Genomic DNA, 72,089 nt, shown 5'->3' on the forward strand with positions numbered 1-72,089 from the left:
AATTTGTAAAAATTCTTTCGGCAATGTCTTTACTTTGTAAAATTCTTTCAGAAGAATATTTTGTAATTCGCAGAAGTATTTTGTCATAAATTCTAATTTGTAAAAATCTGTCAACAAAATATTTTGTAATTCACAAGAATTTTTTGACAACAAAAATTCTGATTTGCAAAAATCTTTTGATGATTCCTTTGACAGTAGATTTCTTAATCTGAAAAACTTTTTCGACGATTCAATTTCTAATTCGCAAAAATCCTCAGGCAACTTTTCAATTGTTTTAATCAATTGTTCAAAAGGAAGAGGTCATACCTTACTTACCTCGTTGGTCGTTGGTTCTCCCCCTATTGAATTGCTTTCTTCCGAAGATTCTCCCCCTTTATCGATGCTCAGTGAAGAAGGATTTTCTGTGTCCTCGAGATGTGCTTCGGCTGTTGTGCCAGTTTCTTCATTCTCGGGCTGTTCAGATGACAAATTGGTATTGGATTCAGCCTCGACTTGTTTTTTGTAGAGTTTCAAGAACTTTTCAAAAAGTTCTTTCGCGCTTTTGTATTCTCCGACTCTGTCGAAATCTTCATTTGGTATTGCGCTTAGAATGTGAAACTCTGCCTGAGCGTTTACCATAGACTCGTCACGTTGCTTCTCGGTCCAGAGGCGTATGTCGATTTTTTCTCCGTTCGTGTTCTTCGGTGCTTCATAACCAAATTTCATTATTGAAAAAATACCAACATCTGAGTTTAGATGTACCTCCATTCTTTGCCTCTAAGAGGCAAGCTCCCCCTCGAATGCTGGTGGGTAGCTGCTAGCTCCGACCATCATTTTGTTGCTTCAGACGGCGGTTAGTCCTTCTGAAGTGCCTCGACTCTAATACCACTTGTAGGATCGTTGCGGCCGGCTAGAAGGGGGTTGTTAGATAGTTCTGCAAATTCAAAAACGAACCAACCCTTTCTTGAACTCTTTAAGCTAACACTTGTATAAAATAAAAGCAATAAATAAAATCAAAAAAGTAAAAGGCACGCCGAGATTTACTTGGTTACAACCAGGGAGGTTGTTAATCCAAGAAAGCATAGCACTAGTGTCTCCTTCAGGCGGAGAAGCCTTTTACAGCAATGAAGCGCACAACAGAAGCTAAACTATAGGAAAGCGTACAAGTGTACAAAGAATGCTTGAGTTCTGAATTGATTTTAAGCTTCTGGACCAAGGCTATATTTATAGCCTTGGTCGGGGCGCCTGGAAGGGTTCCGGGCGCCCTGGGGGGATAAAATTTTATCCCCAACGTTCAGATCAATTCAAACCTCGATCTGGTCAAAAACCAGACTCCGGGAGCCCGGAATGGTTCCGAGCGCCCGGATGGTCCGGGCGCCTGGAATACATCCGGGCGCCCGGACCATTAAAGTCAACATTGTTGACTTTTTGGTCCGGGCTCTCGGCTCCGGTTCAGCTCTTCTTTGGTCCGGGTCTTCTACTCCGGATCTGCCCGTTTGGGTGATCTCTGCCATCCGGAATAGGGCTCACCCGAACTCAACTTCCGGTCTTCTCGAGAGGGCTTCCCTCCGGCTTCTCGTCCCTTGGAATCGCCGCGTGTTTCCTTCTCGTCCGCTGACATACTCATTCCGCAGTCTTCGTCCCTCGGACGCACCTCATGTCGTCCTTTGCGCTAGCTGCGTCTCTTGCTGCCCTAACAATCTTCTGCTCCGGCTTTCGTCCCTTAGAACCACCGCACACTTCCTTTTCATCCGCCGGTGTACTTTTCCGCAACACCTCGTCCCTCGGACACACCGCGTGCCGTCCTTCTCGTTAGCTGCATCTTCCACTCGAGTACCTGTGCTCCTAAGCTCCTGCACACTTAGATACAAGGTTAGAAACACAAGACCTAACTTAACTTGTTGATTACACCAAAACAACCTTGGGGTTCCAACAGACTCATCCCAGGTTGCCTTCAGAGCTTTCTTCTTTCTTTGCTTCTTTGCAGCCTTTTAATTCAGACAGTTGGCTTTGATATGTCCCTTTTGATTACAGTCGTAGTAGGTTACTTCGAACTTGACCTTGGAACTTGGTTGAACCTCCTTGAACTGGATTACCTTCTTGACGTCCTTCTTGTTGAAGCCCTTCTTCTTTTTGTAGAGCTTTCTTACCAGATTAACGAGTTCGACTGTAATCTCGTCGTCGTCATCATCCGAGTCTGGTTCTTCTTCTGACTCCGGTTCGGTTTTACGTCTTTCTTTTGGTTCGCGTGCTCTGCTTGTACCTGCAATAAAAGCTATACCCTTCTCAGTCGATCGAGCGTTAATTTGTTCATGCAATTCAAATTCAGCAAACAATTCGTCTAGTTTAATTAAAGATAGATCCTTAGATACCTTGTAAGCATCTACCATGGATGCCCACAAGGTATTCCTCGGAAAGGTATTTAGGTCGTACCTTAGGATGTCGCAATTCTCCACTTTTTGTCCGATTACGTGGAGTCCATTGAGCAGATCTTGTATACGAGCATGGAGTTGGCTAGCCGTCTCACCTTCCTGCATTTTATATTATATAATTTATTAAGTAGTAGGTCACGCTTACTTACCTTTGTATCAGATGTGCCCTTGTGCAACTCGATCAGCTTTTGCCACAATTCTTTAGCGCTCGAGAACGGGCCGATGCGGTTCAGTTCCTCCTTGGTTAAGCCGCATTGAAGTGTACAGGTTGCTTTGGCGTTTGCTTCTACCTTCTTTATCAGAGTTGTATCCCAATTCTCACACGACAGTTTGTCGGCGTCGTCAGTTTGAAGTTCAAGACCGGTTTTGATGATCATCCAGACTTCAAAATGTGTTTGAAGATACGACTCCATTCAGCCCTTCCAGTAGCCAAAGTCTTCTCCGATGAAGAGCGGTGGTCGGGATGTACTGTAGCCTTCTTGAAGAGCCATTGAAACTTGCACAAGGAAAACAACAAAAAGAAACTTGTCCTAGGACTTGATCTTGGATTAGTAGTGCGGGTTAAAATAAAAACTAACACGCGATCTTGAGTGGTGTTGCACAAACTTCGAGATAAATTCAATTACGAAAAAAAGGATCGAAAGATGGCAAGAATACCTATTCTGATTGACTCCGAAAAATTGAAAATCACCATGAAAAATATGCTTGACTGGTGGATGCACCAAATCAAAACGACCTCGCTCTGATGCCAATTGTTGGATCGAGACGCGCTAGAGGGGGGGGGGGTGAATAGCGCTCGTGGCTTTCACTTTTCAAATTCAGAAAATTTAGGAGTAAATGCAACGGAATAATAAATAACACACACATAGAGAAGACGCCAAGATTTACTTAGTTCAGAGCTTAGGACGACTCCTACTTCAAGGTCCACTCTCGTTGAGCGTTTACTTTGGGTAACAACTATAATCATGCAAATATTACAAGAAGAATATTATAATTTAACTGAACTGAAATTATACCGACAACAGGAATTTGAAATTCACAGCTCCGAGTCGTTAGGGTCTTGTTATGGCTTAGCCGGAACGTCTCGTTAGCAAAAAACAGATGAAAGATTGCTTAGAACTTGATATCTCTAAATTGCTGGTTGAGACAGGTATATAAAGCCCGTTGAGGGCACCTTCAACCTCCTTGAGGGCGCCCTCAACTCCACTGATTCCACAACGAAGATAAGGGCTGAAGAAGTCGCCACTCATCCTCTTGAAGGCACCTCCAATGCCATGGAGGGTGCCTTCAAGCCATCCGAGGTGCCTTAGCACTCCTTGAGGGCACCTCCAGCTTGACTTCGCGTGCTCCTTCTTCCAAAGCATCCGAGGTGCCTCCAGGCTCCATGGAGGCGCCCCGGACATTGTTCATCTGGGGATTTGAGCTCTTTCTTCGTCCTGCAAGCTACGTTAGTCCACAAAACAACAGCATATCCTACAAAACAAAGTTAGCACATAATAAACATGATAACAAAAGTATTTGACAGTCTTCGGACTGTCTGGTTCTAACTTCGGATTTTAATCAGAAATCCTAGGTCGAACCGACGCCTACTGTTCCCTCTCCGGGGAATACGTCCTCACCTACTCCACTCAAGAGAATATACCTGTTGCTAGTTCGATCTTCCAGATCGACTGGACTTTTGTTCAGCGCCCGAGTCTTCAGGTCTTTCCACCGGACGCCCGCTCCATAACCCGCCCAGACTTTCCACCCGATCTACGACACCGAGATTTTCACCTAGAGTATCCGACTCTAGGACTTTTGCCCCAAGACTTCGACCTGCCAAGGCTTTCATCCTAGGGTTACCACTCCCTAGGACCTAAGGTTACCACCCCTAGGGTTTTCTTGTCTGTCTAACCGTAGCTAAGACTTTTGCCTAAGATACCTTAGGACTTTTTCTGCAAACTCATTCAACACATTAGATTACAAATAACTTTAACTTTGAATCCTTTGTCATTATCAAAACTCAGGTTCGATCGTCGGATGCTTCCCACACCAACACGGATGACCCCGACCGAGGTGAGCAGCACCGGAGCAGAAGGCTCGGATCAAAAAAGTTAACGGGGTTGACTTTGAGGGTCCGGGCGCCCGTAACCCTTCCGAGCGCCTGGAACCCAACTTTTATCATCATCGACGTGGATGTTGACCATTGTGTCGGGGATAGAAATCTATCCCACTCTAGGCGCCTAGAACCCTTCCAGGCGCCCCGACCATGGCTATAAATACAACCTTGGTCTAGAAGCTAGATATCAACAAGCAATTTGAGTTTCAACACTGTGCGCTTCACTTTGTTAGTTTAGCTTTATCTTTTTATGCTTTCACTACTGTAAGAGGCTTTCTCCGCCTGAAGGAGATACTTAGTGCGATTCATTTCCTTGGATTAACAACTTTCCCCGTTATAACCAAGTAAAATTTGTGAGCCTCGTCTTTTAGTTTATTTCTTTATTTTATTTTATGCAAGTGTTCTTTTAAGTCTAAGAAAAGTTTATTTTTTTTAATTGTGTAGGGCTATTCAACCCCCTTCTAGCCGGCCACGGGGACCCAACAGGGACATCCCGAGAGCTTGGACCTGGTTAGAGTGTCGGGAGTCAGGGTGCCTGGAGTCCGGGTGCCTAGACTTGGTCCAAGTGCCTGGACATAATCAACTTAGGTTGACTCGTCCGGTTACTTGGGTGATCTTATGGTCATCTAGAGTTGAGCTCACCCGAATCCGACACTAGCCTTCTCCTCCAGCAGTCTTCCTCCTCGGCTTCTCGTCCCTATGAATCACCGTGCGTATCCTTCTCATCCATTAGTGTACTCTTCCACAGTTCCTCATCCCTTGGATGTACCAAGCCCATCGACTCGCTTCCCGTGCCATCCTTCTCGTCGCTACGTCTTCTACTAGACTTCTTGTGTTTTTAAGTCCTTGCACACTTAGACACAAGATATCAAAAATGTAGAACCTAACTTAACTTGGTTAATCACATCAAAACTAACCTGAGATAATTACAACTTAAGCTGCATTTGGTGAGGGGTAATCAACCTTATAATGTAACCTTATAATGTAATCAAGATTATATTACAAGATTGATTACTTTATTTGGTACAATTTTAAACCTCTAATGTAATGTAATATGGATTACAAAAGATAATAAACTTTTGTAATCTGGATTATAAGGCTAATAGTATGTAATTTGGATTACATTCCAACCCTAACATTTAATATGCCAAATATACCCCTAGTTCATTTCCTACACCAACTGATGGTTGTAACGGTCGCCGGTCGCTCATCGCCACCAGCCGTCTCTAGCCGCCCGCCACCTTCGCCCGTCGCTGACAGTCATCGCAGGTTGCTGCCACCCGTTGTTGCCCATCATCGCCCGCCACCACCCGTCATCACTGATTGTTGGCCGTCATCGATTGTCGCAGCCCACTGCTCGCCGCCTGCCGCTTACCTCCCGCCGCCTGCCACCCATCACCATCGCAGCCGTAAGCCATCGCCGGCAAAGGTTGCAATATATTTTTATCATTTTATAATAATATGAATTACATTCCTTATAAAAAATAATAGACACTAAACAAAATAATGTAACTTGTAATAAAAAATTACATGCATAGTAGTCAACTCGTTCACCAAATATAGTAATATAATATTAATTACATTACATTACAAATTTGATTACATTACAAGCTTGATTACATTACGCTTAATCAAATGCAACCTTAGACTCATTTAGTTTGATCGCTCTCATTTTTCAAATTCAGACATCTGCTCTATAGTGTTAGTACTAGTTAAGGGTGAGGGGTGATTGTGTCTCAATACATATTCTAAGTTCATCCAGCCCAAGACTATAATTACATACTCTTTCAATTCCGCAAAGTTTGAATCAGTTAATGTGGGGATATTATTAATACTAACAGTTACTAATTGCATTGATAAGAGTGAAAACACTTTAAACTCACAATTTAATTAAAGCAAGAACAAATATAAGTAGAGTTGTCAGATGGGCTAACCCATGGCGGAGCGGGTCGGCCCGTGGTGGGCCAACCATTTGGCGGGGCAAGGTAGGGCGGGCCGACCTATCAACTTGGCGAGTTACGGGTTTGGCGAGCCAACCCGCGAGCCCATAAATTTTTTTAAAAAAATTTAAAAAATATTTTATATCTTCAACGTTTTATTTTGAAAAGATTTCATCAATCAAATATATCCATAAACATGTATTTTAAATAAAAATAGACACAAACGAGTACTTATGTGGGATGAAAAGTACTATTTTTATTTTGAAATTATAACAAAAAGATAATAAATTGATATAAAACTTAGCTTACATATGTTTCTTAACCCGCGGACCAACCCAAGCTCGTCGTGGATTTACCCGCACGGGTCATGGGCCTAGGCGGGTCGGCCCGCGGCAGGCTTGGGTTGATAAAATTCCAACCTAACCCACTCAAATTGTTTGGCGGGGCGAGCCAACCCAACGGATCCAATCCAAATTGGTGGCTCTAAATATAAGTAAGATAGTGAAACATAAGATTATGCAAATAAAAGTGTATAAATGGACTCCTTATGAGATTCTAAATACAACATTGCATTTTACTCTTTGGACTAAAATATAATTTGTTAACGGTACTCTATAATATAATTTAAACTTTACTTAATCACACAATGTATCTTCCTTTGGGTTGACCCATTGTGCATATAATTAGACACTTTTTATAAATATATATTGGTCCTTACCTCACAACAACTTTAATCAGCTACGCAATATGCCTTCCTTTAGGCTGATATGTTTTTGTGCATGATCTGAACAAAAAATATTTTGTTCCTTACTTGTAAGCTACCCTTGAACATATGTCTGATATAAAAAAAATTTTCCTTTGGACCAATTATTTTTAGTATAGATATACATCTATTTATACAAAAATACATTAAATCTACCTAAGATATCTTTCTTTGGACTGACACAATAGTTTAATTTATCAGTACGTGTGTAGATAGACAAAAAAAAATTCATGGGAACTTTAATCGAATATATAATCATTTGATAAGACTTAATTGTTCATAATTAGAGTTATCAATCGATTGACACTTGACAATTAATTGACATCAACCAATCGATTGCCTCAAACTACTTGAGAGCCTACTATGTCCAACTTTTGGACCATCAATCGATTAATGGTGTGTGCTAGTCGATTGGTGATAACCAATCAATTTTGCTAATCGATCACAGACCCTTTTGGTTCGATATTACATTAATTAATCAATTGTTGATTCCTGAGAATCGATTGATAATGACCAATCAATCCACCCGTCAATCCCAAAGCATTTTGTGTTCAACTTCTAAATTGGCAATTGATTGATAAAAGCTAGCAATCAATTGCCTCAAGCAGTCAATCAGGATAATCTAGTCAAATCGATTTTGTATTCAAGCTCAAGGCCATCAATCGATTGGTGGTAGTTTCAATTGATTATGGTAGATCGATTTAAATTCCTATTGTGTCCAACCTTAATACCATCAATCGATTGGCGAAAAATGACCAATCGATTGGTAGCTGTAGTCAAACCGGGGTAGTTGATTAAAAATCGATTCTAAGTTCGATCCAGTCATGCCAATCGATGTTGAATCAATGCAATCAATTGGTGTCAACTAATCAAATGGGTTAATTGATTCCTGTCAACTCTGTTCGTTATTTTAGGCTTGATAATCGATTGTCTGACCAAGGCAATCAATTACTCTATAGTGAATTTGACCTAAATGGATCCAACTATGAGGGTTCTTCCTGAAGACGGTGGCAATTCACCACTGTTCTTTGTGTTCTTAATGAAAAAGTGAAAAACTTGGAAAACACAAGCTTTTCCTAGGTTTTCTTTGCTTGATCTTTGACGATCAAACATTGGTTTATACTAGTAAAAACTTATCTAGCATAAAACAATTAAAACAACGAAAACTCTTAATTTATTGCCATAAGATCGATGAAACAACCTGACTTTGATACCACTTGTTAGAACTTGTAAATCCTAAGTTACATGAATTCTAATAATAGGGAATACAAGAACATGTAAAGGATCTAGTTTCATCAATTGTTATGGCCGAGAAAAATGAAAACATTGAAATAACGACAATGAACTTGATTGCAACGAAAAAGTCATTGTTGTAAAATATCATCCTCGTCAAGGTCTAAAAAAAGGTAGATCCGCTACCTTAGTGTCCCTAGTGCCGACCCCATGGATATGGAGGGAGGTAAATACAGGTATATAGGTCATAAGCTCATGATAGGGTAAATCCTAAGTCGTCAGTTCATGAGAATCGACCCCTGACCATTACGCTAGAGATGTCATGCACCCACCATCTACACTACACCCTGGGGGCCCTCGTCAAGGTCTCAAGATCTCGCGGAAGGAGGAGGAAAGGCTTTCTGAAGGAACTAGTGTGAAGACACTGAAAATTCTCGTCAATGAGAAACGAGAAGTTCTGTCTGATGGCATAATCCAATGGGGAGCGATCCAAAATATAGTAGATTTGCATCCATTATTAATCTATCAATGATAACAGATCGAATTTAAGGGGTCTACATATCTAATCCACATCTAATAATCTGAAACGCAATAAATCAGAGTTAAATCACTTAACAGGTTCAGTATCTTAACGATATAATCCTTATGAACGAATAGAAGATTAAATCCAACATTGCATACCACAAAGAAGTTTATGAAATCATTCACCAGTTTAGCAAATTCTTTTATGTCTGCTATTGATAAAAACAAATCAATCTCATAGTTCCATATTGAACATAAAATTGCTTACGGATCATCTCTGTCAGCTTAGTTGGGGGTAAAATGACAAGTCATATAAGAAGAGATGAAAATGATTGCAAACAACGAAGATAAGACCTGCCATAACATTGCTAACTCCGGCTACGGAAATTTAAGATGAGGACACAATTGCAAATTTTATCTTTCCGAGAGGATAGATACGACAAACTTTATTTTGGAAGGGATATCCGTGCAAATTTGCCTAACCATATTGAGAAGCAACCCGCTCTAATCCACAAACCTCTTCTTCTTCTTCTTCTTCTTCTTCGATGGCTTCCGTCGCTTTACCTGCCATCTCCAGCTACACCGCACTCCCTCGCATCCTCGTCGGAGGTAGGTTCAATTCGACCTCAGGACCGGTCGGTGGAGGAAGCCTCGTCCGTCGTTCCCTCCCTTACCTCTGCAGTGCCAGGAAACTCAAAACATTCCGGGCGGAATCCCCTGATGTCAGGAAGAGGGAACGAGAACCAATGTTGCCTCCTTATAATGTGCTCATCACCGGTTCCACTAAAGGTCTTTGCTTTTACCTTTATGCATCTTTGTGGGAGACTATTTATGTGGAAAGTGCAAGAGTTATTAATAGCTAGCGTTTTGGGGTTTCAGGGGTTGTCTTTTTTGCGATATTCTTTTTTTTTATGATCATTTTTCAATCTTTTTATAGTGAAAATTTTGGAAAATTGCAGACCTAATTTATATCAAAGAAAGAACTACATTTCCCTTTCCTGCAAATAGACATTTATTTGCTTTCGCTATTGCTACTATGTGTTGTTCCACCAATCTCTTTACATCCGTAAGAGTCATGTTTTTTGCTTGTGTTACTTTTGGGTGTCCTTTCTCCTTTTTTTGATACTGTCAAGCCTCAAAAAGAATAACTGCAGGCTACTACAATTGATCACTACTGTATATTTACCTATTTGAATGGATGGTGCATTAACTTATTTTGTCTTCTTAGGCTATTATGCATCTGAAACCAAACACAAACCCTTTTATATATAACCAAACTAATGTCATGAACTATTATACTCATCAATGTGATTAGTTTGAGATTTACAACTTATTGAGCAGGATACAGAGATTACTGACAAGTATTCAAATTTAATATGCATGCTTGCTTCTACTTGATTATACTTTTGTAGGAACCGGAATTTCTTTCCTACGTAGACTATTCAGGTTGTTGTCCCTCTTAAGTGACATTGTTCTCTAATTTGCCAGGAATTGGATATGCACTTGCGAGGGAATTTTTAAAGGCGGGTGATAATGTTTTAATATGCTCAAGATCAGGTATAGAATTGCAATTCTTTAACCTTAATTAGGACTTCTTTTATGTTTAATTTGTAACTGATTTTTGATTAAGTCAGTTTCCCACATATGCTTATTTTAGTCATTCTACATGTCTTGTATGTTGCATTCCTTTTGGACCTAAGTAATGAGACTGAAGTTGTTATACTGGTGATATGCTGGTACTCTGCAGCTGAACGTGTGGAATCAGTGCTCCGGGACTTGAGAAAGGAATTCGGAGAGCGAGTGTGGGTAATGCATCACCTTTAATTAAATGTTGAAGCTTTTTTCTTGCTAATTAGAGTGTTATATGTCATTCCAGGGAACTGTATGTGATGTTAGAGAAGGAAAGGATGTCAAAGCGTTGGTTTCTTTTGCGCATGAAACTCTAGGATATATTGACATATGGGTATACAATCTGGCTTAAAAGGTCATTCTAATTTACTTATCTGTTGACATTTATCGTGCCCTTGCAGTTTTATAGGATGAAAAAAAATGTTTGGCATTTAATCTTAGATGAGAGGGAAAAAAATTAAATTGTATAAATAACACTGGAGGAGATTATAATCCATGTATGTTTGATGTCTATGCCTAACTAAATATGCAAAAATATAGTTGTTTCTAAAAGTCCTTACAGTGGAGCATAGATGTGATGCCATTTGTATCCAGTTTGTTACATAAATTTGGAAAGGTTCCATAATAGAACAATAAAAAATGAAAAGACACTCAACCAATATCATATTGGGACAATGTTTGAAGTTTTACAACACAATTTTTAAAATAGTTGGCTGCAGGACTAAGTTGATAACAATCTTTAAGTGAAATATCTTAAAAATAACTTGGTGATGATCTTCAAAAGGACACAATACAATCTTGTTTATTAACAAAGACTTGGATTGACTTTATCTGATCTTCAAAAGAAGACTAGATATATTAAATCTTTTCTTAATTCACTCTGGTTAAAGATATTATAGGATTTTGAAGTATGCGAGAATGAAAGATTATGATGACAATATCTGTTGGATCATAGACGTGCTAAGGGGGTGAATAGCACGCCTTGCTTTTTCATTCGTTTCGTAAAACTCAAAGTAAGTATGCAGCGGAAATAAAGAAAGGACCAAAGACAATCGCTAACACAATTTTTTTTACTTGGTTCGAAGCCTGTGGCGACTCCTACTTCAAGGCCCGCACGTGAGAGTGCTTTCGATGGACAATTACTATAAGCTCGAGAATCTATTACAAATAAGTAAATACAAGTATTGAACTTAAAAGATTATACCGACAATACAAAAGAAGATGGAAATAGTCGTCGATTGTCGGAATAGCAGTTGAGCGTCGTTGAGTCGTTTTGGCGTAGAGCGCATCTTCGAAGATTGCTTGTACAATTGTTATCCGAAGTAGCTGGTCGAGACCCCTTTATATAGCAGCTTCAAGCTTGATCTAGATTCCCTGATCTTCGGGATCAAGCTTTGACTCGACTTGGATCGATCAACCAATCCCCTGGTTCGGTCGACTGAACCTACTGAGCTTGCCCGGCCTCCCGTCCAGACGCAACCTCTCTGGATAGCGCCTGCGTTCGATCGACCGTTCCCTCTGTTCGGTCGACCGATCAGCCGATGGTGTCTGCCTCATTTGATCCGATCAACACGCTCGACCAGGTCTATGTCTATCTTCGGTTCGGTCGACTGATCCCTCTAGTCAACCCTTCATCGAGAGCTGAATTCTGATCCTTTGTGTGTTGGGTTTCGGTCGACCGATCAAGGCTGAGTCCGACCTTGCAAAACTGTTAGTTTTCTGCAAAACAGAGTTAGACAAACAGAGCAAATAATATTAAACAATTAAGTTGACAGCGTGCGGACTATCCGGTTCTGACTTCGAATTTCCTGGAAACCCTAGGTCGAACCGACGCCTACTATTCCCTCGCCGGGGAATGCATCCTCACCTACTCCTCTCAGGAGAGTTTACCTATTACCAAATTGGTCCTCCAGACCGACTGGACTTTCTGCCTAGGGTTACCACCCCTAGGATTTTCCGTAGCCTAGGGTTACCATCCTCTAGGACCTAGGGTTACCACCCCCTGGCGTTTTCCTCAGCCTAGGGTTACCGCCCCCTAGGACGTAGGGTTACCACCCCCTAGGATTTTACTCAGCCTAGGGTTACCGCCCCCTAGGGTTTTTCACCTGCCTAATCGTAGTTAAGACTTTCCATCACTTAGGGTTACCACCCCCTAGGACCTAGGGTTATCACCCCTAGGGTTTTCCTCCTGCCTAGAATCTACTAGGACTTTTACCTAAGTACATTTAGGACTTTTTCTGCAAACTCATTCCAACCTATTAGATAACAAGTAATCTTAACTTTGAACCCTTTGCCATTATCAAAACACAGGTTCGATCGTCTGATGCTTCCTACACCAACAATCTCCCCCTTTTTTGTTATGACAACACCATTCAAAGTTAAGTAAAATATAAAGCAATAAAGCGATAATTAGGAAGAGATGCAATGTAGCAGAAATGTAAATTGCATTTAGTACAACTTGTTATAGCTCCCCCCTAACCACTTAGCTTTCTCTTTTTCTTAACTTTAATCTTCTCTCCCCCTTTGCCATAAATCAAAAATAATACTAAATAGAGAGAAAGATGTAAAGATAGGAAATTTATCCTTTTTAACTTTTAGCTCCCCCTAAAAGGTAGCACTCAAAAAAAAATCTTAGCTAATTTTTAAGCGTGGAAAGGGACTTGGATTTTTCAAAAGGACTTAGTTAATCTTAAGTTGTAAACCTGGCTTAGTTTTTTCCAAATACGGAGCTAAATTAGAAATACTTTGAAAATACTTAGCTTTTTCAACAAAACTTTGCTTTGAAAATATTTTGATAGGCACTTAGCTTTAATAAGATTTTGATAAAAACTTAGTACTTAGCTTTATAAAGGTTTCGATAAACACTTTAGTTTTAAAAAGAATCTCTTGTAAAAAAAACTTAGTTAAGAAAATGATTTCTTTAAAAATTACTTAAAAATATTTTATCAAATACTTAGTTTTATCAAAACTTAGTTAAGTACTTGGATTTTAAAAAGATTTTGATAGAAGCTTAGCTTAAGTACTTAGCTTAAAGGAGATTTTCATAAAAGCATAGTCAAGCTTAAAAAATACTCAACTTAAACAAAAATGATAAAAACTTAGTTTAATGAAAACTTAGATAAACTTAAGTTTTGAGAATTATTGTTTTGAAAAACACTAAGCTAAATTAGAAATGTTTTCGAAAATACTTAGTTTTTTTTTTAAAAAAAAACTTTGTCAAGTCCTTAGTTAAAAAAAATATTTTAGCTTAAAAATAATTTTATTTAAATAAAAACTGAATTTTCTTTTTCAAAAATACTATTAACAATTATTGTTTTGAAAAATACTTAGCTAAATTAGAAACGTTTTCGAAAATACTTAGTTTTTTTTTTAAAAAAAAAACTTTGTCAAGTACTTAAAAAAAATATTTTAGCTTAAAAATAATTTTATTTAAATAAAAGCTGAATTTTCTTTTTCGAAAATACTATTAATTTGAAAAAGTTTAGCTTTGAAAAACAATGCTTTAATAAAAATTAATGTCTTAAACTTCTTTGCACTCTCCCTTAATTAATGCCAAAAGATTTTTAGGGTCCTAGAGTCCAAACATGAGTAACAACATATTTTCAAGCTGAAACATCTACTTTTAAACAAATGTCTAACCTTTAGCTACTAACTGTTTACCATGAGGTAGTAACTTTCACTTGGTTAGTCAAATTAAGTAAGTGTTCCAATTAGTTTGATTAAGCATGGATAACTTAATTTGATTAATTTGAATTTGGTATTTATTGCCCAGACTTATGTTGATACATAGACATAAGCATTCTAAAGTCCAGGCGTACCCTATGCATCTCACATCATTTTAAGTGTTTTTCATACACAAGCAAGGTAATCCTAGTGTGCTTGTGTATCTTGCTTGTGAGATGCTCTGCCTGAGACCTAGGGGAATATGCTTTCTAAGAGTTAAGTACCTAGGCTAAGTCTAAATTTTGAATGATTAATAAAATTAGAATTTTGAAAACATTTTTCCTAGAGTTTTTAACACCAAGCTATTTTTTTTAAAAAAATAATAATAAAGAGAAATATTTTCAAAAATAAGCTCTATTCTACTAAGTACATTCCTATTTGTCTTCTAAGTGCACTGAACTCAAGTTCAGATAAGGATTTTGTGAAAATGTCAGCCAGGCTTGACTTGGACTCAACATAGTTAAGTACAATGTCACCCTTAGCTACATGATCCCTTACAAAGTGATGTTTTACTTCTATGTGTTTAGTCCTTAAATGTTGGATAGGATTTTTGGTTAAGTTAATAAAACTTACATTATCAATTGAAATTTTTATATTTTTATATTCTAATTGATAGTCCTTTAAGGTATGCATCATCCATAATAGTTGAGATGCACATTCCCCCATGACTATGTACTCTGCTTCAGTAATGGATAAAGCAATACAGTGTTGTTTTCTGCTTGACCAACTTACTAGGCATTGACCTAGAAATTGACAGCTTCCACTTATACTTTTTCTATCTAGTTTGCACCCGGTATAGTCTGAGTCAGAATAGCCAATTAGGTCAAAGGTGCTAGTCCTAGGGTGCCAAAATCCTACATTTAGGGTTTCCTTAATGTATCTAAGTATTCTTTTAACATTTGTTAAGTGTGATTCTTTTGCACAAGATTGGTTCCTAGCACACATACCTACTATAAACAGAATATCAGGTCGACTTGCAGTTAGGTATAATAGACTTCCTATAGTACTTCGGTAATATTTTAAATCTACTGGTTTTTCTTCTAAGTTAGAATCAATTTTAACATTAGTTGTCATTGGGATATTTATATTTTTTGAATTTTCCATGCCAAATTTTCTAATTAGTTCCTTAGCATATTTTGTTTGAAAAATATATATTCCTTCTTTGGTTTGTTTGATTTGTAGGCCTAAGAAAAAATTAAATTCCCCAACTAAGCTCATTTCAAATTCACTTTCCATTAATTTAGTAAATTCTTTTAGAAATTTAGTATTGGTTGAGCAAAAAATTATATCATCTACGTAAATTTGTGCGATAAAGATGTCTTTTTCTAAGGTTTTTACAAATAAAGTTTGATCTATTTGACCTTGTTTAAACCCCTTAGATATTAGATAAATTGATAGGCGTTCATACCAAGCCCTAAGTGCTTGTTTTAATACATACCAAGCTTTCTTTAACCTAAAGACATAGTCCGGGTGGTCCAAATCCTTAAATCCTGGGGGTTGACTTACATTCACCTCTTCCTTGATGAACCCATTTAAGAATGTAGATTTTACATCCATTTTGGTATAACTTGAATTCTTTATATGCTGCATAGGCTAGCAGCATCCTTATGGATTCAAGTCTGGCTACAGGTGCATAAGTTTCATCATAATCTAACACTTCTACTTGGCTAAACCCCTTTGCTACTAACCTAGCTTTATTTCTTATTATTTCACCTTTATCATCCAATTTATTTCCAAATACTCATTTAGTATCAACTATGGTTTTACTTATGGGTTTAGATACAAGTTCTCGGACTCGGTTTCTTTTAAATTGGGCTAACTCCTCTTGCATTGCTAATACCCAGTCTGGGTCAGGTAAGGCTTCTTCTATAGTCTTGGGTTCAATTTTGGAAATAAGGGCTATCTGACTTAGGTTTCTATAGGATGATCTAGTTCGAACTCCTAGGGTTGGGTCACCCAAAATTTGATTAGATAGGTGATTGATACTCATTCTTGATAGTCTTATATTAGGATCAATAATTGGTTCTTGTGATTCACTAGATTTAATTTGAAAATTTTTATCATCTATGTTTCTTGTATTAATCTTTTCTGTATTGACATTTTCATTTGTTAAATTAGTTAAGTTATTTTCTTCATCAAAAATCATATTAGTTGTTTCTTCAAATTTTAGGGTATCTTTGTTATATACTCTATAAGCCCTACTGGTTGTGGAGTACCATAAAAAGATTCCTGGGATTGATTTTGATGTAAATTTTTCTAAGTAGTCCTTAGTGTTTAGAATGTGGACTTTACATCCAAACACTTTTAAATAATTTAAGTTGGGGATTTTATTATAATATATTTCATATGGAGTTTTATTCTAAAATTTATTGATTAAAATTCTATTTTGAACGTAATAAGCCGTATTTATTGTCTCAACCCAGAATTGGTTGTTTAGGTTGTATTCATTTAACATGGTTCTAGCGGTTTCTTGTAGGGTTTTATTTTTTCGTTCTACTAGACCATTTTGTTGGGGGTTCTAGGGCATGAGTACTTATGTTTGTATCCATTAATTTCACAAAATTCAATAAATTTATGGTTTTCAAATTTCCCTCCATTATCACTTCTAATTCTTTTAATTTTAATATCTTTTTCATTTTCTATCAACTTGCAAAAGGTTTTAAAGATTTCATAAGTTTCATCTTTAGTTTTTAGAAATTTTACCTAAGTAAATCTTGAGTAATCATCAATTATAACTAAACAATATTGGTTTTTGCTTAGTGACTTGGCTCCATGTGAATCAAACAGGTCTAAGTGTAGGAGCTCAAGTATTGAGTTAGTTCTTTTTAAGTTGGTTAACTTGTAGGTTGACTTGGTTTGTTTACCCTGTTGGCAGACACTACAGATTGTATTTTCTATAATGCTTAATTTGGGTAAACCTCTAATTAAGCCATTTTGACTCATTTTTGAAATGAGTCTGGTATGAGTGTAGTCCAGTTTTGTGCCACAACTTAGTTTCCTCTTGTTGTGTCAGGAGACACTTTAGTGAGGAGGTTGATAGGTCAATTACGTAGATGTCATGTTTCCTAATTTCCTTAAGTGTAATTTCAGAATTTTTAATGTTTTTAATTAAACACTTAGATTTTGAAAATGTGACTAAGTACCCAGAGTCACATAATTTACTAATACTAAGTAAGTTAAAATTCAATTTATCAACCAACAGTACTTTTCAAATAATAAAATCGGAACTTAGTTCGATATTACCTGTTCCGATTACCTTAAATTTTTCATCGTTGTCAAACATAACTGACCCTAAGTTCTGGAGTTGTAGCTTAGTGAATTTCAATCTATCTCCAATCATGTGTCTGGAGCATCCACTATCTAACATCCATTGATCTAAATTTTTATGTTCCTACACATAAAGTATTTGATTTGGTTCAATTTGACGAATTAAAAGATAGTTTAATTGAAATTAGCTCCTTAATATTCCATCTCACCCAGTCTAGATTGTCAAACATGTTATTCCTATGGGTGAGTGTGAGATGGTTTTTGTGTTTAATTGAATTTATTAAATTAAGTTATGAATTGGTTAAACTTAATAAATGAATAAGATTTATTAATTGATTAATTAAGATTTATTAAGATTAATTAAGATTTATTAGATTTATAAATTAAGATTTATTAAGATTATTAAGATTTATAAATTAAGATGTATTAAGATTAATTAAGATTTATTAGATTTATATTAATTCTAAATTTTACCTAAGTCCATCTCACCCTTTTCTAAATTAACAATCAGGAAACCTTATAGGTTTCTATGAGATGGTTAATTTTATCTTTGATTTAGATTATCATCTAAGAATTGATTTACATTTGAGTTAGATTTAGGTTTTACAATTAGTCAATTAAATATTCATTTCAAAGATTGGCTTCTAGGCTGTGACGAGGCACTAGGCCTTCTCAGGTATGTGATCATCCACCACTTCTAGACAAAGCCTTTAAAAGAAATTGGATATTAAATTTCCTTTTTTAGGTCTAACTAATCAAGTGTAAATCTCGCCTAGGTCCTTATCTATCATAGTCTAAGCATGCATAATGAAAGCAGTAACTCGAGCATCAAACAAATCTATTTATTGATAAAAATGATTTTTTTATTTGCTTCCCTTGGATCATAGCCTCGATAAGGTCTATCAAGGTAATGAATTTGATCCTTGGGGACCCAATATTGATCAAGTCTAAGTTGATTAATCAAGTTTGACTTGGGGATCCATGCTTTGACTAATTTTCTATTTGTTCTATTTACAAGCGATAAGTAAGATTTGTATTTTTGTTTAGCCTTAAATTGAAGTCCGGATCGATTGTAGACGACTCTTTGCTTTCCAAGAATCAGATCAAGATTCTTGGAACCCAAGGTGAACCGTTCCAACGTGTCCTTAAGTTCTTTAACTTGAGTTTTCAAATTGGAATTTTCTTCCTCAAGTTGTTGGACTTAAGTTGAACTTCCATTTTGAACCGACTCAGTCAAAGGACTTAGAGTCTCCTCCTTAAGGATTGTTACCTTCTTTTGGAGAGACTTGACTCGGAGGTTGAATTTGGCTAATTTACTTAAGAGATAATTAACTAAATTATGCAATTTCTTTAATTGAGAGGTTCTTACAGTGGGGTTAGACCCTTCGAAAATGGATACAGATCCGTGGCTTCTCTCAGTTTCTGATTCGTCGATTTGTTCCCGGGTTGTAAGCGCAAGGAAGCTCGTCTGTTCGAGCTCTTCGTTAGAGTCTTTTGAAGAAGACTCATCCCACGTCGCCTGCAGTGTTTTTTTCTTCCTTTGTTTCTTTGTTTCTTTGTTTCCTGTTGGTTCGGACAGTTGGCTTTGATGTGTCCTTTCTTGTTGTAGCCGTAGCAGGTTACCTCGAACTTCATTTTTGAACTTGCTTGTACAGTCTTGGACTGAATCACCTTCTTGATGTCCTTGGTGAATCTTTTCTTCTTCTTGTAGAGTTTTCGTACCAGATTCACCAGCTCGGCTGTGATTTCGTCGTTGGCTTCATCTGAGTCCGATTCTTCTTCGGACTCGGGTTCAGTTTTACGCTATGCTTTTGTTTCCCTCGTTCTACTAGTACCTGCAATCAAAGCAATACCTTTCTCGGCCACAGGTGTATTAGTCTGTTCATGTAATTCAAACTCTAAGAATAATTCATCTAATCTAATGGAGGAAAGGTCCTTAGAGACCTTGTAAGCATCTACCATTGATGCCCATAAGGTGTTCCGCCTTCTGTCCGATCGCGTGGAGACTGTTGAGAAGGTCTTGAATGCATGCGTGTAGTTGACTCGCAGATTCGCCATCCTGCATTTTTATGTTATACAACTTATTTAAAATTAAATCTCTTTTACTTACCTTAGTATCGGAGGTCCCTTTATGCAGCTCAATTAGCTTCTCCCACAAGTCTTTGGTGCTTGAGAACGGGCCTACTCGGTTTAGCTCCTCCTTTGTTAAACCACATTGAAGAGTACATGTCGCTTTAACATTGACCTCGACCTTCTTCATCAGACTTGAGTCCCAGTTCTCACATGATACTGATTTTCCAATGCCGTCGAGTGGGAGTGAGATGTCGGTTTTGATGACCATCCACATCTCGAGTTAGGCTTGGAGGTAGTACTCCATTCGGCCTTTCCAATAGCCAAAATCTTCGCCAGAGATGAGAGGCGGGCGAGCTATGCTGTAGCCTTTTTGGTTGGCCACTAAAATAAGAATCTCGCACACAAAATAAAAATAACAAATGTTCCAAGACTTGGTCTTGGATTAGTAGTGCGGTAGAAAAGTAAAACTAGTAATTCACAAAAAAAACTGTTAATTTAAAAAAAAAAACCCCTCTGCTCGATTGGTAGTTTCACCAATTCAGAGCAATATGGCTCTGATACCAATTGTAGGATCGTAGACGTGCTAGGGGGGGGGGGGGTGGGGGTGAATAGCACGCCTTGTTTTTTCGTTCGTTTCGTAAAACTCAAAGTAAGTATGCAGCGAAAATAAATAAAGGACTAAGAACAATCGCTAACACAATTTCTTTTACTTGGTTCGGAGTCTGTGGCGACTCCTACTCCAAGGCCCGCACGTGAGAGTGCTTTCGATGGACAATCACTATAAGCTTGAGAATCTTTTACAAATAAGTAAATACAAGTATTGAACTTAAAAGATTATACCGACAATACAAAAGATGATGGAAGTAGTCATCGATTGTCGGAATAGCAGTTGAGCGTCGTTGAGTCGTTTTGGCGTAGAGCGCAGTTTCGAATATTGCTTGTAGAATTGTTGTCCGAAGTAGCTGGCTGAGACCCCTTTCTATAGCAGCTTCAAGCCTGATCTAAATCCCCTGATCCAGATCCCCTAATCTTGGGGATCAAGCTTTGAGTCGACCTGGATCGGTCGACCGATCTCCTGGTTCAGTCGATCGAACTTGCTAAACTTGCCTAGCCTCTCGTCCAGACGCAGCCTCTCTGGATAGGGCCTGCGTTCGGTCGATCGATCCCTCTGTTCGGTCGACTAATCAGCCGATGGTCTCTGCCTCATCTGATCCGATCAACTCGCTTGACCAGGTCTATTTCTATCTTCGGTTCGCTCGACCGATCTCGAGGTTCAATCGACCGATGCATCTGGTCAACCCTTCACCGAGAGATGGATTCCGATCCTTTGTGTGCTGGGATTCGGTCGACCGATAAGGTCGTTCGGTCGACCGATCAAGACTGAGTCCGACCCTGCAGAACTGTTAGTTTCCTGCAAAATAGAGTTAGACAAACAAAGAAAATAATATTAAATAATTAAGTTGCGGACGGTCCGGTTCTGACTTCGGATTTCCTGGAAACCCTAAGTCGAACCGATACCTACTGTTCTCTCGTCGGGGAACGCGTCTTCACCTACTCCTCTCAAGAGAGTTTACTTGTTGCCAGATCGGTCCTCCAGACCGATTGGACTTTCCGCCTAGGGTTACCACCCCCTAGGGTTTTCCATAGCTTAGAGTGGTAACCCCTAGGGTTTTCCGTAGTTTAGGGTTACCACCCCTTATGACATAGGGTTTTCCTCAGCCTAGGGTTACCACCCTTAGGACCTAGGGTTACCACCCCTAGGGGTTTCCACCTGCCTAACCGCAGTTAAGATTTTCCATCACCTAGCGTTACCGCCTCCTAGGACCTAGGGTTACCACCCCCAGGGTTTTCCTCCTGCTTAGAATCCACTAGGATTTTTGCCTAAGTATACTTAGGACTTTTTCTGCAAACTCATTCCAACCTATTAGATAACAAGTAATATTAACTTTGAACCCTTTACCATTATCAAAATACAGATTCGATCGTCTAATGCTTTCTGCACCCACAAATATCCACTCTTGAAAGGACAAGTTAATATCAAGAAAGAGATTAAATCAGATTATTGTTGAAACAATGTTCAAACAGAATGTGCCAGGTTATCAATGATTTTCGTTTTGCACAGAAGTTCCTAATATGGCTCTTCAGTATAACCCTGGATCTCATGTTTACATGGAGCTTTTGCCTTTCATAGAGGCCTCCTCCTGAAAGACTCAGATAGTGGATACCATCTTTTATAACAGTGAGAAATGTCGATTTGACATTAAAAAACACATCACAATATTGATCATCAAGGTAATAGTTCAATGCACATACAGTTGATATTTCCACATAATACTGACCGTTAATTATCATAGCTCACTAGCATAGCTCATTTAGTTGTTCCACTGGAGACTGCTAGTGCATTCTGGTGGGCATGCATAGACTAATAGGATATACAACTTTCAGTATGTTTTGCTATCAACAGCAGATAAATACTACTATATATCTGGAAGTATGCTACTGGTGATGTACTTTTATGCATTATCTTGGAGTTTTACGAGCTGTAGAATGTTGAGATTCATTGAGTCTGAAAAGGTTGCTATTCTTATGTTTATTATTGATTCTTAGTTGTTCCAAATATCCTTCTAAACCTGAAAAAAAACTACAGATTAATAATGCTGGATCAAATGCATACAGTTACAAACCATTGGCTGAAACATCTGATGACGATCTTCTGTAAGTGGCTTCTTAATAATAAACCTCCTTTGATCTCTTTATGTTGGATATGATCTCTTTCAAACACAATTCTGAGAGTTTAACTTTATGTTAAGGGAAGTTGTAACCACAAATACACTGGGTTTGATGATTTGTTGTCGTGAGGTACTGTTATTGTAATTGGTTTTGTTTGGCACAATCTTATTATGGTTTCTTTGTAGCATTTATGCCTTTGTGTATATTATAGGCAATAAATATGATGTTTGACCAGCCTCGAGGTGGTCATATATTTAACATTGATGGAGCGGGTTCAGATGGAAGACCAACACCAAGGTTAACTTTCCTTGAGTTCCTATTATTAGTGGTGGGAACAATTATTGATTTTCCAGAGAATTATATGAAAATATGAATAATAGAATAAGTGATGCTAATACAACTGTCTTTCTTCTCCTAGTCATCCTATGTTATCGAGTGACACATATCTGGTAACCCTACTGTTCATCTTGTATGTTATTTGGAATTACTTGTGTCCACTTGTCAGATTTGCTGCTTATGGGGCAACCAAGCGAAGTGTTGTGCATCTCACCAAGTCCTTGCAGGTAGCTGTTATTAATATAAATGATTCATTTGGATAATTTTGCTAATAAACAAAAGCTTTTCATTCAATCCCTTCATATGAAAAAATTGTTTGAAGATCATAATTTGTTGACATTTGGATTTAGCTAAGCCCTAACTGTTCTCAATTTTGCTGTGTTTGAGGATCATCTAATAATGGCTTCTCAGTCGAGAAAAAGAATACAAACTGTAATGCAATCAGCATTGTTTAGGATGCCGGGGATTAAAGTTGATGTGTAGTAGGTGTTGAAAATATGAAGAAAAATCTTCTCATCATGATTGATCTTACAAATATACGGTGGGTTTTAAAAAAAAATGACAAAATCCATAATTTTGGTATCTAGTTCTGTATCATTCTTAGGCAGCTCTTGAGGGTGGTATTGGACCATTATAGAGATGGTAGGCAAGTTGACATCAGCAAAAAAGGTGGTTACAGCACACAAAACTCCTCTCAATTTAGAGTTTGGGAGAGTATCCCTCTAATCATCCTTAGCCCTATGTAGTAATATAATAGATTAGGCTACTGTGCAACAATCAAGCAATACTACAATGCAAGAACTATTGTTATTGAACCATTTCTACTGCAGGTCCCTTTTTCTTTAATTGTAAATATTGGTCAGTACAGTATCTACATACTAAGAAGGGGAGCCTTAGCGCAATGGTAAAGTTGTTGCTTTGTTGCTTCGAATCCTGGAAACAACCTTTTACAAAAAGCAAGGTAAGACTACGTACAATGAATCCTTCTCCGGGACCCCGTATGGCGGGAGCTTCGTGCACTAGCTGGGCTGTCCTTTTTTTACAGCATCTACACACTTGTATACGCATCCATGACTCACAAGGACCATAAACAATACTATATATACTTCAAAGTCATTTTTTTCAATTGTACCATTTTCAGTTAGAATTTGTAATTTCTAGTGACTCAAAAACTGTTGTTCCCTGTATCTTCATCCCCGAAATAAACAGTTCATTCTGTTTGTATCCAGGCAGAGTTGCAGATGCATGAAGTGAAAAACGTTATGGTGCACAACTTATCGGTAACGAGCTACCATGTGCTATTAATTTTACTGTTAACTCATCTAAGTTTCTCCATTATGTAAAACTATATTATATTAGTTATTTGAAGATTTAATTTGAAAGGTTGTTTCAGAAATGGTTGATATAAGTATTCTTCATTTGTTTGATATGGAGCCTATTTTGCAGCCTGGTATGGTCACTACGGATCTTCTTATGTCGGGAGCCATTACTAAACAAGTACTGCACCAATTTGCAATTTGGTTTTCCATGTCATCCAGCTGTTTGTTCTCATCTAACACAAGCACAAATTGCAGGCCAAATTTTTTATCAATATACTAGCTGAGCCTCCTGAAGTGGTAATTACTATTCTGTGAGATCGTTTGTTGCTTAGGGTACATATCTGGATTTAAACATATATTGTTCGATCATCTTAATCTGTAGATAGTGCCTGTGCCAAACATTGTTGTTCTCCATTACAGAAGTCTAGTCAAACAAATTGGTGTCATACAAATATCTGCTGTTGGCCATGGCTTAGGTTGAATGACAGAAGAATTAATAGTTAGTGAGTCAATTGTTCATCTTCTTAAGGTTGTGATTAGTGTGAGAAGGGGAAGGGGGAGAAAGAAATGGAAAGGAAAGAAGGAGAAGAGGAAGACAAGACTGATTACTAGGAAGACAAAACAGGGAAAGGAGTTGGAAAGGGGATTATGGATGTCTTCTTTCTGCTCTCCACTGTGAACTCATTGGTTGCCTCCCTTTCCTCCCGACCACCATCAATTACAAGGCCAACACGAGAAAGGACCAAATTGTCGATATCTTCTTTTTGCTCTCCAGTCTCCACTATGAACTAAGCTGGCCACTCCTTTTGGTCCACACTGCCGTCAGTCAGGCAAACACAAACATGACCTATTGAGGCAACCACAGTCAACCACAAGGCATGGTTGATCACAAGGCAATTGAGCTTTGTCATGGCACCCCACCTTGGGATAAGATCAAGCTCTCAAACCCTGCTACCAACAACACCCTTGACACCCAAAAGCTCTGCCACAAGCTCATCTTGGGCATCAACACTTGTGAAGACTTAAAAGGCATGTTTGCTAGTCCTGCTAGGGAGGATTCTTGCATGTGAACTAGGCAGGCAAAGGAGATCAGAAGAACTCGTGGAATACCTCCGTAGAAAGCTTATTAAAAACCATGAATCTTGTGAGTCTAATGAGGTTGACTATCAGGCAGGAATTATCATCCTTTGTTTGTTTTTTTTTCAGCCCCTTTCCTATGCTTCCGCCATAGTTGGGCAGAAGCAAAAATGACCCAAATCCTTTCAGTGAAATAATCTATAACTCACTTCCACCCACAATTTATTGGAGTAATTAATGTAAGGGGGCATGCAGTCTCCTTCCTTTCCGTGGAATTAGATTCCTTTCTCTAAGTAATTAGTGATGATCAGCAGGCAAACTGTGTTTGCTGATGACTATTTCAAATATCAGCTATGTGAATTGTTTTTATATCATGTGCCATAGCTCTTCAATCCCTTTTTTTCACTAACTAACTTTACAAACTAATCCAAGAACTGTAAAACCATGCATTGCCTAGTGGCTCAGGATCTAAAAGTTAGTGTGAAGGTTTTAATTATATTTTGTTATATTTTTTATGGTCCAGTTGTACTTCCTACAAGATTAAACTGTTAGATCCTTCTGTTGATAACTAGCATTGATCCTGAGAAAATAGGTCTTACTTCCTAGAAACTAAAACCTGATTAGGGTTGGAAAAAAATATCGAAATACCGAAAAATCATACCGAAAAAATACCGTATACGGAAATTTTCGGTATACCGAAAAATTCGGTACGGTATCATACCGTACCGAATTTGTCGATAACGGTAACGGTAACGATTTAAAATATTTCGGTATACCGAAATACCAAGTAACTATAGATTAAATGATTAATTTAGATTCCCCTAAAGCCTAAACCAAACCCTAAACGGCCCCAAACCATGTTCTCTCCTTACGCCGTCGGTGCACACGTCGCGACTCGCGATTCTTTCCTTCCACAGTTGACCACCGCACGTAGTCGCCGGAGAAGATGCACAACTTAGAAACTTCTTCTCCAGCCCTAATATTTTTTCCCCTTCATTGAATCTGAAGAAATCTAATTACCGAGCTCTGTTCTGAGAGTTATGCTTGCGCAAGTTCTTGTCTGATTTTCCGGTGAGTTTTAGCTTTTGTTTCTTTGGTGGATTTATGATATTTTTAATAGGGATTGACGCCTATATGCTTCCCTTATTTTTCCAACTAGCATTTAGTTATTTCTGGCAAGATTTCGACAAATCTCCGGCGAGCCATCACCCTGGGACCACTAGCTACTGGTTTAATCTTCAATATTGCATATTTGGGTCCGAAATTCCAACTCTTGTTCTTATATGTTCACTGCCTTCATTACAAGAGAATTATTTTTTATATATTATATGTAATATATATATAACTTCGGCATGACTGTATTTTACCGATATCATACCGACATTTCGGTATACCGAAATGTCGGTACGGTATTGGTATCATTTCTTAGAATACCGATTTTTTCGGTACGGTATACGGTATTCGATTTTGGATACGGTATACCGTACCGATCCAGGCCTAAACCTAATTAGCACAAGTGAAAAGAAATTGAACAACTGAAGATTACAACTAGAGATCGAAAATTCAATAATTCTATAACAAATGTGCTTTAGTTAGGAAAAAGTTCAGTCCGTGGCTTCGATTTAACTATCTAGTAATCCAACACTGCTGATGGCATTCTGTCACTAGTTATCGAGTGATCCAACACTGAAAAAAAAAAAATCCAAGTTTTCATCTTCCTGTTTAATTCTTTTTTTTTGTTTGTAATAGCTGTGGTTTCTAATTTTTGCGCACAACTAAAACTATTCATTGTAGGTTGCTGAATACCTTGTTTCATCCATCAGATCTATCCCTGGCAGTCAATCCATGAAGCCCACATACATTAGATTTCTCACAGGCTTCAAAGCTTACTCCCAGATTTTTTCAGTTAAGAAGAGTGTTATTATCGAGTTTGTTTGATGCTAGTTCTTCCATTCCATTTCAACTAAGCTCATTCTTGCTTCTGATACCCAGAGACTTGCTTTCGGCGCTCGGCGAAACAGATACCTTATTGAAGATTGATCGGTCTGGCCATTTTGCAGGTCAGCAGCCTTGTTATAAACAATCATAATTGTTTTTTTTAAACCATTGGATTTAAATGAGCCAAAACTTGTGCTACTTGAAGGTGCTCTTGTTGTTCCACTAGTGTCAGTAATGAAAGAAAAACCCACAGGCTTCTGTATGGTCTACGCAGCAGAATGCACCAATCTCGTTTAGTTGTACTGCCTAACTTTCAACTTAGCTAAATATTTTAGTTCCCTGTGCAGAAACATTGTAAATATGTTTTTTGATTTCTCTCTACTTCTGCTTATCTACGTTCATACTTCAGGAATTCTAATTTAAAAAGAACAAATGAGAGTTGGAACTAAATCTCTTCGAAATCATTACACTGATGATTGATAGTTATTAAAATCAGACGGGAACCTGAGTTGGATACTTTACTAGGTCGGATTGGTTCATGGATAGTCTAAAATAAAGAAATAAATAATATATTATAAGGGGTTGTTCCCCTGCCCGTCCCCTGCGTGACTGCGTACGCCATTGAGGCTCCCACAGTGAAGCGGTCAACACTGCATGCACTGAGGGGGCCCCCACTTAATATATATATATATACATTTGTGAGCGTGTACCTTCCGTCTAGACGATTGAATGGATTTTAAACGTTTGGATCACTTTTGGTCGGATTGGGAGGTGATTTGTCACATGATAGATTAGCTCCTCTTATTTAGAAGATCGTTTGGTATCATAATTTATCTCCTTTCCATATGATTTTAGGGCAGATAGGTAAATGAAATGAGTATAATCATTTTTTTTTTTTACATCACGTCGACCTCACTTAAGTGATGCAGCAAGCCAATTGACCTCCTTTACTAAGTTATATATCAACACTTTTACTAAGACTTGACTTCCTAAGCTCTCTATATTGAGTTCGATTTCTCTATACTTGAAGTTGTTTTTCAAATCTTCCACTGAACTTAGTTCCGTGAGTTCTATGTTCAGTAATGACCCCAATTAGCACATCCCTCCATGAATGCCATTTCTAACCAATAATGATTAAACAGTTGAAATTTCTATAATTAAATGATAATTAAATTGGAATCAATGACGAGAGCCATAGATTAATTCTAGATTTCCTTAATATCATAAACACGATCATGTGGATACCTCTCAACTCTCTATTTATAAACACCCAAGTACATATTTCATTTGTGGGTGTATCTCTTTCTTTCTTATTACTATTGTTTATTACACTTTTAGGAACTTTAGCATTTCCTCTGACGTTTGTTTGCACAGGTGACACCATGCTATACAAGTCAGATTACATCTTCACTCTAGTAGCAACTGATAACAATTGAAATAAAAAACTCAATTCGATCCAAAATTACAAAGGGTACTTACATATTTATATACAAACTTATATCTATTCCTAGTAAACCTAACAAATCTGGGATTAATAAATAAAGAAATATACAACAATAATATACAATTATAATCCCAAAATATTAGGTGACATTGTCTTTTCTTTATCCTAGGCAAGATCTTCCATTTGACATAATCTTTCATGATTGTTGGCAAGATATTTTCCATCAAATATTTTCTCGTTTGACATTCCCCCTCAAATTGATGATTGTTGTCAACTAACATCAATGTACAAAGGGCATGAGTTTAGTTAACAGGTTAGTAACTTGATCATGAAACGAGACATGAACAAGATGAAAAACTTTATCATGAATTATTTTCGAATGTAATGACAATCAACCTCAATATGTTTGATTTGCTCATGTTGGATAGGATTAGTGACAATGCTAATGACACTTGTATTATCTCCAAAAAGAGGAATAAAATCATCACAAGTGACATCAAAATCAAGGAAAATCATCAGAGCCATATAATTTCAAAACTAATAGAAGACATATATATAGATCGATACTTAGCCATTTGGAAGATTCAAATACCCTTTCTTGCTTCTTACAATTTCATGAAATGGGTGAGGCACCTAGACAAATATATCAACATGTTGTAGAGCGATGAGTATCAGCACATCCTAGATAATCAACATCGAAAAATGCTTGTAGAGTGAGAGGTGTGTTTGAAGGGAAAAAAAAGTATACAATCATATGTGTCTTTGACATAGCAAATGATCCAATGAAGTACTAAGAGGTGATGACATTGAGGAGGCTGAGAAATAAATTGACTGACAACATGAACAACAAAAGATATTTTAGGATGTGTGATAGTCAAATAAACAAGATTGTTCACCAATTGTTGATACAAGTAGGATCAGAAATAGGTACACCATCATCACATTTTAATTTCAAATTGAGTTCCATAGGAGTTGAACAAACCTTATTATCAGTCAAATTGGTTAACTTGATCAAATCCTCAATATACTTGTGTTGTGTGAGAAAAAGATCATGAGAAGAATAAGACACTTCCAAATCTAGAAAATAAGTAAGAGTGCCAAGATCTTTCATATGAAAAGAATCATGAAGAGACTGTTTAAACTCATGAATTCCCTATGGATCACTACCTGTGATGACCATATCATCTACATAAAGAAGTAGAATTATAATATTGTGAGTGGAACGACGAGTAAACCTAGAGTAATCATTTGAACTTTGTTGGACACCAATTGAACAAATACTTTGAGTGAAAATTTTCAAACCATGCTCGGTGCATGTTTAAGACCGTAACGAGATTTGTTAAGTTTGCAAACCACATAAGAATCACTAAGAGAATAAGAGGGGGACACTCCATAAAATAGTTTCCTTCAAATGTCCATAAAGGAAAGCATTCTTTATATCTAATTGATACTGATATGGTGCATAATAGTAGGGTCTGGTCAAGGGGACATGGCAGTCAGAAGTTAAGAGGGCGTGGTAGTCAAAAGTCAAGGGGACGTGGTAGTCAGAAGTCAAGGGGGCATGGTAGTCGGAAGTCAAGGGAACGTGACAGTAAGAAGTCAAGAGGACGTGGTAATCTAAGGTTGAGAGTACGCATTGCTCCATAGAAGGGCTCTAACGGTTAAAGGTCGCTGCTCGGTTAATACTCGGGCGGGAGACCTAGGTCAGGAATTTGGATTGGTTGCCCGGTCGGGTCACCCAGGTCGGGAATTCAGAATGTTTGCTCAGTCGGGAGACCTAGGTCAGGAATTTGGACTGGTTGTCCGGTTGGGTCGCCCAGGTCGGGAATTCAGAATGTTTGCTTGGTCAGGACGCCTAGGACGGGAATTTAGACTGGTTGCCGGTCGGGATGCCTAGGTCGGGAATTCAGAATGGTTGCTTGGTCGGGACGCCCAGGTCGGGAATTTAGACTGGTTGCCTGATCGGGATGCCCAAGTCGGGAATTCAGAATGATTGCTCCATCGAGATGTCCGAATTAGGAAGTCAGACTGGCAACGTAAGGAACAGTGAAGGAAGAGCAGGAACTATCTCTACCAGCTAGATTTTTCTCATAGCAGACTTATATATATACGAACTTGATACGTGTGGTCAAGATATGGCAGGCTACTCAGATACATTCAAGTCAGGGGTTCTCTTGTTCATGCCCGATCAACAAAAATGATAATAGAGTCAGAGAATCATAACCACCCGTCAGAGAATATCTACTGTGTGTCAGGGTATATTCTAACGATCTGTGACTCGCTGATAACCGAACCTTCCTTCAACCTATAAGAAGATGTCAAGTGTTCCTCACCGTCAGACAAGGTCTAACAACCGACATTCCCTAACACTTGCCAGAGGCCCAAAGTATGCATGGTCATATAAAAAGGGGTGTCCTCTCCCTTACGCAAGTACGGTCACGAACTTTTTCGCATTTGTCTTCTACTTTCTGCGTTTTTACTGTTCTTCTGGGGAAAAAGTACCTAACTTAGCGTCGGAGGACTTGTTTCGGGAACTTTTTCTCTGGTTCCTAGTCCCTAACGTGGAGGGTGCTCGTCTGAGTGTGTGCAGGGAACCTCGCTTCGTCATCCTCATCATCGCCCCTTGTCAGCAGCCCGTGTGAGCCTGCCCTCGAAGTACTGAGGGTCTCCGTCACCTTCTATCAACATCAGTGACAGCGTAGCCGACCTCCATCTGACTTAGATTCCGGACGAGATCAATTTGGCGCCGTCTGTGGGAACACACTTACCCGTTCTGGAACGTGAAGATGGAAACAAACGAAGCCTGTGGAGGAAGTGACTAAGTTAGTACCCCAGTGGGGCGGGCCTTATAAAATCATTAAGAAGTTAGCATCAGGTGCCTATTACTTGCAGGATGCCAAGGGTAGGAAGCTAGACAGGCCTTGGAGCGCTAACTACCTGCAGCCTTATCGTACTTAATTACATCTCTCTTTTTGTAAACGAGTTAAGAAGGAAAAACAGGGCTGGGCGAATCTAACACTCTCGGTCAGGGGTCCCCACTACTCATACACCATATGATTCGATCGAATTGTAAGAACAATGCATGTAAGTTTGGTTAATGTTCAAGTGGAATTATAGCCGGAATATAGACAGAAACAGATGTAAACTGTTCAAATACATAGAGTGGGACTACTTGAACTCTGCAAAAACCTCATCAGGTATCTCTCACAGAATTCGACGATGCTTTAAGAAATCCTCCGGGGAAGCAGCCGATAAATACCCTTGTTCGTATAATTGCCTGAGTGCCCCTGCAGCCCCGTATGCTATGGAGACCACAAAACGATCTCCCACTTGGGTGTCGAAGCCCAAGGAGCGCAAGTATTCCTCTCGGCTCACCCTTAGACTCTCTTGTTCGCTCGCCTTATAAGCCTCCAGAGTGCTAATATTAGCTGATAGAGCGGACTGAGCTTTGGATAATTTGGCCTTCATATTCTGAAGTTCGGTGGCTTGGGATTCTAAGTCCCTGCTCTAGTCCATGAGGAGAAAGTCCTTAGACTACAATTCTTGGATGCGCTGGTCCCGCTCTTGCTTATAGAGAGCATCTGACTTAATCTTTTCGTCACGAAGGCGGTTAATCTCTAACTGAGCTTCCTTCAAAGTTTGATCTTGAGCCGCGTTTGCACTCTTTAAATTTTGTATTTCTGCCCTTAATAGGTACCCGACCGAGGCAGGGTCAGATTGTTGGGACTCCATCTCCTCTACCCGGTCCTTCAGCTCTTTGTTGTGTCGGTATAAAAGAAATGTTGTTTGATTCAGTACCATAGATTCGGCAAAAGCCTAGGCCAAAAAGGAAGTATTTATGGAGCATAATAAGAAAGTTGTAAAAGATGATTAGAACTCACCTTCACAAACACCTCAGAAAACCTGTCTGTTTGGGCAGGCACAGGAAGATCTTGCATTTGCTAGATACTTTCTTCCCAACAGGTCGACAACTAACCTCTTATAGTAAGGCGGCTAGTTGGAGCACTGGTCTGGTCCCTTAGGCATAGCTCGGAAGGCTTAGTGGTTTGATAATGGTGGTAGGTGCGATTTTGAGACTGCGAAGGGCCAGCAGCTGTTGCGCTGGGATTGGGGGGTTGTGAATGAGGCTGCTCTGCCTGGGTGTCGCTGGTAGAAGGGTGAGTTGATGGACCTGCAGAGGTGTTAGGGGGATTAGGAAAAGAGGAAGTAGACGGTTGTGCCAGGGAAGGTTGTGCCAGAGTTGCAAAAGTATGGGGGGGGGCATATGTGCCGGAGAGGGACCCACGGGAGTTGAAGATGGCTCTATGAGGACTTCTTTTTTAACAATCGGAGCTTTTCCTCATGAGATTCCTATCTAAGCCTCAACTCAGGGCACAAGACCACCCGGGAATTGTGGACTTGAAGCAGGTGGTCGGGAAGCTTGGGCCGTGAATGAACTCCCGGGGACCTGAGCAAGACCGGTAAATCTACGTCGGGGCCGTCAAGATAAAGGCTGGTCATCTGAGTCTGAATCCTCTGAGGGGGTTCGGGACCGGTGAGTCGGGAGTGGAGGGGAGCTCTGGCCAACGGGATCAATAGCAAAGCGCACGTGTGGGGATGATCAGGGAACTGATCGAGGAGCTGTTATTGCTGTTGACCCCGAGTGGGGGGGGGGGGGGTGGCAGAGTGGGGGAAGGCTCCTTCTGGCCATTATGACATGGCCTCTGCGGTTTATCTCCTGATCGCTTTAAGGGAGGGGCTAGGCCTTAGACGCACGGTTTAGGGTATTGGCTGCATAAAGAATATCATAGTTAGAGTAGTACGACGAAGATAAGATAGGAGAAGTCGAGGTAAGATGGAACTTACCTAAGGAGTGGTGCAGTTCAGAAGAAATATGGCTTATCCTGAATAGGAATAATATGTCCTTCGCCAGCAGTCTAAGCAAATCCAGCCGCCAGCCTGGTAGCTGCACTGAAGCCCCCCATAAAGAGGGGATCTGTTTAAAAATCCCCCAAATTAGGTGTTGCAGGAAGGACTGATTGCCACTGAGTTAGCCATTCCATGGCGGAAGGAAATTTTAAGAAGCAATATTTATCTTTCCACTCAACATTAGAAGAAGGAAGGAAGGCAAAGAAAGTAGTGCGAAGATGGACTTGGAGGCAGAACAAACCCTCATTGTGTCGACGGGGGGGGTGAAGAAGTAGTGAAACAAGCATGGAGACCAAGATACATCACATATTTCACAGAGCACCACGAACCCACACAAGATCCTTAAAGAGTTGGGAGTTAGCTGACCTAGGGGGATTCAGAAGTAGTGGCTTACCACGGAAAACAGAGGGTGAACTGAAAATCTGAGGCCTGCAACAAATTGCTCTTTGAAGAAAGTAATGTATCCTGTGGGAGGGGAGGATACTCGGTGAATCTCAAAAGGTATAATGATATGTATGTCTCTCGAAATCTCGTACGAGTAGCAGAGGTCATCCAAGTCCACCCTTGAGAAGGTGGAAACTCTCGGAGCATAGACGGGGGTGGGGGAATTCATGGGGAAGAGGGGAATAGGATGTGAGGAAGCAAGGAGAGTAGAGAGTGAGAACAAGAAGAGCAAAGCTAAGGGTGATGAAAAGTTCATGGGGAAGGAGAAGGGGATATATTTATAGCCACCACTCCAAGGGGCATTATTGTCAACGATCATTCAACGGTCCCGGGCAAAAGTAGCTGGCATCATTAAAGCAAGTGAGGTCGTTGGATCGTCATAAAAAAGCATAGCCAAGAGAATGTGTCAGAAAAAGCAGCCGGGGGGGGGGGGGGGAATACGAGAAGAAGAAGGAATAATGATGACCTCGAGAGCAGATCCCGCTACAGTAATTGCTCTCGCAGACCTTTGAAAAGTAAGGTAAAAGGATGGACAATGGAAAGTGAGAACTCAGAAATCCCGATTGATGATCTCGATCGGGACTTTGGTAAAGTTCAAACTAAGGTCTGGTCAGTAAGCCGACTAGCCTCACTTAGCGATTTAGCGAGCAAATGGAAGTGGTAGAGGTGCATAACGATGGAGAAGGCACATACTTGCTAAATCTTTTGAGCGCACTCAGACAGCAACAAACACAAATACTAAGAATGCGATAACAAGTGGATGTTCCAAGGGTAAAGTGCTTATACCCCAGTCTAGTACATTGAACAACTATAGAAGTAAACACAGACTAGTCATCATTATCAAAAGTGGGAAAGGCTTCGTCAGGTAGCTCTTCTAGGAGGCAGGTCCTATTCAAGAAATTCTCTGGCACAGTTGATCGTAGGAGACCTTGCTCGTACAGCTGACGCACTGCACCCACACCACCGTGGCAAATCATCTCATCAATCAGATTGCTTATTTTCTTCCCAAAAGAGGGAGATTTGACATAGGCGACTCTGTATGCTCTCAGGCGATCAGCTTCGCCCGCTCGATACTCTGCTAACTCGCCCTTGGCCTTATCCGCTTCAACTAGCGCCAGCGACATGTCTTGTTTGCTGGTGGAAACTTCTTCCCTGGCCTGGAGCATGTTCGATTGCAGTGATTTGATGATAGCCTGCCCGACTTCCCATTGACTTTTAAGGGCAGCCTGTCGATCGCTGCTGGCGGTTAAGTTGGCCTTAGTGGTCACCAGGTCTTTCTCCAGGGTGGTGTAGGACTCTTGTAGGGCCTTTAGTTGTTAAAAAAGAAGAGCCACCTTTGATTCCTTTTCATCCAAGTTGGTCAGGATCTGGATACGGCTTTGTCCCTCTGATTTCAGTTGGGATTTAGTAGTCTTTAGAGCACTCTTCAGAGTCTTTATTTTCTCTGCTGATGCATGAGCCAAGCTCCGAGCGGACTGAGTAGACTTCCCGACATCATGGAGGTAGGATTGCATAAGGTCGTCTGGGGCCACTGGATCTAGCACATGTCACGGGGTTATAGGTAGCTCCAGTTCTCGAATGCGAGCTTTCAGTGACTCATTCTCTCGCTGCAAGCCGACCACTACATGTTCAAGGTTTAAGCCCGCAGAATAGGCCTGCACAGAATCAAGATGAGTTAGAATTTGTTATAGACCTCCTAGTAGAAACAAGAAGAACTCACCGATAATATGCATTGAGAAAATAGATCTGTTCCCTCCAGCAATGAGCCTTCCCAAAACTGCTCATTGGCCATTTGCCAAGAGGTAGCCAATGCATCGTGTAGTTGAACCTGGCCCCGGAGCGAGGGGGTGCTGCCCAAAGGCAAGGAATCTAACCTAGCTATGGAGGGGAGGTAAAAGGAGGAGGAAAATGCATATTTGCTCTTGGAACGCTTCTTATTATGAGAGGGAGCAGAAGTGGTAGCAGCGGGGATCAGGATAGTAGGGGTGGAAGAACTCCTGGCCTGGTCACCCGATTGAGGGCTAGTCGACCTAGGGTAGGCGGTGGGGATGGTAACAAAAGCAGTGACTTCTTGGGTAGAAGGAGGAGACGTGCGAGCAGGAGTTTTGGTCCGGGCCTTTGTTGGGGCTCGTCTAGTGGGAGATAAGGAGGGGGATGCTTGTACTGATGGGATCATGTGCTGAAGGTGGAGACGCTTGTCCGAGGGAGGAGAAGGGGTTGGTTCATCTTCGATCAGCGGCTCCACCAACAAAGAACCAGCTTCAGAAACTTTCGGTTGTGCAGAGGGAGGAGCTGAAGTCCCTGCTGGTTCAGGGATAGTCATCGCAGAAGAAGCCCCGGCTAGTCCAGAAATAGGAGCCACTGAAGAGGTTGCCAAACCCTTCATAATCTCTTCGCCCACATTCTTCAAAACACTACTGGGCAATTTGGAGGAGTCAATGGAATATGCTCGGAACATGGCGGCTTCTGAAAAACAAGAAAAAGATACATCGGTTAGTGAAGACAAGGATAAGAAGATGGGAAATCTTACCGAAAGGGGTGCCTATGGATGCTGGGATAGAACTGAGCCCAAAAGTGTGCAGAAAGCCTTATCGCATTATCACAGAAAGGTGGAGACGCACACCATCCAGTTTTTTGGAAGCTGCGAGACAATCTGGCTGATGCTGGTGTTTTCGTAGCTCGGGGGTAGTGGGTAGGGAATAACACCACTGTGTGGGCCAAGGTACAGGTTCGGGGAACTAAACAAAAAAGAAACGAGACTTCTAGTTCTTATTGGAAGAGGGTATATCATCAAAAAAACTTATACCCGACCCGAGATTGCACCATAAATACACCAGGTTCGACTCATTTAAAGGAGTAAAAGTGAAGAAAGAGTTGCGGGGTTAAAGGAATTCTGTATAAACGACAAAGGATTACCATTCCGCACATAGCATGGAAGACGTTGGGAGTAAATTGCAAAAGAGAAATACCCAGATATTGGCTTAGAGATGAAAAGAAAGGGTGAATGGGGAACCAGAGACCACCAAGAAGCTGATCCTTAAAGAAAGTCAAGAATCCTGCTGGGGGAGAAGACGGATGTTCATCGGGTTTTAGAGGCAGAAGCTTGTAATCAGAGGGCAGGTGCAAGCTATGTTGGATGGCCTTAAGGTCACTTCTATCTAAGTCGGAGATGAAAAGCGAATACCAGGGCCTCTCCTTCCCTTCAGTCAAAAGTGAAATGAAAAGGAAGGAGGATCAAGAAGCACCTACAGAAGACAAACACAAGAGGGAAGGAGCACCGGTAAGAGCAAAAAGACAGTAAAAGGTCGGAGACAGGGAAAGCTGTAAGAATGTGACGACGGATAGCCTTTAGGGTTTATAAAGCAAAGCTCTTAGGAAGCATCAAAAGTGGGGTATGATAACATGAGTGTTAAAAGGCATTATCGCCGTTAGATCAAAAGGCGAAAGTTATCTAGGGAAGTGTGCAAAAAGTGCTTATCAAACATGGTAATTCAAAAAGTTCATGGAACACGTGTCACTCCCCGATGAAAGGTATTAATGATGGACGTGACAAGGAAATCATGATGAGAGATTTGTGTACGGCAACACTTCTGAAGGCCTTGGAATTCCGTTCTATTTAAATTTCTCTGTACAAAAATTGTACAAGTACAGAACTTTTCCTAGCAAACCGCATGTTCGATCAGACATGTGTTTGATCAATCAAGAAAGTTCTTGACAAATCAAAGCATACCTTGATCAAGGTACAAGATCGCTGGCCTCTTGTGTTGGTATTCAAAATCAATAAAAAGAAAACTAAACTAATTACGCAGCGGAATCAAAGAACTAGTTGTATCTTTTCTTTATAGCTAAAGATCTCTTGATCTTCTGCTGCATTCCTTTCCTCTTCTTGGACGTCGTTGGGCGACGATCTACCAAGACAACAAACACCCTTCCCTTCTTCTCTTCCAAACCGCCGGCCACCAAGTGAAGCTCTAGGATGGGGTGCCTTCTCCTCTTCTCCCTTTTCTTCCTCTTCTTCCTCTTCTTCAAGCAGCCGCCCACCAAGGGAGAAGGGGGCACCGACCCTAAGCAAGGAGGAGGGGGCGTTGACCCTAAGCAAGGAGTTAGGGGGCCGCCAACCCTAAGCAAGGAGGAAGGGGTCGACCCTAGGTGGAGAAGGTGGCGTCGAAAACAAAACAACACGATGCCTTGGATGGGTGGATGCGAGGTTTTATATAGAGGCTACAACAGGGACCTAGAGGAGGAATTAGTTTAGGCCTCCTGATGGGCTTGGGTTTCCTGTGTTCGGCCCGAATACCCAACTCAAGTCCATCAATAATAAACCATACCACTAAAGGGTTATTATTGAACTACCGTACCAATCCCATATTACAATATGGGCTCCTTCTTATCATGAGTGCATTAATCTCCATGTGCTTAAGATATCGTATGCCCATTAATTAATTGAGTTACTGACAACTCAATTAATTAACATTTGATTTCAAGAGTAGTACCACTCAACTTTATTATCATGCCGGAATAAGTCCACCTGTAGGGTTTACATGATAATCCTTATGAGCTCCTCAAGGGGGCATCATCAGCCTAAATAATTAGGACACAGATTCCTTCTATAATCAATAACACACCATGTAAATAGTATTATTTTCCAACTCATCGAACCTATTGATTTAACGAATAAATCTCACCCATTGATAAGTTAAAGAAATAAATACTAAGTATACATGCTTGTTATTATATAAGGATTAAGAGGGAGCACATCCATAATAATAGAGATTTTGTTCTTTTATGTAGTTAGTACAAATCGAACAACCTCAAATGACCCTCCTCAATACACACATAGTGTACCAGTGCAATTTTATAGTTAAGACAAACTAATACCAAATTACACTATAACCGTTACAATGGTTTGTCCCTATCCATCTTGGTTGTGAGCTACTATTTATAATTTATAAGGAACTGATAACATGATCTTTTGTGTGGCACCACACACCATGTTATCTACAATATAAATTAAATGGACAACTGCATCGACATATAAATATAAAATGCAAACATTTGACCAAAGTGATTCTCATTCAAAATATTTCAAAACAGATGTTCATACAAAAGCTAGGTTTATAATATACCTCCCAATAATCTCCCACTTATACTAAAAGACTATGATGCCATAAATGCTATCATACATCTGATTCTCATCCCCTCAACATGTCCATCAAAAGCTCTCACCGGAAGGGCCTTAGTGAAAGGATCTGCCAAGTTATCTACTGATGTAATCTTGGTGACAATAACCTCTCCTCGTTTTACGATGTCTCGTATCAGGTGGTACTTGCGCTCAATGTGTTTACTTACCTTATGGGCTCGTGGTTTCTTCGAGTTTGCTACTGCACCACTGTTATCACAATAAATTGTGATAACTTTGGACAAACTAGGAATCACATCTAAGTCTATCAAGAAGTTTCTGAGTCATACAGCTTCTTTGACTGCCTCAGAGGCTGCCACATACTCAGCTTCCATAGTGGAGTCTCAAACGTATTTCTGCTTAGCACTCCTCCATACTATGGTTTCACCTCCCAAAGTAAACACATACCCCGAGGTTGATTTACTACTATCCCTATCTGATTGGAAGTCTGAATCCGTGTAACTCACAGGAAGCAAATCATCTGCTTGGTAAACCAGCATATAATCTCTAGTCTTTTTCAGGTACTTTAATATATGCTTTACGACAGTCCAATGTCCCAGTCCTGGGTTACTTTGATATCTGCTAACCATGCTCACGGTAAAATAGATATCCAGTCTCATACATAGTATTGCATACATTAGACTTCCTACAGTCGAAACATAAGGAACTGCCTTCATCTCCTCTATCTCCTTTGATGTCTTAGGACACATCTCTTTAGATAAAGGTACTCCATGCCGAAAAGGTAGAAAACCTTTCTTGGAGTTTTGTATGCTAAAACGAGCTAGGATAATATCGATGTATAAAGCTTGGGATAAGCACAATATCCTTTTCTTGCGATCCCTTATTACTTTGATCCCAAGAATATGTCCACATTCTCCCAAGTTCTTCATATCAAACTGCTTGGATAACCATACCCTTATGTCTGACAACACTTTGACATTATTGCCAATGAGCAAAATATCATCTACGTATAGTACAAGAAATACCACAACGTTTCCGTCAATTTTCTTGTATACACAAGATTCATTCGGACACTTAATGAATCCATGAGACTAGATCACTTCATCAATCGGATGTTCCAAGATCTCGAAGCTTGCTTCAGTCCATAAATGGATTGATTAAGCTTACATACAAGATGCTCTTTGCCCTTCGCAATGAATCCCTCTAGTTGCTTCATATAGATGTTTTCTTCAAGACTTCCGTTAAGGAAAACTGTCTTGACATCCATTTGCCAAACCTCATAATCCATATGGTAATAGATAAAAGAATCCGGATAGACTTAAGCATGACTACCGGCAAAAAAATTTCCTCATAATCGATTCCCTCTTTTTGAGTATACCCCTTCGCAACAAGCCTCACTTTAAAGGTTTCCACCTTCCCGTCTGTTCCTCTTTTTCTTTTGTAGACCCAATTACATCCAATGGCTTTTACACTATTTGGTGGTTCTACGATCTCCTAGACCTGATTAGAATGCATAGATTTTATTTCAGAGTTTATTGCACTTTGCCAAGATGCTGCATCTTTATCTTAGAGTGCTTCATCATATGTCCAGGGATCAACTTCATGTTCACCAGGGATCAAGTCCGAAGACTCTCCCAAAAACATAAATCTATCATGTTGGCTAACAACCCTCTCACTACGACGAGACACTATATGTAATTCTGCATCATTTGTGACACGTGTTGCAGTTACTTGCGATATCTCATCTTCTACTGATGGTAATAAAGTAGAATTATCCTCTCTTATTTCCTCAAGAACAATTTTACTCATGGGCTTGTGGTTCATCACATAGTCCTCTTCTAAAAATCAGACATTGGTACTAATAATGACCTTTTGATCTTTAGGACTATAAAACAAACTACCTTTCGTTCCTCTAGGATATCCCACGAACAAGCGAACTTCTGTACATGATTCCAACTTATCAGTGTCTCCCTTCAGTACACGTGCTAGACTACCCTAAATCTGAATGTGTTTCAAACTAGGCTTACGCCCATTCAACAATTCTGTGGGAGTAGAGGGTACTGACTTAGAAGGTACCAGGTTCAGAATGTACGCCGTCGTTTCCAGAGCATATCCCCAAAATGAATTTGGTAATTCTGAATAATTGATAACCATGATTTAGCTACATTATTTTGATTCATAATGCATGTTTTTAATTATCTTTTCATAGATTGAATTCATATATACATCATATTTCATAATTGCATATTGATCTTGGACTTAATTGTAAATTAGCCAATTATCATGGTATTTGATGCTAATATTTGTTTATTATTTTGAAAGCATCAAAAGGGTCATGGACCCGATCAGATCAAACCACATTTGGGCTTAAATCTAGGGTTAAACAAGTCGATCAAGCTTTGGAGCATTATGGGCCGATCATCCAAGATCAAGTAGATCTGAGTCATCCATTGAAGATCCGACCCATCCAACCTAATGAGGAGCAGATCTTATTCATTGATGAAGATCCAGAAGCTTTGATCCAGATGTGATATGTTCTAGCCATTAATCAAGCCCAGAAACACTCTGGACCGTCCAATCAGATTTGAGGAGGATTTAAAAACCTTGAGAGGCTACAGTGCTTCCTGGGCTTGGGCATTCGAGATTTCCTACTATTCCTCCTTCTTCGCAGTGTCGACCATAGCTCCCATTGCACAAACCAGATCCGTGAGCTAGATTTCTTCATCATCGGCAATCACTGAGTTTCCGGCGTCGATCGTCCGAGGTTAAAGAGTGGCAGAGGGCGTTCCCCAGTCCACGAGCTTGAGATTTCTGATTTCCATTCCACGATCCAGATTCAAGAGGCGTTCCCCTTATCTGTGATCTTCATTAGCCACCAGAGCTCGAGAGGCGTTCCCAGAAGCTTCGAATTTCATTCCATCTTCATTTCATCTGCTATACTTGAGTGGATCTGATCAATCAATCAAGTGACACAAATTCCAGAACTTGACATCAGATCTTCGTGCGATGGATGTGCCAGCTGATCGGGAGCTCGAGAGGTGTTTCCAAAAGCTGTGACCATAGGCTTGCACTAGCTGGAGTGCTTGATTCTTCGCCAGTGATTGCTTGATGGGCGTTCCCTGATTCAGCTCTGTTTCACAGTAAAGAGGAGATGTTTGGATCCAAATTAGGGTTGTGGAATGCATTTGTCTGTTTTCTTTTCTTTACAATACTTATATCTGCTCAGATCTGATGATATGATTTCCTTTCTTTACTATTTCATTCTTGTTTGAATTTCTTTTGCAATTCCATTTCAGATTTCTTACGTGCAAATTTGTTTTCCTTAAGATTTCTGTAATTCCAACCATGATTAGCTACAAACTTAGTTTGTAATCCATTTCTAGTTTTGAATTTCATGTTTCTATTTCCACAAGTACAAGTTAGTTTCAATTCAAAAATTTAGAAAACTTTTGTTCTATGCATTGGATTTATAATTACTGTAATGAAGATTTAATTTTGGATGTTTAACGTGAGTTGATTGTCAACCTCAGTTAATTGTTGTGGATCATGTAAGGGATTGAATAAATTGCTAGTTGAAGAATTTGATTCAAAGATGCTTGATAAATGCTAAACTGATAAAATGAAAGTGAAGAATGTTTGGATAAGATTAGCTTTCCTTTGGTTCTATTCTTGCTTAAATTAGTTCACTTTTGAGACTTAGATGAATTTCGTTTGTAATGTGAATCAAAGGAAGTGCCTAATTGACCTTGTTAATAAGAGATCAACTTGAATCAATTTTAGAATTAACACACACTAATTAGTTATCTTTGGAAAAAAATATGACTTGGGACTCGTTGCTACAACACTTGTCTTTATTTTATTTGAGTTCCTAATCTTAATTAATTTGATGTGTCACGTGACATGTGAAAAGGGCCAACATCAAATTTTGGCGCCGTTGCCGGGGGTTTAACTAGTAGTGTGTGTTTATTTTGGAATGCGCATTGATTGATTTTCTTGTTAGCATCTTTGTTGATTTGATTGCTTATTTCTTTTTGTGATTTCATGTTGGCTATTCTCTAAATTGTTAAGTGCTTAAATGTTCATATTTTCATGTGTTTGAAACTTTATGCTCTTGAATCTTCTAATTTTGATTGTTAGTGTTGTATTAAAAGAACAGGGGATTTCTTTAGAATGGATCCATATTTTCAGAATTTTGGAGGTGGAATGGAGAGTCATTACTTTCAGCCTGAGTATCAAATTTACCCAACAATGGATCAGTAAAATAGGTATGAATCATTTTCAAATGCTTATAATGCTAATTGGGTGGATAATTCATGTTTCAGGTATGAAAGTGCACAAGGACAATTTATTGAGCCATATCCAGCCTATCAGAATTCATATGAGTTTCAAGAGGTTTCAACATCTTTTATGTCATATTCTTTTCAACAGAACGAACCTCAAATTGAAGAGTCAATATGGAAAGTCATGGAGATTATGCAACAAATGAGAGAGCATCAAGAGTAACAATTCTCAAGAATTCAAAACATACAGTTACAATTGGATCAAATTGCATCATCCATCAACTAGTTACAAACACAAAGCGCCAGTGAGGAGATGGATTGTGAAGCTCTTGTCAGGCTTGACACTGCATCTACTTCTTCACTAGATTCTTTAAGTATTTTTTATTGTTGTGATGATGTAGTTGAACATACTTTTGATTCTACTGATATTGTTACTATCGATGTTGGAAATGATGCAGGTATTTATGTTGAAGATGATTTAAGTGTAGGGGATTGCTTACTGGAAGCATTACCTCAAGGATCACCAAGAATATATGATGTAAGTGTAGGAACTTGTGCTATGGAGCCAAGCACTCAAGAATCACTACATGAAGTTGAACATTCACCACAACCAGAGCCTGAGCCATTACTTGATGAAGAGGAGGTAACAATCACCACTCCAGGTACCTTTCAACATGACAAGGTGAGTATTTCTTGTAATTTTTCAAAAAATTCAATAGAGGTACCAATTGTTGACTTAATTAGATGTGATTCATTTCTTGAAATATTTTCTACCCACACTAATATTCTCCTATTTTCTTCTTATTCCATATGCGTATGGGAGGAGTTTCCTTTTAATGATGTTGTAGGAGAATACAAGCTTCCAGAGTGGATGCTTGAACTGAACCGCCTTCGACCTCCAGAAAGAATTTGCAATGGAAAAATGAAGAATAAAAAGGATTTGTCTATATCCACGATTACTCCACTTCCAGGGTGGCTTCTTCTTTTAAATCTTCTTCAACCACCGGAAAGAAAGGGAGTTTGTTCCGACTTAATTTCCTTTTGCATTTCAATTCATGCTTTATGTTTAGTTTTTACTTTAATAAATTCTTTGAATACAAATGTTGATTTTCTTATTGCATTTAGTTATGTTTACAGTTGGTAGTTTTCTTATTGCATTTGATTTTGAGTATGAATAAGAAAATGACACCACTAGCAATTTTTCTATAACATGTTAGAAGTAGGGAATTTGAGCCAAATTTGAGAATCTATTTTGGAGCTTAATGTCAATAATGGACTTTTAATTTTCTCAAGGTTTCTACTTAATGATGGACATTTGATTGATAAATTGAATTGATGCATTTATGCCTAGTGAGGATGAGCCTTAATTTGAGTGATGCACTTGTATTATTGCACTCTAGAACTTGCTTAGATTCTTTCAAAACCACAATTCAATGGAATCACTTTGCTTAATATTCTTCCAACACAATTTCTTGCTATATTCTTGTTAATCATCATATCATTTTATCTTCTCTCATTTTTTATATCTTGGATGAGGATACTTTGAATGCTATATGATGAATGACTTGGCCAAGATGAATAAAAGTTGAAGTGTGGGGGAAGATTTTACACGATTTGGAAATTTTGAAGATTTTGTAAGGTTTCATGAAGCTTGGTACATTGTCCTTGTGTTGAGTTGCTTAGTGAAATTTCAGAGCTAAAAGTATTGATGCACTTTGAGTACTTTGATTTTTACTTGCTCAGGATGGATTGTTGGATTTTGTATCAAGATTTGATGTCAAGTAGAGAAGACTTCTGAAGACAAATAAAGGGTTCTTGGAATGAAGAGTGAATTGTTGAGATCATGTTTTTGATTGTTCATGCTGTCAAAGATGTATCAACTCGGCATTGTTAGTTATTAAATTCTGTGAGGAATTGTTTGAAGACCTTGTATTGTTGATTAATGGCAGACAGGGATAATTTTCCAAGTTTGGAAATGCAAGAATTCCTTTAACTTTATTGAATCTAATTCTGTAACTCTGGAACCTTTGAAACTAAATTTTGGAAATGTATAGCTGGATCAACACTTCGGATCTGATACTTCATTACAACAACAAGCTTAAACATGGGAATTTCAGAAACTCTGAAATCTGAATAAGCTACTGGAAGCTTATGACATTAGTGAATTTGAATGTGTTGCTGAAAAGTAGAAATAGAAATCTGTGGGCAGTATAAATTGCACGAGTTTGAAAGTAATCAAAAGCACAGTGAATTTGAAGTGTGAAGTTTTGACAAATTTAGTAATAGGGGGCATTGCAGTTGAGCTGGATTAAGGATGTATAAATGAGCATACAAAGCTAAAAGTGGTTGTCGTGGAGAAGAAAAATCAGATGCAGGAATTGAGTCTGCAGTTTGGAATTCTGCATGTTTGGAGTAGAATTGATTACTGAGTTGAATTCTGATTTTCAACAGTGAACTCTTGTAGCTATTGAAATCTGATCAAAATGGATCAAAATTCGAAATTCATTTGTAAAGCACCATTCCACTTGTGGAGCACTTTCAATTGGAATAGAAATTCTGAAGGAATGAGGACAATAGCAACTATTTGATACAATACTCGAAATAGTGAAGAAAATTTAAGAAGATTGAATCTGAATACTATGAGTTAGGTTTCAAATTTCTTTTATAGTGAATCATTTTATTAATGGAGCACTTCAAGATGGTGCCATAACTCTGAATATTTGAAGAAATTACAATCCAACAACTCTTTTGAACAATTTCAGAAATGAAATAAGGCTAAATTTTGTTGATTCTGGGTCGTGCAGAGGAAGTGAGTTGCTGGACCTAGCTAAATTTCTGAAGCTGATTGAATCAGAAACATTGTTTAATATTTAAAGAAATTTAATGCATAGTGAGGAAAAGCAGTGAAGATCTGAAATCACATGCTTCTTGATATTACAAATATGAAGAAAGAAATCTGGTACAAAAATCAGAAATGCAGAATCTGTAAGCCAAAACATTGTTAAATTTAGATGTTGATGTTTAGCAGTTAAGTGTTAAATGCAGAGATAGATTTAAGGGTTGCTGCTGATCCAGAATTAGATAATGTTGCTGGACAGAGATTGCAAAGTCTATAGGGCTGTATCTGGGAAACTATGAACTGTTTGAGCAAGGTGAATGCATCTGCTGGTAATCTGATCTAATGGATAAAAATTTGAAATTTGATTAATAAGAACCTTTACACTCATGAAGTAATTGAAGATATAATCATTTAATCTGAAAAGAAAGAAGGGAAGGATAGTACTTGATACTCAAACAGTGTGCTGGTTGAAAACCGAATGAAGCATTTCTATATTTTGAAAAAATGAGTTGTAGCAAGCTTAAGTTGCTTAAATTCAGAAATCTTTAGAGGATGATTTGATAGGGATCTTAAGAGACCAGATGTAAAGAAATTGGAATTTTTGGAGGCAAGATGATGATGAGTTGATACAAATTCAGAAACTGTACAGAAAATCAGAAAATCTGCATTTGCTGTGACAACTAGAATTAAAAGCTATTTGTTCATTGGAAATCTGGAAGCTAGCTATTTGTAGAGTGTTGATGAAAGAAGACCTTGTATTTCCATATTTTAGCTGAATTTTAGAGTGAGACTTTGATACAGAACAGTGACACAAGCTGGAAATTGGAAGTTGAAACTTAAGAACTAAATCTGGCCATTTTGCAGATGAGTTAGAATTCTGAATCTGCAGTCATTGAAGGTATAGTTCGAGATGAATTTGATTAGGTCTTGCCATGGATTAAATGTAAAAGGAAAGCTACAGATATAGAGGATGTAAAAATGATGGAAAAGGAGCTGAAATTCTTCAACTCAGGAAGTGGATTCTGATTTCAAGAAGACAGATTTGGGTTAAGTTTCCTTGCTATTTCTGATTAGAAATTAATGGAACTCAAGGTCCTTCAATTCAATATCAAATGAACCATCTTCCTAAGCTCAATTTTCTAGAAGAAGTTTGCAGAAATGATCCTGTATCAGAATCTGGATACTAAGTACAAGTTTAAATTGAAATTACAGACCTATATTAAACTTCTGTTGGGCAGGATTTTGAAAAGTATTTGATTGTTAATTCATTCCATTGGTTGTTATAGATACATGATTTTGAACCACTAATGATTAAATGAGTAATGAAATGAAAAATGCTTGAAATCTAGCACTGTGATAAATTCTGTTAAGTTACAGAAATTCTTGAGTTAGTTGAGCATTTGTTAAGTTTCATTGCTCGAGACGAGCAAAGATCTAAGTGTGGGGGAGGTAAGGTATGATCCAAGTTGTCTCATTGATTGAATGCAGAATTAGAGAACAAGAAGGTTTAAATTGGTACCATATCAGATGATGAAATGCTGAAATGTTGAAGTGGAATCAGAAATGTAGAATTTTGTATCAATAGTTTGCTTAAAGTCAGAGGGAAAAGCAGTGAAGATATTGCATTATTTGAAACAAATGGTGTTACATTTTCTTCCATGCTATTGCAAACTAATTTGACAGAATCTTGATGAATCAAAGTGCTGAAATTGGAATTGTAGAGCTGAAATTCAGGATTATTTTGCAAATGAGCAGTGATGCAAGGTGAAACAAATGGTCAAAATTTAGAAGGAAAAGTTGTAGAGTTCAAGGATTAGTAGGATCATTAGTTAGAACTTGAAAGAAACAATTAAAAGGGAAGTGTACAGTGAGTTGTGCAGCTAAACAAAGAGGAGACAAATGCAATAAAGGTTAAGTTCTATTAATGCAGTTTTTGTGCCAAAATTTTGAAAGGCTAAGAACTGAAGTTAAGTAAATAAAGATTACTGGAATTGGGAATAGTGAAATGGTTCTCTAGGGTTAGTATTTAGGGATGTAATCTCAGCAAGTTTTGAATATGAAAAGAAGAAAATCATTGCTAAGCTTAATTGAATTTTTAGAGATGCATTCATTGAAATTAAAGGAATGAGAAACTGAAATTGTTGATCGATGGTGAAGCAATTGGAAGAAAATTAAGGAAGAAGAGGAAGAAGGAAGTATGGACAAGTATTCATTTAGATATCATTCTTTGTATCCATGTCTTCCACTAAAGCTAAATCTTTCTTTCTTATATTTTCTTTGAGATAATTCTTCCTTTTCTTATATGCTTTGATGTGCACTTAATTCATATTCTTATATTTTCCTTTCCTTGATTAACCTTCATATTGTCATTTGTATCTATGATCATGATAGAGAGTAGAAGATAAGGAAGCATATGGTAGGGCTAGAAGCACAAGTAGCATGAGCGCCCTCCATTTTTGTGATTACATGTGAAATAGGACGAGGGCCACAAAAACTCTATCTTGTGAGTTTTTTAGTGTGATATCAATTTCAATTTACTCATGATAGATGGAAATTATTATGTTGTTAACCGAGAGTAAAGTTTTAAGTCCATGAATACTTGAGATTTTGAAATTTGATAATCTTATATGGTTTACTTTCTTTATTTTCTAATCATGTTTAGGAATTTGTTTAGGGGGTGCCATTTAAGTAGGATTTTTAGTTTTTCTTGACTTGAACGAGACGTCCAAGATTAAGTGTGGGGGATTTGATAATTATAATTTTGCTACATTATTTTGATTCATAATGCATGTTTTTAATTATCTTTTCATAGATTGAATTCATATATACATCATATTTCATAATTGCATATTGATCTTGGACTTAATTGCAAATTAGTCAATTATCATGGTATTTGATACTAATATTTGTTTATTATTTTGTAGCCATCAAAAGGGTCATGGACCCGATCAGATTAGATCATATTTGGGCTCAAATCTAGTGCTAAACAAGTCGATCAAGCTTTGGAGCATTATGGGCCGTTCATCCAAGATCAAGTAGATCTGAGTCATCCATTGAAGATCCGGCCCATCCAACCTAATGAGGAGTAGATCTTGTCTGTTGATGAAGATCCAGAAGCTTTGATCCAGATCTGATATGTTCTAGCCGTTGATCAAGCCCAGAAACACTCTGGACCGTCCGATCAGATTTGAGGAGGATTTAAAAACCTTGAGAAGCTATAGTGCTTCCTGGGCTCGGGCGTTCACTATTTTCTACTGTTCCTCCTTCTTCACAGCGTCGACCGCAGCTCCCATTCCACAAACCAGATCCGTGAGCTAGATTTCTTCATCGTCGGCGATCACTGAGTTTCCGACGTCGATCGTCCGAGGTCAAAGAGTGGCAGAGGGCGTTCCCCAGTCCACGAGCTCGAGATTTTTGATTTCCATTCCGCGATCCAGATTCAAGAGGTGTTCCCCTTATCTGCGATCTTCATTAGCCACCGAAGCTCGAGAGGCGTTCCCAAAAGTTTCGAATTTCATTCCATCTTCATTTCATCTACTATACTTGAGTGGATCTGATCAATCGATCAAGTGACGCAAATTCCAGAACTCGGCATCAGATCTTCATGCAATGGAAGTGCCAGCTGATCGGGAGCTCGAGAGGCGTTCTCAGAAGTTGTGACCGTAGGCTTGCACTAGCTGGAGTGCTTGATTCTTCGCCAGTGACTACTTGATGGGTGTTCCCTGATTCAGCTCTATTTCACATCAGAGAGGAGATGTTTGGATTAGGGTTGTGGAATGCATTTTTTTGTTTTCTTTTCTTTACAATACTTATATTTGCTCAGATTTGATGATCTGATTTCCTTTCTTTACTATTTCATTCTCGTTTGAATTTCTTTTGCAATTCCATTTTAGATTTCTTACGTGCAAATTTGTTTTCCTTAAGATTTTTGCAATTCCAACCATGATTATGTAACACCCGCCCTTCCAGGGACACTCTGACTGCCCTTAGAGGGACGGGGTTACTTACATTCATCTAATATACTAATGCATATGAACACATGGCAGCGGAAGACATACTTAAAAAAAATTTTATCATATGCATTTGATTGTCTTAAACATGGCATGTGAATCATAACTTATTAAACTTTTCACCATATCATAATAAGTCTGACATGGCAAACTATCCTGAGAGCATAACATACTAGCTCAACCATCATCATAAACATAGGGTCCAAACTTAGTTCACATGCACAATTTAGTCAATATAAATTAAATTTAATTTGATCTATCCACCATGCCACTTCCACACACATCATCATCGCCCTTCCTGTTGCGCCCCTTAGTTCATCCATTCCTTGCCCTTATCTGCAGTATAAGGAAACGTAAAACTATAAGCCCAAAGGCTTAATGAGCTCCTTTCCTACTCATAAAACATAAGGCACATAATACCACATAGCATGTGAAACATAGCATAGCATGATATAGCATTGTAACGACCTGCCTTCTACTAACTAAGCTGTAAGGCCAATCGTTACATTATACTGTGCTAAACTATTCCCTGACCATCACTAAAACTAGATGCGGAAGCTGTGCTAATTAAAATTTTGCTAAACTATTATCATTTCTTTATTCTACATGTGCTAGGGGGTGTAGTCTAAGCTATTCATAATATGTTCTACCTCCCCGGATGGTCAAGGAGTTGAACTAGAGGTTTCTCTGCTATTATCAGGCCTCCCAATCGATCCACAGATCGATCGGAATGGTCGAATCGATCCAGTGATCGATCCAGCATGCTACTGTATGCAGAACTTGGGTTGGATCGATCCAGTGATCGATCCAGCACGCTACTGTGCTCGGGCCAATATTCTGGATCGATCGGCTGATCGATCCAGACTGACCAATCGATCCAGTGATCGATCCCAAAGCCTACTGTTCGCGACAGAATTTGCTGGATCGATCGACTGATCGATCCAGAAGCCTACTGTTCACGGTACAAACTCCCCAATCGATCGGCTGATCGATTGAGAAGCCTCCAATAGATCGACCGATCGATTGGGGTTTCTGATTTCATACCAGAACCCTGATTTCAGCACTGTTTCGTGCCAAATTTATACACGTGAGTTCTAACATGGCTTTAAACATACTAACAATATTTAACTGACATTCCAAGCATGATTACTAACAATCTAAACAGGTCTTTGATGATTCATGCATCAAAATAACTAAAAATGCGGAAATAACGTTATATAAAACTAAAGGTTTAGTTTGATAGTTTCTCCAAGATCTCTACTCCAGGTTCCTTCTACACACATCTTCATCATTGCATTGACCTCCAGCCTCTGCTAGTCCATCTTTCCTTTACCTTTATCTGCAGTATAAGGAAAAGAAAGTATCTGTAAGCTTTCACTTAGTGAGAAACCATCTACCTCACTAAAACATGCAATCGATGCAAATCATGCTTTGAAAACATGCTATTTGAAAAGAACATACTGAATATGCTAAACATGGCATGACATATAACACATAGAAATGAAACTGATCATAGCAATAGAACTAATCATAAACTATCATGCTGTATCAACAGAAAACTAAACTGATATAAAACTGAACTAAGCTAATACTAATCTGATGCTAAAGCTGACTGAACTCACATGACTAATTTGTGATGTTTGAAAACTATATTCATAAGTAGATTAAAATAATAATCATGCTGCTGTTTGGGCCCGACAACTGTACTTTGCTGTGCGCGCATCCCCAACTAGACCCGGGTTTGCAAGTCCCGAATTTAGTAGGGTTACTAGGTTAGCTGAACCTAGGGACGACTATGGGAGTCCAACCCAATGGATATCTAATCCTGTACAGTGCCACTGAAAAAGTAAATTACTGAACATAGCTAATTATTGATTGTCTTGCTCTTTCTAGGTTATCTGAACCTAGAGCTAGGTTGTCTGAACCTAGAGGCGACTGTGGGAGCCCACCCATTGGACATCTAGTTCCATAAAAGCTGTAGCAAGACCATATGAACTGTAAAAATGCTTCTATTGCATTTATCTAAGCTATTAAAATGCCTAGGATGGCATTTAGCTAAGCTAAGCATTTAATCAAACGCTTGGTGTGCGCTAATTCACACCCTATTGCTAAAAATCTGCATATAATTAAACTAATGCCTAAAAATCATATGGAAGCTACTTATACTACAGGTGAGGGGTTTCTTACCTCCTATTCAGATTTTCTTACGATTCTAATCGCTAGATTTCCGGAGAAGACGATTTCCTCCGTCGATTCCCTCGCGTCCACTTGCTCTTCCCGCGGGGAGGAACGTTCTCGTAGCCGAGATATCGCCGGAAGGTGTTCCCCTTGCCCTTGGAACGGAAACCCTAGGTTTCTTGAGGTTGGCGCCGAGAGGTGAGGGAGAAAAGGAGAGGGCGGCGTGACTAGGGTGAGGGAAAGGTTTTCCTCCTTTAAGAAAAATAACAATTCCTCACTTAAATCTTTATTTATATTAAGTGGGTAATTCAGCCCAACTCAAATATAAATATAATTGATTCCCTTTCTTTTCAGCACGACCCTGCTGGGTTCACTTGGTTACTAGAGCTATCTATAAGTCGTAGGATCCAATAGGTCTCGGGTTCAATTCCCGCTTAGGCCGTTTTCATTTTCTATTTGTTTTTGCTACTTCCGCTACTCTAAAAATTCTATAAAAATATCCTAAAATTCCAGAAAAATCATAGAATATTTCTAAAATAGTTTTGAGAATTTTCGGGCATTACAATCCCCCATACCTTATAAAAAGTTCGTCCTCGAACTTAAAATAACTCTGGGTACTTCTGTCTCATGCTGGCCTCTGTCTCCCAAGTTGCCTCTTCTGCTGTGTGACTATGCCAAATAACTTTGACTAATGGTACTTCCTTGTTCCGCAATTTCTTAACTGCTCGGTCTATTATCTGAATAGGCCGACTGTCATAGCTGAGGCCTTCGCGGATCTGTACCGACTGGGGCTCAATCACCTGGGTGGCATCTGGGGTATGCTTCTTCAGCATAGAGACATGAAATACATTGTGGACAGCTGACATTTCCTGGGGTAGCTCTAACTCATATGCTACCTTGCCCACTCTTCTGCTGATGAGGTATGGTCCCACATATCTGGGACTTAGTTTGCCCTTCTTCCCAAAACGCATTACCCCCTTCATGGGAGCTACTCTGAGGAATACTGAATCCCCAACTGAGAATTCTAAAGGTCTGCTCTGGCAGCTCTGAGCTGTCTCTATCCTCTGGCGGATCTGCTGTATAGCTGCTGTGGTATCTGCTACTAGATCTGTCTGAAGTTCTAGTTATTTCTGTTCACCACTCTCATACCAGCAGATTGGAGATCTATACCTCCGCCCGTAGAGAGCCTCGTAAGGTGCCATACCGATAGTGGCCTGATAACTGTTGTTGTATGCAAATTCTGCTAAACTCAGATATTTGCACCAACTTCCTTTGAAGTCTAGGGCACATGCTCGGAGCATATCTTCGAGTACCTGATTTACTCGCTCCGTCTAAACTTCAACTTCGTGCCCAGAGCTGACTGTACACATTCCCAGAAGTGTGATGTGAATCTGCTATCTCTGTCTGATATAATGGTTCGTGGGACTCCATGTAGTCTAACGATCTCCCTGAGATACAACTGAGCTAGCTGTTCCATGGAGTAGGAGATCCTGATAGCTAAGAAGTAGGCTGATTTAGTCAATCTGTCGACTATTACCCAGATGGTATCAAAACCATTCGTGGTTCTGGGCAGTCCCACTATGAAATCCATGGAAATGTCTTCCCACTTCCATTCGGGTATCTGAATAGGCTGCAAAACTCCTGCTGGTCTCTGATGTTCTGCCTTGACCCTTTGACAGGTAAGACAGGTGCTGACATATCTAGCGATGTCTCTCTTCATCCCAGACCACCAAAAACGTTTCTTCAAGTCCTGATACATCTTGGTGGAGACAGGATGTATCGCATAGGGAGTCTTGTGAGCCTCATCTAAAATCTTCCTTCTGAGTTCTTCCTGATCTGGAACACATAATCTGTCACCAAAGTACAACACCCCGCTAGTGGACACTCTGAATTCTCCACTTTCTGATTCTTCTATCCCTTGCTTGATTCTCTGAATTTCAGGATCCTGCTCCTGAGCTATCTGGATGTCACCAAGCAAGGTAGACTCTAATGTCATAGTAGAGAGCTGTCTGACTATGAGTTCGAGTCCGAAATCTGTGATCTCTTTCTGTAGGGGTGGTGACAAGGCTGCTAAAGATAATAGGGCAGCACTGGACTTTCTGCTAAGTGCATCTGCTACCCTATTTGCTTTTCCTGGGTGGTAGAGGATGTCTATATCGTAGTCTTTGACCAGCTCTAGCCATCTGCGCTGTCGCATATTCAGATCCTTCTGAGTGAAGAAGTATTTCAGACTCTGATGATCTGTATATACTCTGCACTGAGCTCCATACAAGTAATGTCTCCAAATTTTGAGAGCGAAGACTACTGCTGCAAGCTCAAGGTCATGAGTAGGATAGTTCTTCTCATAATCCTTGAGTTGTCTGGAGGCGTAGGCGATTACCTTGCCATCTTGCATCAGCACTGCTCCTAGTCCCAACTTAGAGGCATCACTATATATATCAAAGCTGTCTGTGTTTTCTGGTAGAGTCAGAATGGGTGCACTGGTCAATCTCCTTTTTAGCTCGCTGAAGCTATTCTCACAGTCCTCTGTCCACTGAAATTTCCTGTTCTTCCTGGTGAGAGCTGTCGGTGGGGAGGCTATCCTGGAGAAGTCCTCTACGAATCTTCTGTAATAACCTGCTAATCCCAGAAAGCTTCTGAATTCACTGGCGTTCTTGGGTCTTTTCCAATTATTCACAGCTTCTATCTTACTGGGGTCTACCATAATACCATCCTTTGAGATGATATGGCCCAGGAAGGACACCTGATCTAACCAAAATTCACATTTCGTGAACTTGGCGTACAGCTGGTTCTGCTGAAGGGTCTGCAATACTATTTTCAGGTGCTCTGCGTGTTCTTCCTGAGTTCCTGAATAGATAAGAATGTCATCGATAAACACAATAACAAATTTATCAAGGTAATCCCTGAATACCCTGTTCATGAGATCCATGAAAGTAGCTGGAGCATTTGTCACGCCAAAGGGCATGACTACGAACTCGTAGTGCCCGTATCTAGTCCTGAATGCTGTCTTGAGTATATCCCCTTCTTTAACTTTCACTTGATGGTAACCTGATCTGAGGTCTATTTTAGAGAACACTGCTGCTCCCTTTAGCTGATCGAACAGGTCATCTATTCTGGAAAGAGGATACCTATTCTTGATCGTGACTTGGTTCAGTGCTCGGTAGTCTATACACAGGCGCATGCTCCCGTCCTTCTTCTTCACGAACAACACAGGCGCTCCCCATGGTGAGTGACTAGGACGTATGAAGCCCTTGTCAAGCAGCTCCTGTAGTTGCTCATGAAGTTCCTTCAGTTCTGCTGGAGCCATGCGATAAGGCGCTTTGGAAATAGGATTGGTGCCGGGAATGAGCTCTATTTCGAATTCAATCTCCCTGTCTGGTGCTAATCCTGGTAACTCTTCAGGGAAGACTGCTGGGTAGTCACATACAACTCGAACCTCTGCTAGCTGTTGGTCCTTGTCCTGACTGGTACTGACCACGTGTGCTAAAAATCTCGTACATCCCGAATCCATTAACCTCTGTGCCTTCATAGCTGAGAGAAGCTTCCTGGCCCTTCTCTTGGGTTTTCCGACGAACTCGAACGGTGCTTCTGCTTCAGGTTGGAATATGACTTTCTGCTTACGACACTCGATGGAGGCACCGTATTTGATCAAGAAATCCATCCCGAAAATGACATCGTAGTCAGTCATATTTAGCACTATCAAATCACAGAAGAGTTCTCTGTCTGCTATAATGACTGGCACTGCTCTGAACCAGTGCGTAGATGCCATAATTTCTCCTGAAGGTAAGGTCGTCAGGAACTGACTACTGAGTACCTCTGGAGGTATTGCTAACTTCTCGGCAAATGCCCTGGATATATATGAATGGGTTGCCCCAGTATCGAATAAGACAGTTGTACTTTGCTGTAAAATACTAATCTGACCTGTGACAACCGTCGAGGCATTTGCTACGTCCTCTCTGGTGAGTGAGTAGATCCTCGCATTTGTCATAGCTGGAGGGGCTTCTAGTCTGCCCTGGCTGATGTGTGGACCATCCAGAGCGGCCTGCATCTGATGTAACTAAGCTGGCTGACCTCCATACTGGATCGGCTGTGGTAGAGGAAGACTGGTCTTGTTCGGGCACTGCTTATCCATATGCCCTTCCTGTCCGCATTCAAAGCATCCTCGTGTGCCCTTACGACAAACTCCAGGGTGGAATTTCCCACAAGTAGCACACATTGGATAACTGGGCTGCTTGCTGGCTGGTCCTCCTTTTGGATAACTCCCTGGTTTGCGCTTGTTGCTAGAGTTCCCTTTCTAGTTAGAGCCATGGGAGCTGTGACCCTGCTGTTTCTGAACACCTGAGCCTCCTTGACCTTTAGATTCTGAGAGGACTTGCTTCTGCTGCTTTATACTATTATGGTAGTGCTCGGTGGTCAGAGCACTGCTGACTAGTTCTTCGGTGGTTTGCGGCCTATGAACGCCGCCAGCCACGTTCATTGCTATTTCCGGCCTCAGCATCTTGAGCATCAACCGGATTCGTTCTTTCTCTGTGCTGACTAGTTCAGGGCATAGACGAGCCAATCTGTTGAATTTCTTCACGGCTTCCTCCACTGAAAGGTTGCCCTGACGAAACTCAGTGAACTCGTCGTAGTGGCGGTTTGTAACCCGCATGTGAAAGAATTCCTCAAAGAACTCCTTCTCGAAGTCATCCCATGTCATCTGGTTTACTGGGCGCTTCGCTCTAATTCTCTCCCACCACATACGTGCATCTCCTGTTAGACAGAAGGAGGCGCACTTCACCTTCTCATGTTCTGGCCAGTCCAGAAGCTCCATCGTACTCTCCAGTGTTTTGAACCAGGCTTGACCATCCCATGGTTCACTGGTGCCAGAGAAGTTCTCGGGCTTGACTCTCTGCCACTGGATCAGATAGGCTTCTCTTCTTGTCTCTGTTACTGGGGCTACTGGTGCTGTAGGCTGGACTGGTGGAACCTCTAAGACTACTGGCGTTGCTAGGTTTGGTTCCAAGGTGGCTATCTCCTGTTGCTGTTCAGCTAGCTGCTGCTGTAACTGAGCCACTAATGCTGTAAAGTCTGGGGGAGACACTGAACTGCCAGCCTCATGCTGGGGCTCAGTAGCTGGTGCCCTTCTAGCTGGGCGTCCTCTTGCCATTTCTAAAGGAAGAGAGGGCATACATAACTAAAGCATCATGTTTACATAGCTAATACTATCATGCTAGTTACTATCATAGATAAGCATACTTTAGTTATCTACAAACAGGAAAGCAGTAAACATAACAAGGTGAGAGGTATTCTTACTTGGAAGCTGCAGGTTCAATGCTGATGTGTGTGTAGGAAGTATGGGAACTACTCTGATACCACTCTGTAACGACCCGCCTTCTACTAACTAAGCTGTAAGGCCAATCGTTACATTATGCTGTGCTAAACTATTCCCTGACCATCACTAAAACTAGATGCGGAAGCTGTGCTAATTAAAATTTTGCTAAACTATTATCATTTCTTTATTCTACATGTGCTAGGGGGTGTAGTCTAAGCTATTCATAATATGTTCTACCTCCCCGGATGGTCAAGGAGCTGAACTAGAGGTTTCTCTGCTATTATCAGGCCTCCCAATCGATCCACAGATCGATTGGAATGGTCGAATCGATCCAGTGATCGATCCAGCATGCTACTGTATGCAGAACTTGGGTTGGATCGATCCAGTGATCGATCCAGCACGCTACTGTGCTCGGGCCAATATTCTGGATCGATCGGCTGATCGATCCAGACTGACCAATCGATCTAGTGATCGATCCCAGAGCCTACTATTCGCGACAGAATTTGCTGGATTGATCGGCTGATCGATCCAGAAGCCTACTGTTCGCGGTACAAACTCCCCAATCGATCGGCTGATCGATTGAGAAGCCTCCAATCGATCGACCGATCGATTGGGGTTTCTGATTTCATATCAGAACCCTGATTTCAGCACTATTTTGTGCCAAATTCATACACGTGTGTTCTAACATGGCTATAAACATACTAACAACATTTAACTGACATTCCAAGCATGATTACTAACAATCTAAACAGGTCTTTCATGATTCATGCATCAAAATAACTAAAAATGCGGAAATAACGTTATATAAAACTAAAGGTTTAGTTTGCTAGTTTCTCCAAGATCTCTACTCCAGGTTCCTTCCACACACATCTTCATCATTGCATTGACCTCCAGCCTCCGCTAGTCCATCTTTCCTTTACCTTTATCTGCAGTATAAGGAAAAGAAAGTATCTGTAAGCTTTCGCTTAGTAAGAAACCATCTACCTCACTAAAACATGCAATCGATGCAAATCATGCTTTGAAAACATGCAATTTGAAAAGAACATACTGAATATGCTAAACATGGCATGACATATAACACATAGAAATGAAACTGATCATAGCAATAGAACTAATCATAAACTATCATGATGTATCAACAGAAAACTAAACTGATATAAAACTGAACTAAGCTAATACTAATCTGATGCTAAAGCTGACTGAACTCACATGACTAATTTGTGATGTTTGAAAACTATATTCATAAGTAGATTAAAATAATAATCAAGCTGCTGTTTGGGCCCGACAACTGTACTTTGCTGTGCGCGCATCCCCAACTAGACCCGGGTTTGCAAGTCCCGAATTTAGTAGGGTTACTAGGTTAGCTGAACCTAGGGACGACTATGGGAGTCCAACCCAATGGATATCTAATCCTGTACAGTGCCACTGAAAAAGTAAAATACTGAACATAGCTAATTATTGATTGTCTTGCTCTTTCTAGGTTATCTGAACCTAGAGCTTGGTTGTCTGAACCTAGAGGCGACTGTGGGAGCCCACCCATTGGACATCTAGTTCCATAAAAGCTGTAGCAAGACCATATGAACTGTAAAAATGCTTCTATTGCATTTATCTAAGCTATTAAAATGCCTAAGATGACATTTAGCTAAGCTAAGCATTTAATCAAACGCTTGGTGTGCGCTAATTCACACCCTATTGCTAAAAATCTGCATATAATTAAACTAATGCCTAAAAATCATACGGAAGCTACTTATACTGCAGGTGAGGGGTTTCTTACCTCCTGTTCAGATTTTCTTACGATTCTAATCGCTAGATTTCCGGAGAAGACGATTTCCTCCGTCGATTCCCTTGCGTCCACTTGCTCTTCCCGCGGGGAGGAACGTTCTCGTAGCCGAGATATCGCCGGAAGGTGTTCCCCTTGCCCTTGGAACGGAAACCCTAGGTTTCTTGAGGTTGGCGCTGAGAGGTGAGGGAGAAAAGGAGAGGGTGGCGTGACTAGGGTGAGGGAAAGGTTTTCCTCCTTTAAGAAAAATAACAATTCCTCACTTAAATCTTTATTTATATTAAGTGGGTAATTCGGCCCAACTCAAATATAAATATAATTGATTCCCTTTCTTTTCAGCACGGCCCTGCTGGGTTCACTTGGTTACTAGAGCTATCTATAAGTCGTAGGATCCAATAGGTCTCGGGTTCAATTCCTGCTTAGGCCGTTTTCGTTTTCTATTTGTTTTTGCTACTTCCGCTACTCTAAAAATTCTGTAAAAATATCCTAAAATTCAAGAAAAATCATAGAATATTTCTAAAATAGTTTTGAGAATTTTCGGGCGTTACAAGCATGGAGAATCATAACATAGAACCTAGTTTGTCATATATGAAGCATAACATAGCATAGCATAGCATGTGAGTATATATCATGGGAACATATCATATCCTGTAAGCATGTTTCATAACTCATACCTGTTCATAATAATGCATAACTAATAATTCATAAAACATATGCATGTAAATGCAAGATGTATATTTTCAAAACATGTATCATGGAATGCACAAATGCATCATGTCTCTTTCAAAACATATCTTAATACGTACTTGAACATAACATAATCATCTTGAGGGCCCGGCTTGTACCACATACATACATAATGCGCGCAATCCCTAGGACAGGGTAGATAGCCCCGAACCTACTAGGGATCTAGGTCCGTTCATAGTCCGTCGACCAAGGGGCGTACTAAGGAGCCCATCCCTTTTTACGAGGCCTGTTTCATAGACCATCGACCTCGGGGCGCTTATGGAGCTCACCCTTGGTACAAGCCATACAAAATAAAATATCGTGTCATACATGTCATGTCATCATGCATATCATAGCTTATCATACATGTCATAATTTCTTGTCGTATCATGAAGAGAGCTCTTGATCCCATCTTAAGGGAAGCATCTCTTTGCCATACTATGAAGAGTGCCTTGATCCCGACTTAAGGGAAGCAACTCTTAGGCTTTTCTTCTTACATAAGCCTTTCATACATATATCATGAAACATAATATGCTCGTATCATAACATAAAACCTAACATGTGATCTTCATGTTGGAGCAATCCCAATGGTCCGCGGGACCATGTGTTTTGGTGTTTGGGAAAAGAGTTTAAGTTAGGTTTACCCTCGTTATTCGATATGTGTACTTGAGTTGTGCAGGACTGCAGGTGACACATGTGATTCAGGTTGACGGCTTCAGGTCCGGTGAAGGATGGAGCATCCGAGGGACCGTGGACAAGGCAGCAAGGACAAGGGCCGAGGGAAGCTACTTCGAGGCATACGCGAAGGATGGCATTGGGGACGAGCCGCGGGCTTGGATGCATCCGAGGGACGAGAGCCAAAGGAAGTAGGCTTGAAGGCAAGAGGTCAAGGCTGCAAAGAAGAGTCAAGTGAGTCGTGAGGGTCCGAGTGCGAGAGAAATGTACTCGGGATGGGAAACCCTAAGTTTAGGGTTGTACCAGTCTACTGGTACTGGAACTAGTAGACTGGGGGTGAGCACAGAAAGGTTCTGTGCCCGAAATGGCTGGGATCAGTCGACTGGTCCTGGGACCAGTCGACTGGTAGATAGCCGTTGGAGAGCCATTGGGCTGGCATCAGTCGACTGGTGCAAGGACCAGTCGACTGGTAACGGGCAAATCAGGTTCTGATTTGTTCCAAGCTCTATAAGAAGGAGCTTGGTATGGCCGGCCAAGGTGACGAAATTAGACTTGGTTAAAGCCTAATTAGTAGTCACCAAAGTGCTCAAGGTTCTCTTGTGTCCAAGTGTTCTTGGTTGGAGTTGTGGTGAGGTTTCTCCACCCACAAGGAGGTTGAGCTAGCCGGAGTTTGCCGGGGACTAATCCACCGACGGATTGAGGGATCGTCCACCTTACGGACAGCCGTGGAGTAGGAGCATCATCTCCGAACCACGTTACATCGACGTGCATTGGTTTGCTTGTTCTTTTCTTTGTCATTAGCTTTTGTATTCGTTATTAGTATTTGTATTTCCGCTTGCGCACTAACGAATACGTAGGAAGCGAGTATTTGGGGGTGCCGTCTATCCAACCCCCCTTCAAGCCAGCCACCGATCCTCCAACAAGTGGTATCAGAGCGAGGCCGCTCTCCGTCGGACTAACCGCCGAGGAAGCAAAGATGACCGGCTTGATAGATCCGCCAAAGTTCGAAGGAGGAAGCTTATGGGACATCACCTTTTGGATGGTGAAGATGAAGGACTTCTTTGAGACGGATTGGGACACAATGATGGTGGTGGAAGAGCCATTTGAAGTCCCTAAAGACAAGAAAGGGAAGAAGCTCCGACCATGACATTGGACCGAGGAGCAAACCACACGATCGGAGGCAAATTCAAAGGTAATATCAATATTGATTGAAATTTTGCCTTCTAACGTGATAAATCATGTAGGTGAATACAAGAACGCCCACGAGTTGTGGAGCAAGGTAAAGAAAGTTCTAGGAGAAGAACTTTTGCCTACACATGATGAGATAGAGCCCAAGGAGATGGGCTTAGTAGCTCAAGAAGAGGAGGACGAGCAACCGGAAGGTGATGAGCACTCAACTTCCGAGGAGGAGGAGAAGGATGAAGAAATGCCATCCATTAGTGTGGATGAGGAGACATCCTCAAAGGTTGAGGAAGAATCCAAGACAAGTGAAGAAGAAGTCTTGGAAGTCAACCTAGTGAGTACCTCCACCGAAGCAAAGTCAAAAGATCACATCGTGTGCTTCGGGTGCAATGAAAAGGGACACTACAAGAGTAGATGTCCTATGGGTAAGAAAGAGGTATCTCCTAAACTCAATTCAATTCATTTTGAATCTAGTTTGAGTTGTAGGAAGAAGAAGGAGAAGAAGCACATTAGATGCTTCACTTGTGGTGAAATGGGTCACTACCACACCAAATGCCCAAGGAAGGGAGAGCTAAAGAAATTGGCGCATTTGAAGATATGGGAGAAGAAGAAGAGGAGCTCAAGTCAAAGGGGAGCTTCAAGGGTAAGGGAGGTATACCCTAATTTGAAGTATAATTCAAATTCAAATTCTTATGTTCCCATGCATGCTAGGAAAAATAATGTTAATCATTATCTGCCCATGCAAAATTTTGGTTTTAGATATCATGATAGGAGTAGGGTAAATGTGGATCATAACCCTAGGAAATCTATGCATGATAAATTTAGAAATGGTAGACCTAAGGAGACCCAAGGCATTAATCCCAAGAAGGGGAGACGTATGCCTAGAAAGGGTAGGTCTAGGAATGTCCAAGGTGGACATGTTGACTCTAGGGTTAGGAACCTAGAGAGGGAGAATCAAGCTTTGAAGTCAAAGCTTGATAATTTGGAGAAATTCCTTAAGAGATTCACTATTGGATCTAAAGGATTAAATATGATGTTGGGTAATCAAAGACCCAACAATGATAGATCGGGCGTGGGATACCGATATAGTCCCTCCAAGGCCAAAAGGAGACCATGTGCTAGGGTGGCACATGATAAGGGCAAGGTAGAGTCATCTAAAGCCAATGAGAAGAAATATGCTAGGGTTGCATATGATTATGGCAAGGATGATGTGTCTAAGGTGCACCACTGTGGTTTAGCCATAATGGAGAAAACATCTAAGAAGATGGCTAAGGTTAAGAGCTCTAGGGGGAGCTCAAAGAGTCAAATTGGGACCCATGGCCAATGGATCTCAGGTGGGTACTACTTGGGAGTCTAGAGAAGCCATGGAATGTGCCAAATGGTTTGGAGACGGATTTGAGTCTCAAACCTAGGGATTTGGCACACATGGTTTGTGTTTCATGCAAGAAATATGAAATTTGGGTTCATATAGCATGATAAATGGTTTTGGATGTATAGATGCCATATAAACCAATGCTAGGGATGCATTGTGGGTTGGTATGGGCAAATACATCAAGAGGAAGCCAAAACTAGGACTTTAGGTCAAGGTTCAATTGAACCATTTAGCTAGTTTTGGATTTTGTGTCAATCTTGAGATTGGTGATAGATACATTTTTAATGTATTTTTCCCAAGTAGACAAGGGTACAATAGACCTCTCCACAAAATTTGGGGATTTTTGGAGGTCTAGGGAATTTCTGGTACATTTCTGAAGTTGGCCTGAAAAGCCGATTTTTCATAAATAGGGTACCGATCGCATGATACGATACCGATCGGTAACAATGTTTTTGAGCACGAATGGTTACGTAAGCTCATTTGATGAGGCGATCGTGCACCGACACGATCGGTAACAAAATTCGACCACGAATGTACATGAGGTTCTATCGAAGGGGTCGGTGGCACTTGGGGCGATCGGTGATACCATCTGGTGTTTTCAGCATTGGTTTGTGACCATGTCAACTCGCTTAGATGTATGGGATCCAAGGGGGATTAATACATGAGTTTAGGGTCAGTTTGGATGATAAGTTTTCAACAATTGGGATATTGTTGGAGAACTTTTTGGATGTTAGGCAAAGGGGGAGAAGTAAGGTTTAGTTGGGAAAACCTGAAAGTGCTTTTGCGTAGGGGGAGCCTTGGGATAGGTTCTTAAAAAGCCCGTTGTAAAAATCCTAGCCCATTGGGGAGCATAGGTGTAGGGGGAGCCTTGGAATAGGTTCCAATACATGATACATCCATTCGGCGGTTGCCAAGTGTGTAGCCTTGGCAATGTAAGTCCATTCGGCGGTGTAAGTCCAAGTGTGTAGCCTTGGCATCGTAAGTCCATTTGTTTTAGCATATTTGTTTTGCTATTTGTTTTCCCTAACTTAAACGTATTGCCAAACACCAAAAAGGGGGAGATTGTTGGAGCAATCCCAATGGTCCGCGGGACCATGTGTTTTGGTGTTTGGGCAAAGGGTTTAAGTTAGGTTTACCCTCGTTATTTGATATGTGTACTTGAGTTGTGCAGGACTGCAGGTGACACATGTGACTCAGGTTGACGACTTCGGGTCCGGTGAAGGATGGAGCATCCGAGGGACCGTGGACAAGGCAGCAAGGACAAGGGCCGAGGGAAGCGACTTCGAGGCATACGCGAAGGATGGCATTGGGGACGAGCCACGGGCTTGGATGCATCCGAGGGACGAGAGCCAAAGGAAGTAGGCTTGAAGGCAAGAGGTCAAGGCTGCAAAGAAGAGTCAAGTGAGTCGTGAGGGTCCGAGTGCGAGAGAAATGTACTCGGGATGGGAAACCCTAAGTTTAGGGTTGTACCAGTTGACTGGTACTGGAACCAGTCGACTGGGGGTGAGCACAAATGGCTGGGATCAGTCGACTGGTCCTGGGACCAGTCGACTGGTAGATAGCCGTTGGAGAGCCATTGGGCTGGCATCAGTCGACTGGTGCAAGGATCAGTCAACTGGTAACGGGCAAATCAGGTTCTGATTTGTTCCAAGCTCTATAAGAAGGAGCTTGGTATGGCCGGCCAAGGCGACGAAATTAGACTTGGTTAAAACCTAATTAGTAGTCACCAAAGTGCTCAAGGTTCTCTTGTGTCCAAGTGTTCTTGGTTGGAGTTGTGGTGAGGTTTCTCCACCCACAAGGAGGTTGAGCTAGCCGGAGTTTGCCGGGGACTAATCCACCGACGGATTGAGGGATCGTCTACCTTACGGACAGCCGTGGAGTAGGAGCATCATCTCCGAACCACGTTACATCGACGTGCATTGGTTTGCTTGTTCTTTTCTTTGTCATTAGCTTTTGTATTCGTTATTAGTATTTGTATTTCCGCTTGCGCACTAACGAATACGTAGGAAGCGAGTATTTGGGGGTGCCGTCTATCCAACCCCCCTTCAAGCCGGCCACCGATCCTCCAACACTTCATAACATTTAAGTATGGTATATCATATCATGAAGCATAGCATATCATATCATGAGCATAGTATATCATATCATGAGCATAGCATATCATATCGTGAGCATAGCATATCATATCATGAAAACATAATTCATCTCATAACATAAGGCATAACATATCATATCATGAACATAGCATAACATATTATGAGCATAGAACTTAACTAATCACATATCAAAGACTATACATCATGAGAAAACATAAGCATGCTTGGTCAGATTCACTCTAAACCCAATTATCCACCTTGGCCGAAACCTTGCTAAATGGATTTTCCCCTTTTTTTTTTTCTCACTATAAGAAGTATGAAACTAAGCCCCCCATAAATAAATAACCAAATATCATATAGGCATAAACAAGCATGGTTTGTTGCAAGGCATGGCTCTAAATCCCAACACTTTACTTGGCCGAACCTTAAGGTGAAGTTCTAGGTTTCATTTGTGTAACATGTAGCATAAAACTTATCTAACCATAAAAGATCATGATTAGGTTTCAAAAACTTTACCCTAGGCTTGACATTCCTTCTTGGCCGAGACCTTCATTTTGGGTTTTAGATTTTCTAATGCAACATGTAACATAATGACTTAACCTAACCACATACAAGATATCATACTTCATGAACAAGCATAAATAAGCATGATTGGTTTTCAAATTTTTGACCCTAAGCTTGGTATCATGTCTTGGCCGAAACTTCACATTAGGGTTTCCATCATTTTTGTTACCACATGAAGCATAACAATCTAAGCTATCAACATATAACAATTCATATATCATGAAGAAGCATAAACAACATATCTCCCTTACAAAAGTTTTGCCCAAACCCTTGTAACCCATTTTGGCCGAAACTTACATTAAGGTTTTTCATCATTTTTGTTACTACATGAAGCATAAAAATCTAAGCTATCAACATATAACAATTCATATATCATGTAGAAGCATAAATAACATATTCCCTTTTTAAAATTTTTTGCTCTAACTCTTGTAACTCATCTTGGCCGAAACTTACATGGAGGTTTTCATCATTTTTGTTATCACATGAAGCATAAAGACCTAAGCTATCAACATACACAAATTCATATATCATGTAGAAGCATTAATAACATCTTCCCTTCTCATAATTTTTGCTCTAACTCTTGTAACTCATCTTGGCCGAAACTTACATGGAGGTTGTCATCATTTTTGTTATTACATGAAGCATAAAAACCTAAGCTATCAACATATAAAAATTCATATATCATGTAGAAGCATAAATAACATATTCCCTTTCCAAAATTTTTGCTCTAACTCTTGTAACTCATCTTGGCCGAAACTTACATGGAGGTTTTCATCATTTTTGTTACCACATGAAGCATAAAAACCTAAGCTCTCAACATATACAAATATATATATCATGAAGAGCATGAACTACATATTTCCTTTTCAAAAAAAACAAGAACATCCACATATAAAACGATCGACAACTACTTGTACTGCAGTGAGGGGATACTCACATCTTTCACTTGATTTCCTTAGGGAGGTAACCTTGATTTGTGGAGCTTTCCTAGAGAGAAGTTTTCTTGCTTGGCTCGGCAATGGTGAGGGGGAAGGGTTCTTGGTCACGGTGAGGAGGAGGAGGAATGGAGGAAGGGAGAAAAATAAATATTTTCCTTCATTTCTCCTTTTATTCCAATTGAGAAGAGGAAGGAAAAATGGGGTTTCCCTTCTCTTTTCCTTTACTTCTCCCTTAATGAAAAGAGGAAGCAAGAGTCCTCTTTTCTTTTGAGAGAAAGAAGGCAACTCTAACTTCTCCTTCTAAATGAAAGAAGCTCTTTTCTTACTCTTAACTATGATTTCCCTCTCCTTTCTAACAATAATTACTCTTGGTCTATTGGTTAACACATACATGTATCTAGTAAGAGATCCTAGGTTCAAACCTTGGTCATCTCTTTTTGGTTTTCTTATTTTATTGTTTCTGAAATTTTTCATATAAGGCCTATTTATTTTTATTCATGATAAAAATAATCTAAAATCTTACTAAGTACCCTATGGTTGTTACAGATTAGCTACTAACTTAGTTTGTAATGCATTTCTAGTTTTGAATTTCATGTTTCGATTTCCACAAGTACAAGTTAATTTCAATTCAAAAATTTAGAAAACTTTTGTTCTATGCATTGGATTTATAATTACTGTAATGAAGATTTAATTTTGGATGTTTAACGTGAGCTGATTGTCAACCTCAGTTAATTATCGTGGATCATGTAAGGGATTGAATAAATTGCTAGTTGAAGAATTTGATTCAAAGATGCTTGATAAATGCTAAATTGATAAAATGAAAGTGAAGAATGCTTGGATAAGATTAGCTTTCCTTTGGTTCTATTCTTGCTTAAATTAGTTCACTTTTGAGACTTAGATGAATTTCGTTTGTAATGTGAATCAAAGGAAGTGCCTAATTGACCTTGTTAATAAGAGAGATCAACTTGAATCAATTTTAGAATTAACACGCACTAATTAGTTATCCTTGGAAAAAAATACGATTTGGGAATCGTTGCTACAACACTTGTCTTTATTTTAGTTGAGTTCCTAATCTTAATTAATTTGATGTGTCATGTGACATGTGAAAAGGGCCAACACCAATAACTCATCATTGATCTAACCATTTCCATAAGAGTCATATTCCTTCGTTCCGCCACACCATTTTATTGGGGTGTACCAGGTGTAGACAATTGGGATTGAATCCCGGCCTCTGATTAATAACTCCTAAACTCACCTAAGAGGTACTCTCCACCATGATCAGACCGTAATATCTTGATACTTTTATCTTGACGTTTCTCCATATTAGCTTTGTATTTTTGAACTTATCAAAATACTCAAACTTGCGGCACATCAAGTAAATGTACCCATATATTGAATAGTCATCTATAAAAGTGACAAAATATTTGAAACCGCCTCTTGTTTGGATAGTCATAGGCCCACACAAATCAGAATGAACCAATTCTAACAATTCTTTGGCTCTATACCCCTTTGCCTTAAAAGATCTCTTGGTCATTTTTCCTTCCAAGCAAGACTCGCAGGTCAGAAAGTTTTCCACTATCAATGAGCCCAAAGGTCCATTGGCTATTAACCTTTGAATTCTACTCAAGTTAAAATGACCCAACCTTAGATGTCAAAGATATATTTGGTTCATTTCTGAAGGTTACTTTCTCTTATTAGAATTAGAAGATGTGTTATTAATTTCCATTTATTGCATCGTGGGAGTTATTGGATTAAGAGTATACAAATTGCCAACCAACGCACCAGAACAGATAACCACCCTATTTTTCTTGACAACCACTTTGTCATCAAAAGAAACAAAATATCCATCCATAAATAATTTAGAAACTGAAATTAAGTTCTTTCTAAAACATGGTACGTAGAGACAATATTTCAAAATCAAAGTTTTATTTCTATCAAAAGATAAATAAACATCTCTCACTGTAATAGCCATCACTCTCGTAGCATTGCCTATCTAGACGGTGATCTCCCTTTCATGTAGTCGTCTGGTTTCCTAGAACCCCTGCAATGAATTGCAGACATGATTAGTGGCTCCCGTATCTACACACCAAGTATCGGTAGATAACACCACTAAACATGTTTCAACAACTAATGAATAAGATATACCTTTATTGTTCTCCTTTCTGCGAGGACAATCCACCTTCCAATGTCCAGACTGCTTGCATGTGAAGTACTTGCCTTTCGGCTTCTTCACACCTGCCTGCGACCCAGTCCCTTGAGGTTGAATCACTTTCTTTGCCGAACCAACTTGTTTCTTCTTCTTCTTTCCATCTTTCGGCTTAGAGGCAGAAACGTTTTCAGCAATGTGAACTTGAGAACTTTGACAAAATAACCCTTCTGTCGCTTGGAGTTCTGTCAGAAGTTTCACCAATGAATAAACCCTTTTGTTCATGTTGTAGTTTAGGCATAACTGCTTAAAACTCTTGGGCAGCATTTGGAGAATGATATCGACCTGGGTTTCCCCATTGATTTATGCTCCAAGGACTTCCATCTCATTCAAATGAGCCATCATCTTGAGGATATGATCCCTCACGGGTGCCTCATCAGTCATGGTGGTCGTCATTAAGTTTCTCATGGCCTCCTGCTTGGAAGCCTGATTCTGGTGTCCGAAGATTTCCTTGAGATTGAGCATCATGTCAAAGGCAGTGGGTATGGCCTAATGCTGATGTTGCAGCACATTTGACATAGAAGCTAAAATGTTACACTGCGTCATCTCATCTACCTTGACTCATTTTCTATCTCTCTCTGTTTCCTCTTTACTAGAATCCTTATCAGACACGCTAGGACATACCTCAAGAAGTATAAACTTGTATTCTTCGGCAGTTAAGACAATGTCCAAGTTCCGTTTCCAATCAATATAATTTGGACCAGTAAGTTTATTTTCTTTTAAAATAACAGCAAGAGGATTGAAAGTCATTTTGAAATCCTGAGAATCAAAAAATAAAATATTTGGTCAAAATTTTAGAATTTAAAATAATATTGATTCCTCAAACAATATAATTTAAATTCACCAACACCTCAAAACACTGTGAATTTCTTATGTCATGATAGTGTGGACGTATACTAATTCAAACATTTGTAAGAGAAGGTTTTACCCATTAATTTTATTATCTTGTCAACCTAACTTTATGACAAATAAAATTAATAGTTGGTTCATCTTCGGTCACACAAATAATAGCAGTGACTCTGATGGGGAGGATACTATTAAATGTGCCTAATTATATACCATTACTTGATACTTAGTCCATTAATTAGGATTATGCCCCTTCAGATGGAGAAGATTACACATATCTAAATAATTTTCTATAATCATCCATAAAGAAAATTTGATCTAGTGATCCGCAAACAAACTCATCCGATATGGAGGAAGAAACTTAAGGCCAACGTGCAAATTTGAATGCATCACTTACAAACCAGTAATGGAGACCGTGAAATTTATTTAAATAATCTCTCTCCTACTTAGTTATTTAAATTGAGAAATTTTAACATGAACACACATCACAACACATAAACATAGCATCACAGCACATAAAACAACATATAAAGGCAATAAATATGAAAATAAAATTTTCAACTATTATTGTTGGGATCTTAGATGGCTAGAGGGGGGTGAATAGCCTCTTTGAAAACTTAAATACAATCTTTCTTAAAGAAAAACTTGTTAGCACAGCGAAAGTAGAAAACTAAAATGAAGGAAGAAAAACACACACAGCAGACACAAAGATATACGAGGTTCGGGGATAACTTGCCCCTACTCCTCGGCGTGTCCGTAAGGAGGACGACTCCTTGATCTTTCGGTAGATCACACCCCGGACAAAATCCGGCTAAAGATGTCTCCTTCTCGGTGGAGCAACCTCTCAACAAGTCTCGAGTATTATAGAATTAAGCACAAGACTTACAGTGGCTGAGAAGAATAATCAGATGAGCTTACAGCCACGCGGAGAAAAAATAGAGCAGAGAGCGCACAACGACCTTCTTAGCAAGGAGCTCACAGCTTCACCAACTTGCTTTCTCAAAGGATTGATCGAAAAGAAAACAGAGAATACAGTTCACTTTCTGAACCTCTCTTCTTCCTTCTTATGTCTCTCTGCTTTACTGGCTCGAATCACTGCCGCCTGCAGAATCGCTACTGCCAACAAGGCGTAGCCAATCACCTCTCCTCCTCATCTGGTTCTCTGAACCCATGCCAATGGAAATCACTGGCGTCTCTAGATACGAACCAATAAGTAGAGGTCAAACTGAGCGCAGCCCAATCGCAATCAGATTCGCCAGTGAACGTTGATGCCTCAAATGCATCTGTTGCAGCAAATCACAGTGAAAAGAGCACTTGTCTTCTTCTCTTAATGAAGCTCAATTTGAATTCAACCATGAGAGTGTGACCTGCAATCTGCAAGCTAAAAAGACTCACAGCAGATGGTTAAAAACAGATGAGTGAAAACAAATACGACAATCAGAAAAAGTGCATGCAAAACAAACAATACTGTGGGTCGGTCTGCAGATCGATCCACGCTTTCTGGATCATCGCTGATCAGTCTGGCAGACCGATCAGGAACTAATCTGATCGGTCCCCAGACCGATCAGATGTCGCTCTTTCCAAATGCGCACAGCTTCTGATCGGTCTGCAGACCGATCAGGCGCTAATCTGATCGGTCCCGAGACCGATCAGATGTCGATCGTTTCGATCGGTCAGCCGATCGATGTCGCCGATAACCAATCGATTCTTGATCGGTCGCCGGACCGATCGGTGTCCAGTTTCCTTTGGATCGGATCCAGCTTCTTGACTCAGTCCGGGTCGAGCCCTCTCTGACCTAGTCCGGAGAAACGAGCTCCCTAGCCCTCTCCGACTTCATCTGGTCCTAGAGAACGAGCTACCGAGCCCTCTCTGACTTCGCATGCCAAGCTTCCTTCTTGGACTTTTCAACACCAGATGTCCGATCACCTTTGATCCATCTGGATTTTCCCTTGCCTGACTTCACTCACCAGGACTTGCACCTAGCTTCACTCACTAGGGTTTTCACCTGGCTTCACTCACCAGGACTTGCACCTAGCTTCACTCACTAGGGTTTTCACCTGGCTTCACTCACCAGGATTTCCAATCTGC

The 72,089-nt window shown here is 39.8% G+C and overlaps 1 protein-coding gene across 3 annotated transcripts; it reads left to right on the forward strand.

Moving 5' to 3' along the window:
- The first annotated feature begins 9,343 nt into the window (after positions 1 to 9,343).
- Positions 9,344 to 27,509, forward strand: LOC122029607 (chlorophyll(ide) b reductase NOL, chloroplastic-like). Of its 3 annotated transcripts, none has more exons than XR_006125107.1 (14): positions 9,350 to 9,756; positions 10,456 to 10,524; positions 10,715 to 10,773; positions 10,844 to 10,930; positions 22,307 to 22,374; positions 22,470 to 22,518; positions 22,601 to 22,686; positions 22,895 to 22,952; positions 23,955 to 24,005; positions 24,172 to 24,222; positions 24,300 to 24,341; positions 26,945 to 27,026; positions 27,114 to 27,181; positions 27,265 to 27,509. XR_006125107.1 is itself a non-coding variant. In XM_042588672.1 (14 exons), the coding sequence occupies exons 1-13, from the start codon at positions 9,513 to 9,515 to the stop codon at positions 27,159 to 27,161; spliced, it is 1,023 nt and encodes a 340-aa protein (XP_042444606.1). In that variant the 5' UTR covers positions 9,384 to 9,512; the 3' UTR covers positions 27,162 to 27,181; positions 27,265 to 27,509. The 3 variants fall into 3 exon arrangements, 2 of the variants coding, with proteins under 2 accessions (XP_042444607.1, XP_042444606.1); XM_042588672.1 differs by having other exon boundaries at positions 9,384 to 9,756; positions 26,916 to 27,026; XM_042588673.1 differs by lacking the exons at positions 24,172 to 24,222; positions 24,300 to 24,341 and having other exon boundaries at positions 9,344 to 9,756; positions 26,916 to 27,026.
- The last annotated feature ends 44,580 nt before the right edge of the window (positions 27,510 to 72,089 follow it).

This window comes from Zingiber officinale, chromosome 10B, assembly GCF_018446385.1.
Source record: "Zingiber officinale cultivar Zhangliang chromosome 10B, Zo_v1.1, whole genome shotgun sequence".
NCBI lineage: Eukaryota > Viridiplantae > Streptophyta > Magnoliopsida > Zingiberales > Zingiberaceae > Zingiber > Zingiber officinale.

Coding starts and splice junctions, on each gene's coding strand:
- LOC122029607 (XM_042588672.1), top strand. CDS start 9,513: ATGGCTTCCGTCGCTTTACCTGCCATCTCCAGCTACACCGCACTCCCT. Junction 24,006..24,171: donor TTATGGTGCACAACTTATCG/GTAACGAGCTAC, acceptor CCTATTTTGCAG/CCTGGTATGGTCACTACGGA. Junction 24,342..26,915: donor TAGCTGAGCCTCCTGAAGTG/GTAATTACTATT, acceptor TATTCATTGTAG/GTTGCTGAATACCTTGTTTC.